The sequence below is a fragment of the Pleurodeles waltl genome, chromosome 7 (genome assembly GCF_031143425.1).
Source record: "Pleurodeles waltl isolate 20211129_DDA chromosome 7, aPleWal1.hap1.20221129, whole genome shotgun sequence".
Taxonomy (NCBI): Eukaryota; Metazoa; Chordata; class Amphibia; order Caudata; family Salamandridae; genus Pleurodeles; species Pleurodeles waltl.
Genome location: NC_090446.1, coordinates 944618651 through 944690739, shown reverse-complemented (window position 1 = coordinate 944690739; position 72089 = coordinate 944618651).

The following is a 72089-nucleotide window of genomic DNA, read 5'->3' as shown; positions in this document are numbered from 1 at the left end:
AATTCTCTAGAGGGGTTCTTTCCTACCACTAAGCCTCTATCAATGCAGAGACTCTTTAGGCCCTTAAAGTTAATGTGGTCATAAGCTGTGCTGACCAAATTAAGAGGAGTTCCTACATCACACATGATAGAAAAGGTTTAGGGACAGATAAAAGAGAGAAAAAGTTTTAGGACTTTTTAAAGCACAGGAAAAATACTTTTTTCAACTTTTTTCAACTTTTTGAAAGTTTAAGAGTACTTTTCAGCACTTAGCAGATAGTGTAAGAGAAGAAAAGCAAAACTTTTTGGTTAGGTGTACATACACTGAACTTGTTTTGTATATTATTCTCTTCTGAAAAGTACACAATAACAAAGTGGTAAGTAGTTGCAAGTACTTATCCCACTGCTGCACAACCAATGTAGGAGGCTGGCCTGGCTTGTAGTGGGTACCAAGGGGTACTTACACTCTGTACCAGGTCCAGTTATCCCTTATTAGTGTAGAAGAGGTGTTTCTAGCAGCTTAGGCTGATAGAAGGTAGCTATAGCAGAGCAGCTTAGGCTGAACTAGGAGACATGCAAAGCTCCTACTATACCACTAGTGTCATATGCACAATATCATAAGAAAACACAATACGCAGATATACTAAAAATAAAGGTACTTTATTTTTATGACAATATGCCAAAAGTATCTCAGTGAGTACCCTCAGTATGAGGATGCCAAAAATACACAAGATATATGTACACAATACCAAAAATATGCAGTAATAGCAAAAGGAAGTAATGCAAGCAATGTAAAGTTACAGTAGATTGCAATAGGAGCACATAGGTATAGGGGCAACACAAACCATATACTCTAAAAGTGGAATGCGAACCCCGAATGGACCCCAAACCTATGTGAGCTTGTAGAGGGTCGCTGGGACTGTAAGAAAACAGTGAGGGTTAGAAAAATAGCCCACCCCAAGACCCTGAAAAGTAGATGTAAAGTGCACCTATATTCACCAGAGAGCACAGAAGTTGTGATAGGGGAATTCTGCAGGGAAGACCAACACCAGCAATCCAACCAAAGTGGATTTCCGGACCTGAGTACCTGTGAAACAAGGGGATCAAGTCCAAGAGTCGTGTAAATATTGAGAGAGGGCAGATGCCCAGGAAATGCCAGATGAGGGTGCAAAGAAGCTTCCACCGGATGGTAGAAGCTGTGGATTCTACAAGAACGAAGAGGACTAGGAACTTCCCCTTTGGATTATGGATGTCCCACGTCGTGAAGAAGCTTGCAGAGGTGTTCCCACGCAGAAAGACCGCAAACAAGCCTTGCTAGCTGCAAGGGTCGCGATTATGGTTTTTGGATGCTGCTGCGGCCCAGGAGGGACCAGGATCTCGCCACTTGGATGAGGAGACAGAGGGGGCGCCCAGCAAGTCAGGGAGCCTTACAGAAGCAGGCAGCACCCGCAGAAGTACCAGAACAGGCACTTAGAAGAGGAGTGAACCGGAGTCCACGCGAAGTCACAAAAGGGAGTCCCACGACGCCGGAGGACAACTCAGAAGGTTGTGCACTGCAGGTTAGAGTGTCGGGGATCCAGGCTTGGCTGTGCACAAAGGAAATCCTGGAAGAGTGCACAGGAGCCGGAGCAGCTGCAAATCACGCGTTACCCAACAATGGAGTCTAGCGTGGGCAGGCAAGGACTTACCTCCGCCAAACTTGGACTGAAGAGTCACTGGACTGTGGGAGTCACTTGGACAGAGTTGCTGTGTTCCAGGGACCACACTCGTCGTGCTGAGAGGGGACCCAGAGGACCGGTTGTAGGAGGCTGGACTGGCTTGTAGTGAGTACCTAAGGGGTACTTGCACCTTGCACCAGGCCCAGTTATCCCTTATTAGTGTATAGGGTGTCTAGCAGCATAGGCTGATAGATAATGGTAGCTTAGCAGAGCAGCTTAGGCTGAACTGGGAGACGAGTGAAGCTCCTACAGTACCACTTAGTGTCAGATGCACAATATCATAAGAAAACACAATACACAGATATACTAAAAATAAAGGTACTTTATTTTTATAACAATATGCCAAAAGTATCTCAGTGAGTACCCTCAGTATGAGGATAGCAAATATACACAAGATATATGTACACAATACCAAAATATGCAGTAATAGTATTAGAAAACAGTGCAAACAATGTATAGTTACAATAGGATGCAATGGAGACACATAGGGATAGGGGCAACACAAACCATATACTCCAAAAGTGGAATGCGAACCACAAATGGAACCCAAACCTATGTGACCTTGTAGAGGGTCGCTGGGACTATTAGATAATAGTAAGGGTTAGAAAAATAGCCCACCCCAAGACCCTGAAAAGTGAGTGCAAAGTGCACTAAAGTTCCCCAAAGGACATAGAAGGTGTGATAGGGGAATTCTGCAGGAAAGACACAAACCAGCAATGCAACAACGATGGATTTCCAGTCGAGGGTACTTGTGGAACAAGGGGACCAAGTCCAAAAGTCACAAGCAAGTCGGAGATGGGCAGATGCCCAGGAAATGCCAGCTGTGGGTGCAAAGATGCTGCTACTGAACAGTAGAAGCATAGGTTTCTGCAAGAACGACAAGGGCTAGAGACTTCCTCTTTGGAGGACGGATCCCTCACGCCGTGGAGAGTCGTGCAGAAGTATTTTCCCGCCGAAAGAATGCCAACAAGCCTTGCTAGCTGCAAATCGTGCGGTTAGCGTTTTTGGATGCTGCTGTGGCCCAGGAGGGCCCAGGAGGTCGCAAATTGGACCAGAAGGTAGAGGGCACGTCGAGCAAGACAAACAGCACTCTTAGCAGCAGGTAGCACCCGGAGAAGTGCCAGAAACAGGCACAACAAGGATGCATGAAACAGTGCTCCCCCGAAGTTACACAAAGGAGTCCCACGTCGCCGGAGACCAACTTAGAAAGTCGTGCAATGCAGGTTAGAGTGCCGTGGACCCAGGCTTGGCTGTGCACAAAGGATTTCTGCCGGAAGTGCACAGGGGCCGGAGTAGCTGCAAAAGTCGCGGTTCCCAGCAATGCAGTCTAGCGAGGTGAGGCAATGACTTACCTCCACCAAACTTGGACTGAAGAGTCACTGGACTGTGGGAGTCACTTGGACAGAGTTGCTGGATTCGAGGGACCTCGCTCATCGTGCTGAGAGGAGACCCATGCGACCGGTAATGCAGCTTTTTGGTGCCTGCGGTTGCAGGGGGAAGATTCCGTCGACCCACGGGAGATTTCTTCGGAGCTTCTAGTGCAGAGAGGAGGCAGACTACCCCCACAGCATACACCACCAGGAAAACAGTCGAGAAGGCGGCAGGATCAGCGTTACAGAGTTGCAGTAGTCGTCTTTGCTACTATGTTGCAGTTTTGCAGGCTTCCAGCGCGGTCAGCAGTCGATTCCTTGGCAGAAGGTGAAGAGAGAGATGCAGAGGAACTCGGCTGAGCTCTTGCATTCGTTATCTAAAGTTTCCCCAGAGACAGAGACCCTAAATAGCCAGAAAAGAGGGTTTGGCTACCTAGGAGAGAGGATAGGCTAGCAACACCTGAAGGAGCCTATCACAAGGAGTCTCTGACGTCACCTGGTGGCACTGGCCACTCAGAGCAGTCCAGTGTGCCAGCAGCACCTCTGTTTCCAAGATGGCACAGGTCTGGAGCACACTGGAGGAGCTCTGGACACCTCCCAGGGGAGGTGCAGGTCAGGGGAGTGGTCACTCCCCTTTCCTTTGTCCAGTTTCGCACCAGAGCAGGGCTAAGGGGTCCCCTGAACCGGTGTAGACTGGCTTATGCAGAATTGGGCACATCTGTGCCCAAGAAAGCATTTCCAGAGGCTGGGGGAGGCTACTCCTCCCCTGCCTTCACACCATGTTCCAAAGGGAGAGGGTGTAACACCCTCTCTCAGAGGAAGTCCTTTGTTCTGCCATCCAGGGCCAGGCCTGGCTGGACCCCAGGAGGGCAGATGCCTGTCTGAGGGGTTGGCAGCAGCAGCAGCTGCAGTGAAACCCCAGGAAGGGCAGTTTGGCAGTACCAGGGTCTGTGCTACAGACCACTGGGATCATGGGATTGTGCCAACTATGCCAGGATGGCATAGAGGGGGCAATTCCATGATCATAGACATGTTACATGGCCATATTCGGAGTTACCATTGTGAAGCTACATATAAGTAGTGACCTATATGTAGTGCACGCGTGTAATGGTGTCCCCGCACTCACAAAGTCAGGGAAATTGGCCCTGAACAATGTGGGGGCACCTTGGCTAGTGCCAGGGTGCCCTCACACTAAGTAACTTGGCACCTAACCTTTACCAGGTAAAGGTTAGACATATAGGTGACTTATAAGTTACTTAAGTGCAGTGTAAAATGGCTGTGAAATAACGTGGACGTTATTTCACTCGAGCTGCAGTGGCAGGCCTGTGTAAGAATTGTCAGAGCTCCCTATGGGTGGCAAAAGAAATGCTGCAGCCCATAGGGATCTCCTGGAACCCCAATACCCTGGGTACCTCAGTACCATATACTAGGGAATTATAAGGGTGTTCCAGTAAGCCAATGTAAATTGGTAAAATTGGTCACTAGCCTGTTAGTGACAATTTGTACAGAGAGAGCATAACCACTGAGGTTCTGGTTAGCAGAGCCTCAGTGAGACAGTTAGGCACCACACAGGGAACACATACATATAGGCCACAAACTTATGAGCACTGGGGTCCTGACTAGCAGGGTCCCAGTGACACATAACAAACATACTGAAAACATAGGGTTTTCACTATGAGCACTGGGCCCTGGCTAGCAGGATCCCAGTGAGACAGTGAAAACACCCTGACATACACTCACAAACAGGCCAAAAGTGGGGGTAACAAGGCTAGAAAGAGGCTACTTTCTCACACAACCCCCCCCCCCCCAAACGAAGGACAATAAGGCTAACCTTGGCCAGTTGAGACTTTATTGTCTAAGTGGTGATAAGTAGAGAGTAGCTCTGCAATAGACTGGTTACTCCCTTTATCATCCACTATATGGTTACTTCCCTGTGGGGATGTAAACCACCCTGTTTGAAGTTTTTTAGCTAAGCAACAATGTGAAGATGGATTTTTAGAGTTTCTATCAGTAAGTTTTAGTTTAGAGCAGTGGGAATTTTCCACTGAACCTATTTGTAGTGATGGAAATGCCAGGCAGGGATGCTGTCTCAGTAAAGCCATAGCTGGGCAAAAACCTTGTCCATATGGCTGGAAGAGAGAACAGGGATGCTGTTTCTCTTGAGTTGGAGCAGGGCAGGGATGCTGTCCTATGAGCTCCACACTAGGGCAGGGATGCTGTCCTAAGTGTTGTGAGTCAGTGCAGGGTTTCTGCACTAAAGTTTCTCTGGGAGGGTTGGAGGGATGCTCTATGTTAACTAAAATGGTACTCTTTTTCTCACCAATGTTAGTTATCCCACAGAGAGGTACTTCTACCTCAGGGAGTACAGTTTTACCAACTGATGATTCCCTTGGAACAGGTGCCACCCCAGGAGAGGTTTCTCCCACCACAGGAATGGTATCCTGAATGGTAGGGTGGTTAGGGGATACTGTGATACCCTTTTTACATGTTGTTGGAGAGGGATCCTGAGTTTTCAGGCCTTCTCTCCTTTGCTTTTTCATTTCAGTAGAAATGAGAGGGAACAATTCCTCTGGGATGCCCAGCATGGCTGCATGGGCATAAAACTCTACATCAGCCCAACCTGAGGCCTCTAGGTCATTACCTAAGAGACAGTCTACAGGTAAGCTAGGTGATACCACCACCTGCTTAGGGCCAGTAACTCCACCCCAACTAAACTGAATTATAGCTAAGGGAAGAAACTTAGTGGAGTTATGGACATCAATAATCTTATACTGTTGTCCAATGATGTGTTGTTCAGGATGCACTAGGTTTTCAGTCACCAAAGTGATACTGGCACCTGTGTCCCTGTAGGCCAAGGCCTCAACACCATTTATTGAAACTGTCTGCCTGTACTTATCCATTGTAAGGGGACAAGCAGCCAGTGTGGCAAGGCAAATGCCACTATGTGTGACAGAAACTGTCTTGGGACTGACTACCCCAGTTTCTACTATGGACCCATAAGTGAACCCAACTACACCCTTAACTTGACTGTTGCCAGCAGTCCCACCACTAGTACCACTACTGCTAGGGGCACTAGAGCTTGATGTATTAGTGGTGGTAGGCTCAGGGGGTTTACCTGGACAGGACTTATCCCCTGGCCTATGGCCTCTGTTTTTACACAGAAAGCACCAAGGCTTTTTAAATTGTGTAGGTTGAGAAGAAGGGGAAGAATTTGTTTTATCCCCACCCCCTGAAGAGTGTTTAAGATTTGAAGTGGAATCTTTGGTTTTACCCTTATCCCCATGCTTATCTTGAGATTTTTCACCATCTTTCTTCTTATTGTTCTCTTTGTCACCCCCTGTATGAACTTTTCTGTTCACCCTTGTTCTGACCCATTTGTCTGCCTTCTTTCCCAATTCTTGGGGAGAGGTCAGATCAGAGTCCACCAAGTACTGGTGCAACAAATCAGACACACAATTATTAAGAATATGCTCTCTCAGGATCAAGTTATACAGGCTGTCATAATCAGTAACTTTACTGCCATGTAACCACCCCTCCAAGGCCTTCACTGAATGGTCAATGAAATCAACCCAGTCTTGTGAAGACTCCTTTTTGGTCTCTCTGAACTTTATCCTGTACTGTTCAGTGGTTAAGCCATAACCATCCAGGAGTGCATTCTTAAGAACTGTAAAATTATTGGCATCACTTTCTTTCACAGTAAGGAGCCTATCCCTACCTTTTCCACTAAATGATAGCCATAGGATAGCAGCCCACTGCCTTTGAGGGACATCCTGTACAACACAGGCCCTCTCAAGTGCAGCAAACCACTTGTTAATGTCATCCCCCTCCTTATAAGGGGGAACTATCTTATGCAGATTCATGGAATCATGCTCTTTTGCAGGATGACTATGGGGAATACTGCTGCTGCCATCATGGGTTTCTAAACCCAACTTCTGTCTTTCCCTCTCTAGTTCTAAGGACTGTCTATCCAAATCCAGCTGTTGCTTCTTGAGCTTCAGTCTGGTTTGTTCCACTCTCAATCTATTGAGCTCCCTTTCTAACAATCTGTCATCAGGGTGGGTGGGAGGGACATTCCTAGACACAGAAGTATGATGAGAATGAACAGAAGGAGACCTGTCCCTTACAGAGGGCACCCTAACAGCTTGGCTGACAGTGTAATGTGAGAGCACACCATCTGTATGATGTGACTCCACCTCAGTACCAACTATGCTAGACTGTCAAGTAATGGGCAGGCTTGGAAGTTTCTTTCCTGAATCTTTTCCTGGGGGAGTCCCTGGATCAGACTGGGAACCATTAGCTACTTTTTCAACAGATGGGGCACTTTTAGCCTTATCTTGTTCTCTAAGCATGTTAAGTAACAATTCCAAGGAAGGATTCTTCCCTACACTCAATCCTCTTTCTACACAGAGACTCCTTGCTCCTTTCCAGCTAAGGTGGTCATATGCAAGTTTGGACAGATCAACATTTTGGCCTGTGCCAGACATTTTTAGAAAGAGTTAAAGTGATAGAAAAAGGATAAAAAGTTTGTCAGGGCTTTTTAGAAAGACAGAGAAAAAAAACTTTTAAAACTTTTTAGAACTTTTTAGAAAGTTAGAAGTACTTTTCAGCACTTAGAAAAGAGTGAAAAGAGGAAATGCAAAACTTTTGGGTTATGTGTATATACACTGAACTTGTTTTGTATATTTTTCTCTTATGAAAAGTACAATGACAAGAGTGGTAAGTAGTCTCAAAGCACTTATCCCACCGCTGCACAACCAATGTAGGAGGCTGGACTGGCTTGTAGTGAGTACCTAGGGGTACTTGCACCTTGCACCAGGCCCAGTTATCCCTTATTAGTGTATAGGGTGTCTAGCAGCATAGGCTGATAGATAATGGTAGCTTAGCAGAGCAGCTTAGGCTGAACTGGGAGACGAGTGAAGCTCCTACAGTACCACTTAGTGTCATATGCACAATATCATAAGAAAACACAATACACAGATATACTAAAAATAAAGGTACTTTATTTTTATGACAATATGCCAAAAGTATCTCAGTGAGTACCCTCAGTATGAGGATAGCAAATATACACAAGATATATGTACACAATACCAAAATATGCAGTAATAGTATTAGAAAACAGTGCAAACAATGTATAGTTACAAAAGGATGCAATGGAGACACATAGGGATAGGGGCAACACAAACCATATACTCCAAAAGTGGAATGCGAACCACGAATGGACCCCAAACCTATGTGACCTTGTAGAGGGTCGCTGGGACTATTAGAAAATAGTAAGGGTTAGAAAAATAGCCCACCCCAAGACCCTGAAAAGTGAGTGCAAAGTGCACTAAAGTTCCCCAAAGGATATAGAAGTCGTGATAGGGGAATTCTGCAGGAAAGACACAAACCAGCAATGCAACAATGATGGATTTCCAGTCGAGGGTACCTGTGGAACAAGGGGACCAAGTCCAAAAGTCACAAGCAAGTCGGAGACAGGCAGATGCCCAGGAAATGCCAGCTGTGGGTGCAAAGATGCTGCTACTGGACAGTAGAAGCATAGGTTTCTGCAAGAATGACAAAGGCTAGAGACTTCCTCTTTGGAGGACGGATCCCACACGCCGTGGAGAGTCGTGCAGAAGTGTTTTCCCGCCAAAAGATCGCCAACAAGCCTTGCTAGCTGCAAATCATGCGGTTAGCATTTTTGGATGCTGCTGTGGCCCAGGAGGGACCAGGAGGTCGCAAATTGGACCAGGAGGTAGAGGGGACGTCGAGCAAGACAAGGAGCCCTCTTAGCAGCAGGTAGCACCCGGAGAAGTGCCAGAAACAGGAACTACCAAGGATGCGTGAAACGGTGCTCACCCGAAGTTACACAAAGGAGTCCCACGTCGCCGGAGACCAATTTAGAAAGTCGTGCAATGCAGGTTAGAGTGCCGTGGACCCAGGCTTGGCTGTGCACAAAGGATTTCCGCCGGAAGTGCACAGGGGCCGGAGTAGCTGCAAAAGTCGCGGTTCCCAGCAATGCAGTCTAGCGAGGTGAGGCAAGGACTTACCTCCACCAAACTTGGACTGAAGAGTCACTGGACAGTGGGAGTCACTTGGACAGAGTTGCTGGATTCAAGAGACCTCGCTCGTCGTGCTTAGAGGAGACCCAAGGGACCGGTAATGCAGCTTTTTGGTGCCTGCGGTTGCAGGGGGAAGATTCCGTCGACCCACGGGAGATTTCTTCGGAGCTTCTAGTGCAGAGAGGAGGCAGACTACCCCCACAGCATACACCACCAGGAAAACAGTAGAGAAGGCGGCAGGATCAGCGTTACAGAGTTGCAGTAGTCGTCTTTGCTACTATGTTGCAGTTTTGCAGGCTTCCATCGCGGTCAGCAGTCGATTCCTTGGCAGCAGGTGAAGAGAGAGATGTAGAGGAACTCGGATGAGCTCTTGCATTCGTTATCTAAAGTTTCCCCAGAGACAGAGACCCTAAATAGCCAGAAAAGAGGGTTTGGCTACCTAGGAGAGAGGATAGGCTAGCAACACCTGAAGGAGCCTATCAGAAGGAGTCTCTGACGTCACCTGGTGGCACTGGCCACTCAGAGCAGTCCAGTGTGCCAGCAGCACCTCTGTTTCCAAGATGGCAGAGGTCTGGAGCACACTGGAGGAGCTCTGGACACCTCCCAGGGGAGGTGCAGGTCAGGGGAGTGGTCACTCCCCTTTCCTTTGTCCAGTTTCGCGCCAGAGCAGGGCTAAGGGGTCCCTGAACTGGTGTAGACTGGCTTATGTAGAAATGGGCACCAAAAGTGCCCATGAAAGCATTTCCAGAGGCTGGGGGAGGCTACTCCTCCCCTGCCTTCACACCATTTTCCAAAGGGAGAGGGTGTAACACCCTCTCTCAGAGGAAGTCCTTTGTTCTGCCATCCTGGGCCAGGCCTGGTTGGACCCCAGGAGGGCAGATACCTGTCTGAGGGGTTGGCAGCAGCAGCAGCTGCAGTGAAACCCCGGGAAAGGCAGTTTGGCAGTACCAGGGTCTGTGCTACAGGCCACTGGGATCATGGGATTGTGTCAACTATGCCAGGATGGCATAGAGGGGGCAATTCCATGATCATAGACATATTACATAGCCATATTCGGAGTTACCATTGGGAAGCTACATATAGGTAGTGACCTATATGTAGTGCACGCGTGTAATGGTGTCCCCGCACTCACAAAGTCCGGGGAATTGGCCCTGAACAATGTGGGGGCACCTTGGCTAGTGCCAGGGTGCCCACACACTAAGTAACTTAGCACCCAACCTTTACCAGGTAAAGGTTAGACATAAAGGTGACTTATAAGTTACTTAAGTGCAGTGTAAAATGGCTGTGAAATAACGTGGACGTTATTTCACTCAGGCTGCAGTGGCAGGCCTGTGTAAGAATTGTCAGAGCTCCCTATGGGTGGCAAAAGAAATGCTGCAGCCCATAGGGATCTCCTGGAACCCCAATACCCTGGGTACCTAAGTTCCATATACTAGGGAATTATAAGGGTGTTCCAGTAAGCCAATGTAAATTGGTAAAATTGGTCACTAGCCTGTTAGTGACAATTTGAAAGAAATGAGAGAGCATAACCACTGAGGTTCTGATTAGCAGAGCCTCAGTGAGACAGTTAGGCACCACACAGGGAACACATACATATAGGCCACAAACTTATGAGCACTGGGGTCCTGACTAGCAGGGTCCCACTGACACATAACAAACATACTGAAAACATAGGGTTTTCACTATGAGCACTGGGCCCTGGCTAGCAGGATCCCAGTGAGACAGTGAAAACACCCTGACATACACTCACAAACAGGCCAAAAGTGGGGGTAACAAGGCTAGAAAGAGGCTACTTTCTCACACCGGTGATGTAGTCTTTTGTTGCCTGCGGTTGCAGGTGGAGGATTCTGTCGTCCCACAGGATATTTCTTCAGAGCTCCTGGTGCAGGAGGAGGCAGGCTACCCCCAGAGCATGCACCACCAGGAAACAGTCGAGAAGGCGGCAGGAGAAGCGATACAAGGTTGCAGTAGTCATCTTTGCTACTTTGTTGCGGTTTTGCAGGCGTCCTGAGCAGTCAGCGGTCATTCCTTTGGCAGAAGGTGAAGAGAGAGATCCAGAGGAACTCGGATGAGGACTTGCATTGGTTATCTAAAGAATTCCCCAAAGCAGAGACCCTAAATAGCCAGAAAAGGAGGTTTGGCTACCTAGGAAGGAGGATAGGCTAGTAAGACAGGTAAGAGCCTATCAGAAGGAGTCTCTGACGTCACCTGCTGGCACTGGCCACTCAGAGCAGTCCAGTGTGCCAGCAACACCTCTGTTTCCAAGATGGCAGAGGTCTGGAGCACACTGGAGGAGCTCTGGGCACCTCCCCTGGGAGGTGCAGATCAGGGGAGTGGTCACTCCCCTTTTCTTTGTCCAGTTTCGCGCGAGAGCAGGGCTAAGGGGTCCCTGAACCGGTGTAGACTGGCTTATGCAGAAATGGGCACCAAAAGTGCCCATGAAAGCATTTCCAGAGGCTGGGGGAGGCTACTCCTCCCCTGCCTTAACACCATTTTCCAAAGGGAGAGGGTGTAACACCCTCTCTCTGAGGAAGTCCTTTGTTCTGCCTTCCTGGGCCAAGCCTGGCTGGACCCCAGGAGGTCAGAAGCCTGTCTGAGGGGTTGGCAGCAGCAGCAGCTGCAGTGAAACCCCTGAAAAGGCAGTTTGGCAGTACCCGGATCTGTGCTACAGACCCGTGGGATCATGGGATTGTTCCAACAATGCCAGGATGGCATAGAGGGGGCAATTACATGATCTTAGACATGTTACATGGCCATATTCGGAGTTACCATTGTGAAGCTACACATAGGTAGTGACCTATATGTAGTGCACGCGTTTAATGGTGTCCCCGCACTCACAAAGTTAGTGCCAGGGTGCCCACACACTAAGTAACTTAGCACCCAACCTTTACCAGGTAAAGGTTAGACATATAGGTGACTTATAAGTTACTTAAGTGCAGTGTAAAATGGCTGTGAAATAACGTGGACGTTATTTCACTCAGGTTGCAGTGGCAGGCCTGTGTAAAAATTGACATAGCTCCCTATGGGTGGCAAAAGAAATGCTGCAGCCCATTGGGATCTCCTGGAACCCCAACACCCTGGGTACCTCAGTACCAAATACTAGGGAATTATAAGGGTGTTCCAGTATGCCAATGTGAATTGGTGAAATTGGTCACTAGCCTGTTAGTGACAATTTGGAAAGCAGAGAGAGCATACCCACTGAGGTTCTGGTTAGCAGTGCCTCAGTGAGACAGTTAGTCATCACACAGGGAACACATACAGACATACTTATGAGCACTGGGGCCCTGGCTGGCAGGGTCCCAGTGACACATATACTAAAACAACATATATACAGTGAAATATGGGGGTAACATGCCAGGCAAGATGGTACTTTCCTACAGTGCACAGCGCAGTTGATGCAGCACAACAAAAGAAGGTCCCACACCGCCAGAGAACAACTCAGCGAGTTGAGCGTCGTAGATTGAAGTGCTGGGGACCTGGGCCAGGCTGTGCATGAAGGAATTTTGTAAAGAGTGCACAGAGGCATCAGGAGGCGAAGAATACACAATACAGAGGGGTACCCTCTTTCTCGGGGAAGGCAAAGTCTTACCTCCTCAAAATTGCGTCAGCAGGACCTCAGGACAGTCTATTTCGATGATGTCCACCCTCTGTGTCCTTAGGAGCAAGCTTGTCACCGTGAGAGGAGTCCTAGCGTACCGGTTGTCGCCTTGGAAGGTGCCTGCTTGGAGCAGGGGAGTGACTCTGTCACTGCCTTAGAAGGAGCCTGCTTGGAGCAGGGGAGTGACTCCGTCACTCCACAGGAGATTTATTCGGTCCTTCTGGTGCAGGATGAAGACAGGGAGTCCCCAGAGCATGCACTCCATGGAAACTGTTGCAGTTGCTGACTTGGAGCTGAGGTTGCTGAAGAAAAGTGTCTCTTGTAGACACTTTGTTGCAGTTACAGCGTTTCTTGGAGCAGGCTGCAGTTGATCCGAGTTCAGAAGAGTCTGAAGTTGTTGCAGAGGATTCCTGAAGGAATCTTGCAAGCTGAATCTGAAGAGAACCCACAGGAGAGACCCTAAAAAGCCCTGAGAGGGGGATTGGCTACCTTATCAGGTATGGACCTATCAGGAGGGGTCTCTAACGTCACCTGCTGGCACTGGCCACTCAAAGCCCTCCAGAGTGCCCCCACACTGTGCAAACCAATATGGCTGAAGTCCGGGACACACTGGAGGAGCTCTGGGCACAACCCCTGGGGTGGTGATGGACAGGGGAGTGGTCACTCCCCTTTCCTTTGTCCAGTTTCCCACCAGAGCAGGGGAGAAGGGGTCCCTGAACCGGTGTAGACTGGTTTATGCAAGGAGGGCACCATCTGTGCCCTTCAAAGCATTTGCAGATGCTGGGGGAGGCTACCCCTCCCCAGCCTGTAACACCTATTTCCAAAGGAAGAGGGTGTAACAACCTGCTCTCAGAGGAAATGCTTTGTTCTGCCTTCCTGGGACTGGGCTGCCCAGACCCTAGGAGGGCAGAACCCTATCTGTAAGGTGGCAGGAGCTGTAGCTGCAGTGCAAGCCTCAGAGAGCTGGTTTGGCAGTACTGGGGGTCTATGGTGGAGCCCCTAGGATGCATGGAATTGGCTCCCCAATACCAGATTTGTAATGGCGGGACAATTCCACAATCTTAGACATGTTACATGGCCATATTCGGAGTTACCATTGTGAAGCTACATATAGGTATTGACCTCTATGTAGTGCATGTGTGTAATGGTGTCCCCGCACTCACAATTCCGGGGAAATGGCCCTGAACTATGCAGGGGCACCTTTGCTAGTGAAAGGGTGCCCTCACACTTAGTGGGTCATTACGACCCTGGCGGAAGGCGGAGAACCGACGGTAAGACCGCCAACAGGCTGGCGGTCTCCCCTCATGGGATTATGACCATGGCGGTTACCGCCATGGTCATCCGCCGGTTCTCCATTCCGCCTGCTGGGCTGGAGACCTGGGTCTCCAGCCCGGCGGCCGTCACTATATCGCCGGCGGTATTTTGACCCGGCTTACCGCCATGGATTGCCTGCGGTTTGAACCGCCATGAAATTCATGGCGGTAAGCACTATCAGTGCCAGGGAATTCCTTCTCTGGCACTGATAGGGGTCTCTCCCACCCCCACCCCGACTCCCTCCCCTACCCCCCTCACCACCCCTGCCTCCCCCCAAAGGTGGCAGGGTCCCCCTCCCCACCCCGACCCCCAACATCACATCACCCATTCCCACACGACACGCACGCAGGCACCACCTACACACTCACACGCACACACGCCAACATACATGCCGACATACACACACAGGCACACCCACATTCAAACATTCATGCACACATCCATACTGACATACCAACAGACATACACGCACTCATTCCCATACACACAACACCCCCGCAAGCATACACGCACTCACACCCCCCTTCACATACACACATGCACACCCCCATGCACGCACACAACATACAACACCCCCCCACCCCCCTCCCCTCACGGATGATCGACTTACCTGGTCCGACGATCCTCCGGGAGGGGACGGGAGCCATGGGGGCAGCTCTGCCGACACCACACCGCCAACAGAACACCACCACGGCGAATCACAGGACGTGATTTGCTGGGCGGTGTTCTGTTGGCGTGGCGGTGGAGCAACCTCCACTTCCCCGCCTCCCGCCAGTATGGCTGTTGGCGGCTCTCCGTCCGAAAAAGGACGGAGAGCTGCCAACGGTCATAATGGGCCGAGCGGAAAACCGTCACCACTGGCGGTCTTCCGCATGGCAGTCTTTCAAAAAGACCGCCGAGGTCAAAATGACCCCCTTAGTAACTTTGCACCTAACCTTCAGCAAGTGAAGGTTAGACATATAGGTGACTTATAAGTTACTTAAGTGCAGTGAAAATGGCTGTGAAATAGTGTGTGCAGTATTTCATGCAGGCTGTAATGGCAGTCCTGTGTAAGGGTTTGTCTGAGCTTCCTATGGGTGGCAAAAGAAATGCTGCAGCCCATATGGATCTCCTGGAACCCCAGTTACCTTGGTACCATATACTAGGGACTTATAAGGGGGGGGTCCAGTGTTCCAATTTAAATTGGTAAATGAAGTCACTGGCCTACAGTGGCAAATTTAAAAGCAGAGAGAGCATAAGCACTGAGGTTCTGGTTAGCAGAGCCTCAGTGACACAGTTAGGCACTGCACAGCATACACATTAGGCCATCATTTATGAGCACTGGGGTCCTGAGTAGTAGGATCCCAGTGAGACAAGCAAAACACACTGACATATAGGTTTTATTTATGAGCACTGGGGTCCTGGCTAGCAGGATCCAAGTGACACAGTGAAAACACACTGACACACACTCACTAACAGGCCAAATGTGGGGGTAACCATGCTACAAAGAGGCTACTTTCCTACTCCTCCCTCTCACCCCCCCAAATGAAGGACAATAAGGCTAACCTTGGCCAGTTGAGACTTTATTGTCTAAGTGGTGATAAGTGGAGAGTAGATCTGCAACAGAGTGGTTACTCCCTTTATCATCCTCTATATGGTTACTTCCCTGTGGGGATGTAAACCACCCTGTTTGGAGACATTTACCTAACCAACAGTGTGAGTGTAAATTCTCATAGTTTCTATGAGTATGTTTTAAAGTTGGGCATTGGGATTGGTCCACTGGGCCTATGTCAAATGCAGGAAATGCTAGACAGGGATGCTGTCTCAATAAAGCCATAGTTGAGCAAAAATGTTTTCCATGTGGCTGTTAGAGAGAACAGGGTTGCTGTTTGTCTTGAGTTGGAGCAGGGCAGTGCTGCTGTCCTGTAAGCTCCACACCAGGACAGGGCTGCTGTCCTAAGTGTTTAGAAGCAGTGCAGGGCTGCTGCACTAAAGTTTCTCTGGGAGTGTTAGAGGGATGCTCCATATTTACTAAAATGGTGTAGTTTTGCACATCTGGATTAGTAGTTCCATAGAGAGGTACTTTTATCTCTGGGAGTCCAGCTGTGGTAGCTGATGGCTCCTTTGGTACAGGTTCCACCCCAGGAGAGGTTTCTCCCACCACAGGAATGGTATCCCTAGTGGCAGGGTGGGGAAGGGATACTTTGATACCCTTCTTACCTGTTGGTAGAGAGGGATCCTGAGATTTCAGGCCTTTTTCTCTCCTTTGCTTTTTCATTTCACCAGAAATGAGAGGAAGCAATTCCTCAGGGATATCCAGCATGGATGCATGGGTACTAAACTCTACCTCAGCCCAACCTGAGACCTCTAGGTCATTCCCTAAGAGACAATCTACAGGTAAGCTAGGTAATACCACCACCTGCTTAGGGCCAGTAACTCCACCCCAACTGAGTTGAACTACAGCTAAGGGGAGAGACTGAGTGGAGGTATTGAAATCAGTAACTTGGTACTTCTGTCCAAGGAGGTGTTGTGCAGGTGACACTAGGTTTTCAGTCACCAAAGTGATACTGGCACCTGTGTCCCTGTAGGCCTGGACCTCAACACCATTTCTTAAGATTGACTGCCTGTACTTATCCATGTTAAGGGCACAAGCAGCCAATGTGGCAAGGCCAATGCCACCAGGTGTGACAAAAACTGTCTTGGGACTGTCTACCCCAGTTTCTATTATGGTCCCAAAAGTGAACCCAACTACACCTTCAGTTTGACTATTGCCAGTAGTCCCACCACTTTTACCACTACTGCTCGGGGCACTAGACTATGATGTCTTAGTGGTGGTAGGGTCAGTGGCTTTACCTTTGCAGGACTTATCCCCTGGCCAATGGCCTTTTTTTCTACAAACATAGCACCGAGGCTTTTTCTGACTGTGTAAAGAGTTTGAAGAAGATGAAGAAGTTTTATCCCCACCCTCAGGAGTGTTTTGGACCTGAAGAAGGATCTTTATTTTTACTTTTATCCCCATGCTTGTCCTGAGATTTTTCACCATCTTTCTTCTTGTCATCCTTGTCACCCCCTGTATTAACTTTTCTTTTCACCCTTGTTCTGACCCATTTGTCTGCCTTCTTTCCCAATTCTTGGGGAGAGGTCAGATCTGAGTCCACAAGATACTGATGTAACAAGTCAGACACACAATTATTCAAGATATGCTCTTTCAGAATTAGGTTATATAGGCTTTCACAATCAGTCACCTTACTGTCATGTAACCAACCTTCTAGGACCATCACAGAACAGTCTACAAAATCTGTCCAGTCCTGTGATGCCTCCTCTCTGGTCTCTCTGAACCTAAGTCTGTACTGTTCAGTGGTTAAGTCCAGAGCATCCAAGAGTGCATTTTTAAGAATTTGGTAGTTATCACCATCATCCTCTCTGACAATAAAAAGTCTGTCTCTACCTTTGCCACAGAAGGATAACCAAAGGATAGCAGCCCACTGGACATGAAGGACCCTTTCAACTTTACAGGCCCGCTCAAGTGCAGCAAACCACTTGTTGATGTCATCACCATCCTTGTAAGGAGGGGCAACTTTGTGCAGATTCCTAGAATCAAATGAAGGTTCCCTAACATTTGTATTTCTAAAACTGCTGCTTCCACCATGGAGAACTAACCCCAAACCCTGCCTCTCTTTCTCCACAGCCAGGGATTCCCTGTCTAAGGACCACTGCTGCTGCATTAGCTTCAGTCTGGCCTCCTCTAACCTCAGCTTTCTGAGTTCCCTATCTAGGGACTGGTCCTCGGGGTTACAATTATGTGAAGCCTCTGAAACAGAGGTAAGATGAGAGTGTGCAGAGCCAGACCTATCTCTAACAGGGGCCACTCTAGTGACCTGGCCTCTAGGGGTAAAGGGAGCCCTACTTGTGTGTGAGCCCTTACCACTACCAGTTATACTAGGGGACTTGTTGCCAGATAGGTCGGTGGAAGGACCCTCCCCAGGATTGTCATCTTGCTCCTCTGAGCTTTCCTGGTTGGAGTTATCCTCTACCTCTTCCTCAGTGCTGATTCCCTGGTCATCCTGGAGGAGGAGATTTAACAGGTACTCCTTATTAGGGTTCTTCCCAATTCCTAAATTTCTTTCAATGCGGAGCCCCTTCAAAGGTTTATAGTTTAAATTGTCATGCGTAGCTTGACAGCTCTAGGGGTGGCTTCTACAGAAGACATATTGAAAGAAAAAAGTTAAGGAAAGTGAGTAAAAAGTTAGTAGAATAACAGAGCTAACTTTTTAGAGAAAAGAAGAAAACCTTTCAGAACTTTTAAGAACTTTTGCAAAGTTTAAAGAACTTTTATGAAAGTTAGAAAATAGTTTCTAGGTATATATTATATAGGCTCTAAGTATTGGAGCAAGCTTTTCTTGTGAAAAGCACAGGTAACAAAGTGGTAAAGCAATTGCAAGTACTTATCCCACCGCTGCACCACCAATGTAGCTGGCTGGCCTGGTTTGTAGTGGGTACCTTGGGTACTTATACCTTATACCAGGTCCAGTTATCCCTTATTAGTGAGATGTAGTAGTGTTCTAGCAGCTTAGGCTGATAGAGGTAGCTATACCAGAGCAGCTTAGGCTGAACTAGGAGACATGCAAAGCTCATGCAATACCACTTATAGTTACACAGTACTTATACACAAGTAAAGACAATACTCAGTTGTAGGAGGCTGGCCTGGTTTGTAGTGAGTACCAAGGGGTACTTACACTCTGTACCAGGTCCAGGTATCCCTTATTAGTGTAGAAGAGGTGTCTAGCAGCTTAGGCTCATAGAAAAGGGGAGCTTAGCAGAGCAGCTTAGGCTGAACTAGGAGACATGCAAAGCTCCCACTATACCACTCGTGTCATATGCACAATATCATAAGAAAACACAATACACAGATATACTAAAAAAAAAAGGTAGTTTATTTTTATGACAATATGCCAAAAGTATCTCAGTGAGTACCCTCAGTATGAGGATAGCAAATATACACAAGATATATGTGCATAATACCAAAAATATGCAGTAAAAGCAATAGAAAGCAATGCAAGCAATGTACAGTCACAATAGATTGCAATGAGAGCACATAGGTATAGGGGCAACACAAACCATATACTCTAGAAGTGGAATGCGAACCACTAGTGGACCCCAAACCTATGTGACTTTGTAGAGGGTCGCTGGGACTGTAAGAAAACAGTGAGGGTTAGAAAAATAGCCCACGAGACCCTGAAAAGTGGGTGCAAAGTGCACCTAAGTTCCACAGAGAGCACAGAAGTCGTGATAGGGGAATTCTGCAAGGAAGACCAAAACCAGCAATGCAACAACAATGGATTTCCAGACGAGAGTACCTGTGGAACAAGGGACCAAGTCCAAGAGTCACACTCACGTCGGGAGTGGACAGATGCCCAGGAAATGCCAGCTGAGGGTGCAAAGAAGCTGCCACCGGATGGTAGGAGCTGTGGATTCTGCAAGAAGGAAGAGGACTAGGAACTTCCCCTTTGGAGGATGGATGTCCCACGTCGTGAAGAAGCTTGCAGAGGTGTTTCCGTGCAGAAAGACCGCAAACAAGCCTTGCTAGATGCAAGGGTCGCGGTTAGGGTTTTTGGATGCTGCTGTGGCCCAGGAGGGACCAGGATGTCGCCAATTGCGTGAGGAGGCAGAGGGGGAGTCCAGCAAGACAAGGAGCACACTCAAAGGCAAGCAGCACCCGCAGAAGTGCCGGAACAGGCACTACGAAGAAGAGTGAACTGGAGCTCACCTGAAGTCACAAAAGAAGGTCCCACGACGCCGGAGGACAACTCAGGAGGTCGTGCACTGCAGGTTAGAGTGTCTGTAGGAGGCTGGACTGGCTTGTAGTGAGTACCAAGGGGTACTTACACCTTGCACCAGGCCCAGTTATCCCTTATTAGTGTATAGGGTGTCTAGCAGCTTAGGCTGATAGATAATGGTAGCTTAGCAGAGCAGCTTAGGCTGAACTAGGAGACGAGTGAAGCTCCTACAGTACCACTAGTGTCATATGCACAATATCATAAGAAAACACAATACACAGATATACTAAAAATAAAGGTACTTTATTTTTATGACAATATGCCAAAAGTATCTCAGTGAGTACCCTCAGTATGAGGGTAGCAAATATACACAAGATATATGTACACAATACCAAAATATGCAGTAATAGTATTAGAAAACAGTGCAAACAATGTATAGTTACAATAGGATGCAATGGGGACACATAGGGATAGGGGCAACACAAACCATATACTCCAAAAGTGGAATGCGAACCACGAATGGACCCCAAACCTATGTGACCTTGTAGAGGGTCGCTGGGACTGTAAGAAAACAGTTAGGGTTAGAAAAATAGCCCACCCCAAGACCCTGAAAAGTGAGTACAAAGTGCACTAAAGTTCCCCAAAGGACATAGAAGTCGTGATAGGGGAATTCTGCAGCAAAAACAACAAATCAGCAATGCAACAACGATGGATTTCCAAACGAGGGTACCTGTGGAACAAGGGGACCAAGTCCAAAAGTCACAAGCAAGTCGGAGATGGGCAGATGCCCAGGAAATGCCAGCTGTGGGTGCAAAGAAGCTGCTACTGGTCAGTAGAAGCTGAAGATTCTGCAGGAACGACAAGGGCTAGGAACTTCCCCTTTGGAGGATGAATCCCTCACGCTATGGAGAGTCGTGCAGAAGTGCTTTCCTGAAGAAAGACCGCCAACAAGCCTTGCTAGCTGCAAATCGTGCAGTTAGGATTTTTGGATGCTGCTGTGGCCCAGGAGGGACCAGGATGTTGCCAGTTGCGACTGGTGACAGAGGGGGCGTCAAGCAAGACAAGGAGCCCTCTCAGAAGCAGGCAGCACCTGCAGAAGTGCCGGAACAGGCACTACAAAGTGGAGTGAAACGGTGCTCACCCAAAGTTGCACAAAGGAGTCCCACGCCGCCGGAGGACAACTTAGGAGGTTGTGCAATGCAGGTTAGAGTGCCGTGGACCCAGGCTGGAATGTGCACAAAGGATTTCCGCCGGAAGTGCACGGAGGCCGGAGTAGCTGCAAAAGTCACAGTTCCCAGCAATGCAGTCTGGCGTGGGTAGGCAAGGACTTACCTCCACCAAACATGGACTGAAGAGTCATTGGACTGTGGGAGTCACTTGGACAGAGTTGCTGGATTCAAGGGACCTCGCTCGTCGTGCTGAGAGGAGACCCAGGGTAAGTGTGCCTGAATGTGTTACCTGTGTAGTGACTAACTGTCTCACTGAGGCTCTGCTAATCAGAACCTCAGTGGTTATGCTCTCTCATTTCTTTCCAAATTGTCACTAACAGGCTAGTGACCATTTTTACCAATTTACATTGGCTTACTGGAACACCCTTATAATTCCCTAGTATATGGTACTGAGGTACCCAGGGTATTGGGGTTCCAGGAGATCCCTATGGGCTGCAGCATTTCTTTTGCCACCCATAGGGAGCTCTGACAATTCTTACACAGGCCTGCCACTGCAGCCTGAGTGAAATAACGTCCACGTTATTTCACAGCCATTTTACACTGCACTTAAGTAACTTATAAGTCACCTATATGTCTAACCTTTACCTGGTAAAGGTTAGGTGCAAAGTTACTTAGTGTGTGGGCACCCTGGCACTAGCCAAGGTGCCCCCACATTGTTCAGAGCCAATTCACTGAACTTTGTGAGTGCGGGGACACCATTACACGCGTGCACTACATATAGGTCACTACCTATATGTAGCTTCACCATGGTAACTCCGAATATGGCCATGTAACATGTCTATGATCATGGAATTGCCCCCTCTATGCCATCCTGGCATAGTTGGCACAATCCCATGATCCCAGTGGTCTGTAGCACAGACCCTGGTACTGCCAAACTGCCCTTCCTGGGGTTTCACTGCAGCTGCTGCTGCTGCCAACCCCTCAGACAGGCATCTGCCCTCCTGGGGTCCAGCCAGGCCTGGCCCAGGATGGCAGAACAAAGAACTTCCTCTGAGAGAGGGTGTGACACCCTCTCCCTTTGGAAAATGGTGTGAAGGCAGGGGAGGAGTAGCCTCCCCCAGCCTCTGGAAATGCTTTGTTGGGCACAGAGGTGCCCAATTCTGCATAAGCCAGTCTACACCGGTTCAGGGACCCCTTAGCCCCTGCTCTGGCGCGAAACTGGACAAAGGAAAGGGGAGTGACCACTCCCCTGACCTGCACCTCCCCTGGGAGGTGTCCAGAGCTCCTCCAGTGTGCTCCAGACCTCTGCCATCTTGGAAACAGAGGTGCTGCTGGCACACTGGACTGCTCTGAGTGGCCAGTGCCACCAGGTGACGTCAGAGACTCCTGCTGATAGGCTCCTTCAGGTGTTAGTAGCCTATCATCTCTCCTAGGTAGCCAAACCCTCTTTTCTGGCTATTTAGGGTCTCTGTCTCTGGGGAAACTTTAGATAACGAATGCAAGAGCTCATCCGAGTTCCTCTGCATCTCTCTCTTCACCTTCTGATAAGGAAACAACCGCTGACCGCGCTGGAAGCCTGCAAACCTGCAACATAGTTGCAAAGGCGATTACTGCAACTCTGTAACGTTGATCCTGCCGCCTTCTCGACTGTTTTCCTGCTTGTGCATGCTGTGGGGGTAGCCTGCCTCCTCTCTGCACCAGAAGCTCCGAAGAAATCTCCCGTGGGTCGACGGAATCTTCCCCCTGCAACCGCAGGCACCAAAAAGCTGCATTACCGGTCCCTTGGGTCTCCTCTCAGCACGACGAGCGAGGTCCCGCGAATCCAGCGACTCTGTCCAAGTGACCACCACAGTTCAGTGACTCTTCAGCCCAAGTTTGGTGGAGGTAAGTCCTTGCCTCACCTCGCTGGGCTGCATTGCTCGGAACCGCGACTTTGCAGCTACTCCGGCCCCTGTGCACTTCCGGCGGAAATCCTTTGTGCACAGCCAAGCCTGGGTCCACGGCACTCTAACCTACATTGCACAACTTTCTAAGTTGGTCTCCGGCGACGTGGGACTCCTTTGTGCAACTTCGGCGAGCACTGTTTTATGCATCCTCGTTGTGCCTGTTTCTGGAACTTCTCCGGGTGCTACCTGCTTCAGTGAGGGCTCTTTGTCTTGCTCGACGTCCCCTCTCTCTTCAGGTCCAATTTCCGACCTCCTGGTCCCTCCTGGACCCCGGCAGCTTCCAAAAACGCCAAATGCACGATTTGCGACTAGCAAGGCTTGTTGGCGTCCTTCCGGCGGGAAAACACTTCTGCACGACTCTCCACGGCGAGAGGGATCCGTCCACCAAAGGCGAAGTCTCTAGACCTTTTCGTTCCTGCAGAAACCTCAGCTTCTTCTGTCCAGTCGAAGCTTCTTTGCACCCGCAGCTGGCATTTCCTGGGCATCTGCCCATCTTCGACTTGCTTGTGACTTTTGGACTTGGTCCCCTTGTTCCACAGGTACCCTAGATTGGAAATCCACAGTTGTTGCATTGCTGGTTTGTGTCTTTCCTGCATTATTCCTCTAACACGACTACTTTGTCCTTAGGGGAACTTTAGTGCACTTTGCACTCACTTTTCAGGGTCTTGGGGAGGGTTATTTTTCTAACTCTCACTATTTTCTAATAGTCCCAGCGACCCTCTACAAGGTCACATAGGTTTGGGGTCCATTCGTGGTTCGCATTCCACTTTTGGAGTATATGGTTTGTGTTGCCCCTATCCCTATGTTTCCCCTTTGCATCCTATTGTAACTATACATTGTTTGCACTGTTTTCTAAGACTATACTGCATATTTTTGCTATTGTGTATATATATCTTGTGTATATTTCCTATCCTCTCACTGAGGGTACACTCTAAGATACTTTGGCATATTGTCATAAAAATAAAGTACCTTTATTTGTAGTATAACTGTGTATTGTGTTTTCTTATGATATTGTGCATATGACACTAGGTGGTACTGTAGTAGCTTCACACGTCTCCTAGTTCAGCCTAAGCTGCTCTGCTAAGCTACCATTATCTATCAGCCTAAGCTGCTAGACACCCTATACACTAATAAGGGATAACTGGGCCTGGTGCAAGGCAAGGTGCAAGTACCCCTTGGTACTCACTACAAGCCAGTCCAGCCTCCTACATTGGTTGTGCAGTGGTGGGATAAGTGCTTGAGACTACTTACCACTCTTGTCATTGTACTTTTCATAAGAGAAAAATATACAAAACAAGGTCAGTGTATATACACATAGCCAAAAAGTTTAGCATTTCCTCTTTTCACTCTTTTCTAAGTGCTGAAAAGTACTCCTAAACTTTCAAAAAGTTCTTAAAAGTTTAAAAAGTTTTTTCTGTCTTTCCAAAAAGTTCTGAAAACTTTTGTCTCTTTCTCTATCACTTTAACTCTCTCTAAAAAATGTCTGGCACAGGCCAAAGTGTTGATCTGTCCAAACTTGCATATGACAACCTTAGCTGGAAAAGAGCAAGGAGTCTCTGTATAGAAAGAGGTTTGAGTGTAGGGAAGAATCCTGCCTTGGAACTGTTAATTAACATGCTTAGAGAACAGGATAAGGCCATAGGTGCCCCATCTGTTGAAAAAGTACCTAATAGTTCACAATCTGATTCAGGGACTCCCCCAGGAAAAGATTCAGGAAAGAAACTTCCTAGCCTGCCCATTACTAGAAAATCTAGCATAGATGGTAATGATGATGAGCCACACCAAATAAATAGTGTTGTCTCACATCATAGCAAAAGCAATTATTCTCACCGTACTGGTAGTAATGTTTCTGTAAACCAAGCTGTTAAGTTGGCTTCTGTAAGGGACAGGTCTCCTTCTGTTCATTCCCATCATAGCTCTGTTTCTAGAAATGTCCCTCCCACCAACCCTGATGACAGAATGTTAGAGAGGGAACTCAATAAGTTGAGGGTGGAACAAACCAGACTGAAGCTTAAAAAGCAACAGCTGGATTTGGATAGACAGTCTTTTGAATTAGAGAAGGAAAGACAGAAGTTGGGTTTAGATACCCATGGTGGCAGCAGCAGTATTCCCCATAGTCATCCTGCAAAAGAGCATGATTCCAGGAATCTGCACAAGATAGTTCCCCCTTATAAGGAGGGGGATGACATTAGCAAGTGGTTTGCTGCACTTGAGAGGGCCTGTGTTGTACAGGATGTCCCTCAAAGGCAGTGGGCTGCTATCCTATGGCTATCATTTAGTGGAAAAGGTAGGGATAGGCTCCTTACTGTGAAAGAAAATGATGCTAATAATTTCCAAGTTCTTAAGAATGCACTCCTGGATAATTATGGCTTAACCACTGAACAGTACAGGATAAAGTTCAGAGAGACCAAAAAGGAGTCTTCACAAGACTGGGTTGATTTCATTGACCATTCAGTTAAGGCCTTGGAGGGGTGGTTACATGGCAGTAAAGTTACTGATTATGACAGCCTGTATAACTTGATCCTGAGAGAGCATATTCTTAATAATTGTGTGTCTGATTTGTTGCACCAGTACTTGGTGGACTCTGATCTGACCTCTCCCCAAGAATTGGGAAAGAAGGCAGACAAATGGGTCAGAACAAGAGTGAACAGAAAAGTTCATACAGGGGGTGACAAAGATGGCAACAAAAAGAAGGATGGTAAGTCTTCTGACAAGGGTGGGGACAAATCTAAAAATGAGTCTTCATCAGGCCCACAAAAACACTCTGGTGGGGGTGGTGGGTCCAAATCCTCCTTTACTCAGAACAAGGAAAAGAAACCATGGTGCTATTTATGTAAAATAAAAGGCCATTGGACAACAGATCCCAGTTGTCCAAAGAAAGGCACCACAGCTCCTACCACTACAACCCCTACTGCTACACCTAGTGTCCCTACTAATAGCAGTGGTGGTGGGAGCAAACCTACTAATAGCCAATCCAAGGGAGTAGCTGGGCTCACTTTTGGTAATTTAGTTGGGGTTGGTCTGATTAGGGAGACCACAGAGGCTACTTTAGTCTCTGAAGGGGCTATTGATTTAGCCACTTTCGTTGCTTGCCCCCATAACTTGGAGAAGTACAAGCAACTAACCCTAATAAATGGTGTTGAGGTCCAGGCCTACAGGGACACAGGTGCCAGTGTCACAATGGTGATTGAGAAACTGGTGCACCCTGAACAACACATACTTGGACACCAGTACCAAGTAACCGATGCTCACAACATAACACAAAACCACCCCATGGCTGTTGTAAATCTCAACTGGGGGGGGTAACTGGTCCAAAGAAAGTTGTGGTACCTTCAGATTTACCTGTAGACTGTCTATTAGGGAATGATTTGGAGACATCAGCTTGGTCAGATGTGGAGTTGGAGGCCCATGCAGCAATGCTGGGCATTCCAGGGCATATGTTTGCTTTGACAAGGGCTCAGGCCAAAAAGCAAAAAGGACAGGGAAGCTTGGATCCTGGAACAATGGACCAAGTGCTCCCTAAAGCTAGGGCTAGTAGAAGCAAACCACTTCCTACTATCCCTCCCTCTACAGTGGATTCTACTTCTGAGGAAGAAGAATTCCCTCCCTGTGCAGAACCTACACCAGAGGAGCTGGAAGCAGACACTGCTGAGCTTTTGGGTGAAGGGGGGCCTGCCAGAGAGGAGCTGAGTGTGGCACAGCAAACCTGTCCCACATTAGAGGGTCTCAGACAGCAAGCTGTCAAACAGGCTAATGGGGATGTCAGTGACTCTCACAGAGTTTACTGGGAGGACAACCTCTTGTACACTGAGCATAGGGATCCTAAACCTGGAGCTGCCAGGAGATTAGTGATTCCTCAGCAATACAGAGAGTTCCTCCTAACACTGGCACATGACATTCCCCTAGCTGGGCACCTGGGTCAAATGAAAACTTGGGACAGATTGGTTCCATTGTTTCATTGGCCTAGGATGTCTGAGGACACAAAGGAATTTTGTAAGTCCTGTGAAACCTGTCAAGCCAGTGGCAAGACAGGTGGCACTCCAAAGGCACCCCTTATTCCACTGCCTGTGGTTGGGGTTCCCTTTGAAAGGGTAGGGGTTGACATAGTTGGCCCCCTTGACCCTCCTACTGCTTCAGGCAATAGGTTTATCTTGGTGGTAGTGGACCATGCCACAAGATATCCTGAAGCTATTCCTTTAAGGACCACTACAGCACCTGCAGTGGCAAAGGCCCTCCTGGGAATATTTTCCAGGGTGGGCTTCCCAAAGGAAGTGGTATCAGACAGGGGAAGCAATTTCATGTCTGCATACTTAAAGGCCATGTTGAAGGAGTGTGGTGTAACGTACAAGTTCACAACACCCTATCATCCACAAACTAATGGACTGGTGGAGAGATTTAATAAAACTCTCAAAGGCATGATTATGGGTCTCCCTGAAAAACTCCGCAGGAGATGGGATATCCTTCTACCATGCCTCCTTTTTGCCTACAGGGAGGTACCCCAGAAAGGAGTGGGCTTCAGCCCCTTTGAACTTCTTTTTGGACACCCTGTTAGGGGTCCACTCACACTTGTAAAGGAGGGTTGGGAACAACCTTTAAAAGCTCCTAAGCAGGATATTGTGGATTATGTACTTGGCCTCAGATCAAGGATGGCTGAGTACATGAAAAAGGCCAGTAAAAACCTTCAGGCCAGCCAAGAGCTCCAGAAGCAATGGCATGATCAGAAGGCTGTTTTGGTTCAGTACCAACCAGGGCAGAAAGTGTGGGTCTTGGAGCCTGTGGCCCCAAGAGCACTCCAAGATAAATGGAGTGGACCCCACACAATTGTTGAAAAGAAGGGTGAAGTCACCTACTTGGTTGACTTAGGCACTGCCAGGAGTCCCCTTAGGGTGCTCCATGTCAACCGCCTGAAACCCTACTATGACAGGGCTGATCTCACCCTGCTCATGGCAACTGATGAGGGACAGGAAGAAGACAGTGATCCTCTACCTGATCTCTTCTCTTCCACAGAACAAGATGCTCTTGTGGAAGGTGTAGTTTTGGCTGATTGTCTTACTGCTGAGCAGAAAGACAATTGCATAAATCTCCTAGGACAATTTTCAGAACTCTTCTCTACTGTGCCAGGCACCACTTCTTGGTATGAGCACACTATAGATACTGGAGACAGTTTACCTGTCAAAAGTAAGATCTATAGGCAGCCTGACCATGTCAGGGACTGCATAAAGCAAGAAGTTCAGAAAATGTTGGAACTAGGAGTGGTTGAGCACTCTGACAGTCCATGGGCTTCTCCTGTGGTACTGGTACCAAAACCCAATTCTAAAGATGGAAAGAAGGAAATGAGGTTTTGTGTAGACTATAGAGGTCTCAACTTGGTAACCAAAACTGATGCTCACCCTATACCCAGGGCAGATGAGCTCATAGATACACTGGCATCTGCCAAGTATCTAAGCACTTTTGATTTGACTGCAGGGTATTGGCAGATCAAATTGTCAGAAGATGCTAAACCTAAGACTGCATTTTCGACCATTGGAGGACATTACCAGTTTACTGTAATGCCCTTTGGTTTGAAAAATGCACCTGCCACTTTTCAGAGGTTGGTGAACACAGTCCTGCAAGGGCTGGAAGCTTTCAGTGCAGCATATTTGGACGATATAGCTGTCTTTAGCTCCAGCTGGGATGATCACCTGGTCCACCTCCGGAAAGTTTTGGAGGCTCTGCAAAAGGCAGGCCTCACTATCAAGGCTTCAAAGTGCCAGATAGGGCAGGGTAAGGTGGTTTATCTGGGACACCTTGTTGGTGGGGAACAGATTGCACCACTTCAGGGGAAAATCCAAACTATTATTGATTGGGTTCCCCCTACCACTCAGACTCAGGTGAGAGCCTTCCTAGGCCTCACTGGGTATTACAGGAGGTTCATTAAGAACTATGGCTCCATTGCAGCCCCTCTTAATGACCTCACATCCAAGAAAATGCCTAAAAAGGTATTATGGACAGCAAGCTGTCAGAAAGCTTTTGAGGAGCTGAAGCAGGCCATGTGCTCTGCACCTGTCCTGAAAAGCCCTTGTTACTCTAAAAAATTCTATGTCCAAACTGATGCATCTGAATTAGGAGTAGGGGCAGTCCTATCACAACTTAATTCTGAAGGCCAGGATCAACCTGTTGCTTTTATTAGTCGGAGGTTGACCCCTAGAGAAAAGCGTTGGTCTGCCATTGAGAGGGAGGCGTTTGCTGTGGTCTAGGCTCTGAAGAAGTTGAGGCCATACCTGTTTGGCACTCACTTCATTGTTCAGACGGACCATAAACCTCTACTTTGGCTAAAACAAATGAAAGGTGAAAATCCTAAATTGTTGAGGTGGTCCATATCCCTACAGGGAATGGACTATACAGTGGAACATAGACCTGGGAGTTGCCACTCCAATGCAGATGGACTCTCCAGATATTTCCACTTAGACAATGAAGACTCATCAGTTCATGGCTAGTCTTATTGTCCTTCGTTTGGGGGGGGGTTGTGTAGGAAAGTACCATCTTGCCTGGCATGTTACCCCCATTTTTCACTGTATATATGTTGTTTTAGTTGTATGTGTCACTGGGACCCTGGTAACCCAGGGCCCCAGTGCTCATAAGTGTGCCTGAATGTGTTACCTGTGTAGTGACTAACTGTCTCACTGAGGCTCTGCTAATCAGAACCTCAGTGGTTATGCTCTCTCATTTCTTTCCAAATTGTCACTAACAGGCTAGTGACCATTTTTACCAATTTACATTGGCTTACTGGAACACCCTTATAATTCCCTAGTATATGGTACTGAGGTACCCAGGGTATTGGGGTTCCAGGAGATCCCTATGGGCTGCAGCATTTCTTTTGCCACCCATAGGGAGCTCTGACAATTCTTACACAGGCCTGCCACTGCAGCCTGAGTGAAATAACGTCCACGTTATTTCACAGCCATTTTACACTGCACTTAAGTAACTTATAAGTCACCTATATGTCTAACCTTTACTTGGTAAAGGTTAGGTGCAAAGTTACTTAGTGTGTGGGCACCCTGACACTAGCCAAGGTGCCCCCACATTGTTCAGAGCCAATTCACTGAACTTTGTGAGTGCGGGGACACCATTACACGCGTGCACTACATATAGGTCACTACCTATATGTAGCTTCACCATGGTAACTCCGAATATGGCCATGTAACATGTCTATGATCATGAAATTGCCCCCTCTATGCCATCCTGGCATAGTTGGCACAATCCCATGATCCCAGTGGTCTGTAGCACAGACCCTGGTACTGCCAAACTGCCCTTCCTGGGGTTTCACTGCAGCTGCTGCTGCTGCCAACCCCTCAGACAGGCATCTGCCCTCCTGGGGTCCAGCCAGGCCTGGCCCAGGATGGCAGAACAAAGAACTTCCTCTGAGAGAGGGTGTGACACCCTCTCCCTTTGGAAAATGGTGTGAAGGCAGGGGAGGAGTAGCCTCCCCCAGCCTCTGGAAATGCTTTGTTGGGCACAGAGGTGCCCAATTCTGCATAAGCCAGTCTACACCGGTTCAGGGACCCCTTAGCCCCTGCTCTGGCGCGAAACTGGACAAAGGAAAGGGGAGTGACCACTCCCCTGACCTGCACCTCCCCTGGGAGGTGTCCAGAGCTCCTCCAGTGTGCTCCAGACCTCTGCCATCTTGGAAACAGAGGTGCTGCTGGCACACTGGACTGCTCTGAGTGGCCAGTGCCACCAGGTGACGTCAGAGACTCCTGCTGATAGGCTCCTTCAGGTGTTAGTAGCCTATCCTCTCTCCTAGGTAGCCAAACCCTCTTTTCTGGCTATTTAGGGTCTCTGTCTCTGGGGAAACTTTAGATAACGAATGCAAGAGCTCATCCGAGTTCCTCTGCATCTCTCTCTTCACCTTCTGATAAGGAAACAACCGCTGACCGCGCTGGAAGCCTGCAAACCTGCAACATAGTAGCAAAGACGACTACTGCAACTCTGTAACGCTGATCCTGCCGCCTTCTCGACTGTTTTCCTGCTTGTGCATGCTGTGGGGGTAGCCTGCCTCCTCTCTGCACCAGAAGCTCCGAAGAAATCTCCCGTGGGTCGACGGAATCTTCCCCCTGCAACCGCAGGCATCAAAAAGCTGCATTACCGGTCCCTTGGGTCTCCTCTCAGCACGATGAGCGAGGTCCCGCGAATCCAGCGACTCTGTCCAAGTGACCCCCACAGTCCAGTGACTCTTCAGCCCAAGTTTGGTGGAGGTAAGTCCTTGCCTCACCTCGCTGGGCTGCATTGCTGGGAACCGCGACTTTGCAGCTACTCCGGCCCCTGTGCACTTCCGGCGGAAATCCTTTGTGCACAGCCAAGCCTGGGTCCACGGCACTCTAACCTGCATTGCACGACTTTCTAAGTTGGTCTCCGGCGACGTGGGACTCCTTTGTGCAACTTCGGCAAGCACCGTTTCACGCATCCTCGTAGGGACTGTTTCTGGCACTTGTCCGGGGGCTTCCTGCTTCAGTGAGGACTCTTTGTCTTGCTCGACGTCCCCTCTCTCTTCAGGTCCAATTTGCGACGTCCTGGGCCCTCCTGGGCCCCGGCAGTGTCCAAAAACGCCAAATGCACGATTTGCGACTAGCAAGGCTTGTTGGCGTCCTTCCGGCGGGAAAACACTTCTGCACGACTCTTCAAGGCGAGAGAGATCCGTTCACCAAAGGGGAAGTCTCTAGCCCTTTTTGTTCCTGCAGAAACCACAGCTTCTTCTGTCCAGTTGAAGCTTCTTTGCACCCGCAGCTGGCATTTCCTGGCCATCTGCCCATCTCCGACTTGCTTGTGACTTTTGGACTTGGTCCCCTTGTTCCACAGGTACCCTAGATTGGAAATCCACAGTTGTTGCATTGCTGGTTTGTGTCTTTCCTGCATTATTCCTCTAACACGACTACTTTGTCCTTAGGGGAACTTTAGTGCACTTTGCACTCACTTTTCAGGGTCTTGGGGAGGGTTATTTTTCTAACTCTCACTATTTTCTAATAGTCCCAGCGACCCTCTACAAGGTCACATAGGTTTGGGGTCCATTCGTGGTTCGCATTCCACTTTTGGAGTATATGGTTTTTGTTGCCCCTATCCCTATGTTTCCCCATTGCATCCTATTGTAACTATACATTGTTTGCACTGTTTTCTAAGACTATACTGCATATTTTTGCTATTGTGTATATATATCTTGTGTATATTTCATATCCTCTCACTGAGGGTACACTCTAAGATACTTTGGCATATTGTCATAAAAATAAAGTACCTTTATTTTTAGTATAACTGTGTATTGTGTTTTCTTATGATATTGTGCATATGACACTAGGTGGTACTGTAGTAGCTTCACACGTCTCCTAGTTCAGCCTAAGCTGCTCTGCTAAGCTACCATTATCTATCAGCCTAAGCTGCTAGACACCCTATACACTAATAAGGGATAACTGGGTCTGGTGCAAGGTGCAAGTACCCCTTGGTACTCACTACAAGCCAGTCCAGCCTCCTACAGAGAGGAGGCAGACTACCCCCACAGCATGCACCACCAGGAAAACAGTCGAGAAGGCGGCAGGATCAGCATTACAGAGTTGCAGTAGTCGTCTTCGCTACTTTGTTGCAGTTTTGCAGGCTTCCAGCGCGGTCAGCAGTCGATTCCTTGGCAGAAGGTGAAGAGAGAGATGCAGAGGAACTCGGATGAGCTCTTGCATTCGTTATCTAAGGAAATCCCCAAAGCAGAGACCCTAAATAGCCAGAAAAGAGGGTTTGGCTACTTAGGAGAGAAGATAGGCTAGCAACACCTGAAGGAGCCTATCAGGAGGAGTCTCTGACGTCACCTGCTGGCCCTGGCCACTCAGAGCAGTCCAGTGTGCCACCAGCACCTCTGTTTCCAAGATGGCAGAGGTCTGGAGCACACTGGAGGAGCTCTGGGCACCTCCCAGGGGAGGTGCAGGTCAGGGGAGTGGTCACTTCCCTTTCCTTTGTCCAGTTTCGCGCCAGAGCAGGGCTGAGGGGTCCCTGAACCGGTGTAGACTGGCTTATGCAGAAATGGGCACCATCTGTGCCCATGAAAGCATTTCCAGAGGCTGGGGGAGGCTACTCCTCCCCAGCCCTAACACCATTTTCCAAAGGGAGAGAGTGTAGTACCCTCTCTCTGAGGAAGTCCTTTGTTCTGCCTTCCTCGTCCAAGCCTGGCTGGACCCCAGGAGGGCAGAAACCTGTCTGAGGGGTTGGCAGCAGCAGCAGCTGCAGTGAAACCCCGGGAAAGGCAGATTGGCAGTACCCAGGTCTGAGCTACAGACCTGTGGGATCATGGGATTGTGCCAATTATGCCAGGATGGTATAGAGGGGGCAATTCCATGATCATAGACATGTTACATGGCCATATTCGGAGTTACCATTGTGAAGCTACATATAGGTAGTGACCTATATGTAGTGCACGCGTGTAATGGTGTCCCCGCACTCACAAAGTCCGGGGAATTGGCCCTGAACAATGTGGGGGCACCTTGGCTAGTGCCAGGGTGCCCACACACTAAGTAACGTAGCACCCAACCTTTACCAGGTAAAGGTTAGACATATAGGTGACTTATTAGTTACTTAAGTGCAGTGTAAAATGGCTGTGAAATAACGTGGACGTTATTTCACTCAGGCTGCAGTGGCAGGCCTGTGTAAGAATTGTCAGAGCTCCCTATGGGTGGCAAAAGAAATGCTGCAGCCCATAGGGATCTCCTGGAACCCCAATACCCTGGGTACCTCAGTACCATATACTAGGGAATTATAAGGGTGTTCCAGTATGCCAATGTAAGTTGGTAAAATTGGTCACTAGCCTGTTAGTGACAATTTGAAAGAAATGAGAGAGCATAACCACTGAGGTTCTGATTAGCAGAGCCTCAGTGAGACAGTTAGTCATAACACAGGTAACACATACCTATAGGTCACAAACTTATGAGCACTGGGGTCCTGACTAGCAGGGTCCCAGTGACACGTAACAAACATATTGAAAACATAGGGTTTTCACTGTGAGCACTGGGCCCTGGCTAGCAGGATCCCAGTGAGACAGTGAAAACACCCTGACATACACTCACAAACAGGCCAAAAGTGGGGGTAACAAGGCTAGAAAGAGGCTACTTTCTCACACAACCCCCCACCAAACGAAGGACAATAAGGCTAACCTTGGCCAGTTGAGACTTTATTGTCTAAGTGGTGATAAGTAGAGAGTAGCTCTGCAATAGACTGGTTACTCCCTTTATCATCCACTATACGGTTACTTCCCTGTGGGGATGTAAACCATCCTGTTTGAAGTTTTTTAGCTAATCAACAATGTGAAGATGTATTTTCAGAGTTTCTATCAGTAAGTTTTAGTTTAGAGCAGTGGGAATTGTCCACTGAACCTATTTGTAGTGATGGAAATGCCAGACAGGGATGCTGTCTCAGAAAAGCCAACGCTGGGCAAAAACTTTGTCCATATGGCTGGAAGAGAGAACAGGGATGCTGTTTCTCTTGATTTGGAGCAGGGCAGGGATGCTTGTAGGAGGCTGGACTTGCTTGTAGTGAGTACCTAGGGGTACTTGCACCTTGCACCAGGCCCAGTTATCCCTTATTAGTGTATAGGGTGTCTAGCAGCTTAGGCTGATAGATAATGGTAGCTTAGCAGAGCAGCTTAGGCTGAACTAGGAGACGTGTGAAGCTACTACAGTACCACTTAGTGTCATATGCACAATATCATAAGAAAACACAATACACAGTTATACTAAAAATAAAGGTACTTTATTTTTATGACAATATGCCAAAGTATCTCAGAGTGTACCCTCAGTGAGAGGATAGGAAATATACACAAGATATATATACACAATAGCAAAAATATGCAGTATAGTCTTAGAAAACAGTGCAAACAATGTATAGTTACAATAGGATGCAATGGGGACACATAGGGATAGGGGCAACACAAACCATATACTCCAAAAGTGGAATGTGAACCACGAATGGACCCCAAACCTATGTGACCTTGTAGAGGGTCGCTGGGACTATTAGAAAATAGTGAGAGTTAGAAAATTAGCCCTCCCCAAGACCCTGGAAAGTGAGTGCAAAGTGCACTAAAGTTCCCCTAAGGACAAAGAAGTCGTGTTAGAGGAATAATGCAGGAAAGACACAAACCAACAATGCAACAACGCTGGATTTCCAATCTGGGGTACCTGTGGAACAAGGGGACCAAGTCCAAAAGTCACAAGCAAGTCGGAGATGGGCAGATGCCCAGGAAATGCCAGCTGCGGGTGCAAAGAAGCTTCGACTGGACTGAAGAAGCTGCGGTTTCTGCAGGAACGCAAAAGGCTAGAGAATTCCTCTTTGGAGGACGAATTCCGCTCGCCTTGTAGAGTTGTGCAGAAGTGTTTTGCCGCCGAAAAAACGCCAACAAGCCTTGCTAGCTGCAAATCGTGCGGTTAGCGTTTTTGGACGCTGCTGTGGCCCTGGAGGGACCAGGAGGTTGCAAATTGGACCAGGAGAGAAAGGGGACATCGAGGAAGACAAGGAGCCCTCTCAGCAGCAGGTAGATTCCGGAGAAGTGCCAGAAACAGGCACTACAAAGATGCGTGAAACGGTGCTCAAACGAAGTCGCACAAAGGAGTCCCACGTCGCCGGAGACCAACTTAGAAAGTCGTGCAATGCAGGTTAGAGTGCCGTGGACCCAGGCTTGGCTGTGCACGAAGGATTTCCGCCGGAAGTGCACAGGGGCCGGAGTAGCTGCAAAAGTCGCGGTTCCCAGCAATGCAGTCTAGCGAGGTGAGGCAAGGACTTACCTCCACCAAACTTGGACTGAAGAGTCACTGGACTGTGGGGGTCACTTGGACAGAGTTGCTGGATTCGAGGGACCTCGCTCGTCATGCTGAGAGGAGACCCAAGGGACTGGTAATGCAGCTTTTTGGTGCCTGCGGTTGCAGGGGGAAGATTCCGTCGACCCACGGGAGATTTCTTCAGAGCTTCTAGTGCAGAGAGGAGGCAGACTACCCCCACAGCATGCACCACCAGGAAAACAGTCGAGAAGGCGGCAGGATCAGCGTTACAGAGTTGCAGTAGTCGTCTTTGCTACTATGTTGCAGGTTTGCAGGCTTCCAGCGCGGTCAGCAGTCGATTCCTTGGCAGAAGGTGAAGAGAGAGATGCAGAGGAACTCGGATGAGCTCTTGCATTCGTTATCTAAATTTTCCCCAGAGACAGAGACCCTAAATATCCAGAAAAGAGGGGTTGGCTACTTAGGAGAGAGGATAGCCTAGCAACACCTGAAGGAGCCTATCACAAGGAGTCTCTGACGTCACCTGGTGGCACTGGCCACTCAGAGCAGTCCAGTGTGCTAGCAGCACCTCTGTTTCCAAGATGGCAGAGGTCTGGAGCACACTGGAGGAGCTCTGGACACCTCCCAGGGGAGGTGCAGGTCAGGGGAGTGGTCACTCCCCTTTCCTTTGTCCAGTTTCGCGCCAGAGCAGGGCTAAGGGGTCCCCTGAACCGGTGTAGACTGGCTTATGCAGAAATGGGCACCATCTGTGCCCATGAAAGCATTTCCAGAGGCTGGGGGAGGCTACTCCTCCCCAGCCCTAACACCATTTTCCAAAGGGAGAGGGTGTAGTACCCTCTCTCTGAGGAAGTCCTTTGTTCTGCCTTCCTGGTCCAAGCCTGGCTGGACCCCAGGAGGGCAGAAACCTGTCTGAGGGGTTGGCAGCAGCAGCAGCTGCAGTGAAACCCCGGGAAAGGCAGATTGGCAGTACCCAGGTCTGAGCTACAGACCTGTGGGATCATGGGATTGTGCCAATTATGCCAGGATGGCATAGAGAGGGCAATTCCATGATCATAGACATGTTACATGGCCATATTCGGAGTTACCATTGTGAAGCTACATATAGGTAGTGACCTATATGTAGTGCACGCGTGTAATGGTGTCCCCGCACTCACAAAGTCCGGGGAATTGGCCCTGAACAATGTGGGCGCACCTTGGCTAGTGCCAGGGTGCCCACACACTAAGTAACGTAGCACCCAACCTTTACCAGGTAAAGGTTAGACATATAGGTGACTTATTAGTTACTTAAGTGCAGTGTAAAATGGCTGTGAAATAACGTGGACGTTATTTCACTCAGGCTGCAGTGGCAGGCCTGTGTAAGAATTGTCAGAGCTCCCTATGGGTGGCAAAAGAAATGCTGCAGCCCATAGGGATCTCCTGGAACCCCAATACCCTGGGTACCTCAGTACCATATACTAGGGAATTATAAGGGTGTTCCAGTATGCCAATGTAAGTTGGTAAAATTGGTCACTAGCCTGTTAGTGACAATTTGAAAGAAATGAGAGAGCATAACCACTGAGGTTCTGATTAGCAGAGCCTCAGTGAGACAGTTAGTCATAACACAGGTAACACATACCTATAGGTCACAAACTTATGAGCACTGGGGTCCTGACTAGCAGGGTCCCAGTGACACATAACAAACATATTGAAAACATAGGGTTTTCACTGTGAGCACTGGGCCCTGGCTAGCAGGATCCCAGTGAGACAGTGAAAACACCCTGACATACACTCACAAACAGGCCAAAAGTGGGGGTAACAAGGCTAGAAAGAGGCTACTTTCTCACACAACCCCCCACCAAACGAAGGACAATAAGGCTAACCTTGGCCAGTTGAGACTTTATTGTCTAAGTGGTGATAAGTAGAGAGTAGCTCTGCAATAGACTGGTTACTCCCTTTATCATCCACTATACGGTTACTTCCCTGTGGGGATGTAAACCATCCTGTTTGAAGTTTTTTAGCTAAGCAACAATGCGAAGATGTATTTTCAGAGTTTCTATCAGTAAGTTTTAGTTTAGAGCAGTGGGAATTGTCCACTGAACCTATTTGTAGTGATGGAAATGCCAGACAGGGATGCTGTCTCAGAAAAGCCATGGCTGGGCAAAAACTTTGTCCATATGGCTGGAAGAGAGAACAGGGATGCTGTTTCTCTTGATTTGGAGCAGGGCAGGGATGCTTGTAGGAGGCTGGACTGGCTTATAGTGAGTACCTAGGGGTACTTGCACCTTGCACCAGGCCCAGTTATCCCTTATTAGTGTATAGGGTGTCTAGCAGCTTAGGCTGATAGATAATGGTAGCTTAGCAGAGCAGCTTAGGCTGAACTAGGAGACGTGTGAAGCTACTACAGTACCACTTAGTGTCATATGCACAATATCATAAGAAAACACAATACACAGTTATACTAAAAATAAAGGTACTTTATTTTTATGACAATATGCCAAAGTATCTCAGAGTGTACCCTCAGTGAGAGGATAGGAAATATACACAAGATATATATACACAATAGCAAAAATATGCAGTATAGTCTTAGAAAACAGTGCAAACAATGTATAGTTACAATAGGATGCAATGGGGACACATAGGGATAGGGGCAACACAAACCATATACTCCAAAAGTGGAATGTGAACCACGAATGGACCCCAAACCTATGTGACCTTGTAGAGGGTCGCTGGGACTATTAGAAAATAGTGAGAGTTAGAAAATTAGCCCTCCCCAAGACCCTGAAAAGTGAGTGCAAAGTGCACTAAAGTTCCCCTAAGGACAAAGAAGTCGTGTTAGAGGAATAATGCAGGAAAGACACAAACCAACAATGCAACAACGCTGGATTTCCAATCTGGGGTACCTGTGGAACAAGGGGACCAAGTCCAAAAGTCACAAGCAAGTCGGAGATGGGCAGATGCCCAGGAAATGCCAGCTGCGGGTGCAAAGAAGCTTCGACTGGACTAAAGAAGCTGCGGTTTCTGCAGGAACGCAAAAGGCTAGAGACTTCCTCTTTGGAGGACGAATTCCGCTCTCCTTGTAGAGTTGTGCAGAAGTGTTTTCCCGCCGAAAAAACGCCAACAAGCCTTGCTAGCTGCAAATCGTACGGTTAGCGTTTTTGGACGCTGCTGTGGCCCTGGAGGAACCAGGAGGTTGCAAATTGGACCAGGAGAGAAAGGAGACATCGAGCAAGACAAGGAGCCCTCTCAGCAGCAGGTAGATCCTGGAGAAGTGCCAGAAACAGGCACTAAAAGGATGCGTGAAACGGTGCTCAACCGAAGTCGCACAAAGGAGTCCCACGTCGCCGGAGACCAACTTAGAAAGTCGTGCAATGCAGGTTAGAGTGCCGTGGACCCAGGCTTGGCTGTGCACGAAGGATTTCCGCCGGAAGTGCACAGGGGACGGAGTAGCTGCAAAAGTCGCGGTTCCCAGCAATGCAGTCTAGCGAGGTGAGGCAAGGACTTACCTCCACCAAACTTGGACTGAAGAGTCACTGGACTGTGTGGGTCACTTGGACAGAGTTGCTGGATTCGAGGGACCTCGCTCGTCATGCTGAGAGGAGACCCAAGGGACGGGTAAGGCAGCTTTTTGGTGCCTGCGGTTGCAGGGGGAAGATTCCGTCGACCCACGGGAGATTTCTTCAGAGCTTCTAGTGCAGAGAGGAGGCAGACTACCCCCACAGCATGCACCACCAGGAAAACAGTCGAGAAGGCGGCAGGATCAGCGTTACAGAGTTGCAGTAGTCGTCTTTGCTACTATGTTGCAGGTTTGCAGGCTTCCAGCGCGGTCAGCAGTCGATTCCTTGGCAGAAGGTGAAGAGAGAGATGCAGAGGAACTCGGATGAGCTCTTGCATTCGTTATCTAAATTTTCCCCAGAGACAGAGACCCTAAATAGCCAGAAAAGAGGGGTTGGCTACTTAGGAGAGAGGATAGGCTAGCAACACCTGAAGGAGCCTATCACAAGGAGTCTCTGACGTCACCTGGTGGCACTGGCCACTCAGAGCAGTCCAGTGTGCCAGCAGCACCTCTGTTTCCAAGATGGCAGAGGTCTGGAGCACACTGGAGGAGCTCTGGACACCTCCCAGGGGAGGTGCAGGTCAGGGGAGTGGTCACTCCCCTTTCCTTTGTCCAGTTTCGCGCCAGAGCAGGGCTAAGGGGTCCCCTGAACCGGTGTAGACTGGCTTATGCAGAATTGGGCACATCTGTGCCCAACAAAGCATTTCCAGAGGCTGGGGGAGGCTACTCCTCCCCTGCCTTCACACCATTTTCCAAAGGGAGAGGGTGTCACACCCTCTCTCAGAGGAAGTACTTTGTTCTGCCATCCTGGGCCAGGCCTGGCTGGACCCCAGGAGGGCAGATGCCTGTCTGAGGGGTTGGCAGCAGCAGCAGCTGCAGTGAAACCCCAGGAAGGGCAGTTTGGCAGTACCAGGGTCTGTGCTACAGACCACTGGGATCATGGGATTGTGCCAACTATGCCAGGATGGTATAGAGGGGGCAATTCCATGATCATAGACATGTTACATGGCCATATTCGGAGTTACCATTGTGAAGCTACATATAGGTAGTGACCTATATGTAGTGCACGCGTGTAATGGTGTCCCCGCACTCACAAAGTTCAGGGAATTGGCTCTGAACAATGTGGGGGCACCTTGGCTAGTGCCAGGGTGCCCTCACACTAAGTAATTTTGCACCTAACCTTTATCAGGTAAAGGTTAGACATATAGGTGACTTATAAGTTACTTAAGTGCAGTGTAAAATGGCTGTGAAATAACGTGGACGTTATTTCACTCAGGCTGCAGTGGCAGGCCTGTGTAAGAATTGTCAGAGCTCCCTATGGGTGGAAAAAGAAATGCTGCAGCCCATAGGGATCTCCTGGAACCCCAATACCCTGGGTACCTCAGTACCATATACTAGGGAAATATAAGGGTGTTCCAGTAAGCCAATGTAAATTGGTAAAATGGTCACTAGCCTGTTAGTGACAATTTGGAAAGAAATGAGAGAGCATAACCACTGAGGTTCTGGTTAGCAGAGCCTCAGTGAGGCAGTTAGGCACCACACAGGGAACACATACATATAGGCCACAAACTTATGAGCACTGGAGTCCTGACTAGCAGGGTCCCAGTGACACATAACAAACATACTGAAAACATAGGGTTTTCACTATGAGCACTGGGCCCTGGCTAGCAGGATCCCAGTGAGACAGTGAAAACACCCTGACATACACTCACAAACAGGCCAAAAGTGGGGGTAACAAGGCTAGAAAGAGGCTACTTTCTCACACAACCCCCCCCCCCAAACGAAGGACAATAAGGCTAACCTTGGCCAGTTGAGACTTTATTGTCTAAGTGGTGATAAGTAGAGAGTAGCTCTGCAATAGACTGGTTACTCCCTTTATCATCCACTATATGGTTACCTCCCTGTGGGGATGTAAACCACTCTGTTTGAAGTTTTTTAGCTAAGCAACAATGTGAAGATGTATTTGCAGAGTTTCTATCAGTAAGTTTTAGTTTAGAGCAGTGGGAATTGTCCACTGAACCTATTTGTAGTGATGGAAATGCCAGACAGGGATGCTGTCTCAGAAAAGCCAGAGCTGGGCAAAAACTTTGTCCATATGGCTGGAAGAGAGAACAGGGATGCTGTTTCTCTTGAGTTGGAGCAGGGCAGGGATGCTGTCCTATGAGCTCCACACTAGGGCAGGGATGCTGTCCTAAGTGTTGTGAGGCAGTTCAGGGTTTCTGCACTAAAGTTTCTCTGGGAGGGTTGGAGGGATGCTCCATGTTAACTAAAATGGTGCTCTTTTTCTCACCAATGTTAGTTATCCCACAGAGAGGTACTTCTACCTCAGGGAGTACAGTTTTGCCAACTGATGATTCCCTTGGAACAGGTGCCACCCCAGGAGAGGTTTCTCCCACCACAGGAATGGTATCCTGAATGGTAGGGTGGTTAGGGGATACTGTGATACCCTTTTTACCTGTTGATGGAGAGGGATCCTGAGTTTTCAGGCCTTCTCTCCTTTGCTTTTTCATTTCAGTAGAAATGAGAGGGAACAATTCCTCAGGGATGCCCAGCATGGCTGCATGGGCATAAAACTCTACATCAGCCCAACCTGAGGCCTCTAGGTCATTAGCTAAGAGACAGTCTACAGGTAAGCTAGGTGATACCACCACCTGCTTAGGGCCAGTAACTCCACCCCAACTAAACTGAATTATAGCTAAGGGAAGAAACTTAGTGGAGTTATGGACATCAATAATTTTATACTGTTGTCCAATGATGTGTTGTTCAGGAGCCACTAGGTTTTCAGTCACCAAAGTGATACTGGCACCTGTGTCCCTGTAGGCCAAGGCCTCAACACCATTTATTGAAACTGTCTGCCTGTACTTATCCATTGTAAGGGGACAAGCAGCCAGTGTGGCAAGGCCAATGCCACTAGGTATGACAGAAACTGTCTTGGGACTGACTACCCCAGTTTCTATGATGGACCCATAAGTGAACCCAACTACACCCTTTGCTTGACTGTTGCCAGCAGTCCCACCACTAGTACCACTACTGCTAGGGGCACTAGAGCTTGATGTATTAGTGGTGGTAGGCTCAGGGGGTTTACCTGGACAGGACTTATCCCCTGGCCTATGGCCTCTGTTTTTACACACAAAGCACCAAGGCTTTTTAATGTGTGCAGGTTGAGAAGAAGAGGTAGAATTAGTTTTATCCCCACCCTCTGAAGAGTGTTTAAGATTTGAAGTGGGATATTTGGTTTTACCCTTATCCCCATGCTTATCTTGAGATTTTTCACCATCTTTCTTCTTATTGCCATCTTTCTCACCCCCTGTATGAACTTTTCTGTTCACCCTTGTTCTGACCCACTTGTCTGCCTTCTTTCCCAATTCTTGGGGAGAGGTCAGATCAGAGTCTACCAGGTACTGGTGCAACAAATCAGACACACAATTATTAAGAATATGCTCTCTCAGGATCAAGTTATACAGGCTGTCATAATCAGTAACTTTACTGCCATGTAACCACCCCTCCAAGGCCTTCACTGAATGGTCAATGAAATCAACCCAGTCTTGTGAAGACTCCTTTTTGGTCTCTCTGAACTTTATCCTGTATTGTTCAGTGGTTAAGCCATAACCATCCAGGAGTGCATTCTTAAGAACTTTGTAATCATTAGCTTCATTTTCTTTTACAGTAAGGAGCCTATCCCTACCTTTTCCACTAAATGATAGCCATAGGATAGCAGCCCACTGCCTTTGAGGGACATCCTGTACAGCTCAGGCCCTCTCAAGTGCAGCAAACCACTTGTTAATGTCATCCCCCTCCTTATAAGGGGGAACTATCTTATGCAGATTCCTGGAATCATGCTCTTTTGCAGGATGACTGTGGGGAATACTGCTGCTGCCACCATGGGTTTCTAAACCCAGTTTCTGTCTCTCCTTCTCTACTTCTAAAGTCTGTCTATCCAAATCCAGCTGTTGCTTCTTGAGCTTCAGTCTGGTTTGTGCCACTCTCAATCTATTGAGCTCCCTTTCTAACAATCTGTCATCAGGGTGGGTGGGAGGGACATTCCTTGAAACAGAAGTATGGTGAGAATGGACAGAAGGAGACCTGTCCCTTACAGAGGGCACCCTAACAGCTTGGCTAACAGAAACATCAGTACCACTGTGGTGAGAATAAATGCTTTTGCTATGATGTGAGACAACACTATTTGTATGGTGTGACTCCACATCATTACCAACTATGCTAGACTGTCTAGTAATGGGCAGGCTAGGAAGTTTCTTTCCTGAATCTTTTCCTGGGGGAGTCCCTGGATCAGATTGGGAACCATTAGCTACTTTTTCAACAGATGGGGCACTTCTTGCCTTATCTTCTTCTCTAAGCATGTTAAGTAACAATTCCAAGGAAGGATTCTTCCCTACACTCAAACCTCTCTCTATGCAGAGACTCCTTGCTCCTTTCCAGCTAAGGTGATTGTAGGAGGCTGGACTGGCATGTAGTGAGTACCAAGGGGTACTTGCACCTTGCACCAGGCCCAGTTATCCCTTATTAGTGTATAGGGTGTCTAGCAGCTTAGGCTGATAGATAATGGTAGCTTAGCAGAGCAGCTTAGGCTGAACTAGGAGACGTGTGAAGCTACTACAGTACCACTTAGTGTCATATGCACAATATCATAAGAAAACACAATACACAGTTATACTAAAAATAAAGGTACTTTATTTTTATGACAATATGCCAAAGTATCTTAGAGTGTACCCTCAGTGAGAGGATAGGAAATATACACAAGATATATGTACACAATAGCGAAAATATGCAGTATAGTCTTAGAAAACAGTGCAAACAATGTATAGTTACAATAGGATGCAATGGGGAAACATAGGGATAGGGGCAACACAAACCATATACTCCAAAAGTGGAATGCGAACCACGAATGGACCCCAAACCTATGTGACCTTGTAGAGGGTCGCTGGGACTATTAGAAAATAGAGAGACTTAGGAAAATAACCCTCCCCAAGACCCTGAAAAGTGAGTGCAAAGTGCACTAAAGTTCTCCTAAGGACAAAGAAGTCGTGTTAGAGGAATAATGCAGGAAACACACAAACCAACAATGCAACAACTGTGGATTTCCAATCTAGGGTACCTGTGGAACAAGGGGACCAAGTCCAAAAGTCACAAGCAAGTCGGAGATGGGCAAATGCCCAGGAAATGCCAGCTGCGGGTGCAAAGAAGCTTCTACTTGACAGAAGAAGCTGCAATTTCTGCAGGAACGAAAAGGGCTAGAGATTTCCCTTTTGGTGGGCGGATCCTTCTCGCCATGGAGAGTCGTGCAGATGTGTTTTCCCGCCGAAAAGAATGCCACAAGCCTTGCTAGCTGCAAATCATGCGGTTAGCGTTTTTGGACGCTGCTGTGGCCCTGGAGGGACCAGGAGGTCGCAAATTGGACCAGGAGAGAGAGGGGACGTCGAGCAAGACAAAGAGCCCTCTCAGTAGCAGGTAGCACCCGGAGAAGTGCCAGAAACAGGCACTACAAGGATGCGTGAAACAGTGCTCACCCGAAGTCGCACAAAGGAGTCCCACGTCGCCGGAGACCAACTTAGAAAGTCGTGCAATGCAGGTTAGAGTGCCGTGGACCCAGGCTTGGCTGTGCACAAAGGATTTCCGCCGGAAGTGCACAGGGGCCGGAGTAGCTGCAAAAGTCGCTTTTCCCAGCAATGCAGCCCAGCGAGGTGAGGCAAGGACTTACCTCCACCAAACTTGGACTGAAGAGTCACTGGACTGTGGGGGTCATTTGGACAGAGTCGCTGGATTCGAGGGACCTCGCTCGTCGTGCTGAGAGGGGATCCAAGGGACCTGTAATGCAGCTTTTTGGTGCCTGCGGTTGCAGGGGGAAGATTCCGTCGACCCACTGGAGATTTCTTCGGAGCTTCTGATGCAGAGAGGAGGCAGACTACCCCCACAGCATGCACAAGCAGGAAAACAGTCGAGAAGGCGGCAGGAGCAGCGTTACAGAGTTGCAGTAGTCGTCTTTGCTACTATGTTGCAGGATTGCAGGCTTCCAGCCCGGTCAGCAGTCGATTCCTTGGCAGAAGGTGAAGAGAGAGATGCAGAGGAACTCGGATAAGCTCTTGCATTCGTTATCTAAAGTTTCCCCAGAGACAGAGACCCTAAATAGCCAGAAAAGAGGGTTTGGCTACCTAGGAGAGAGGATAGGCTACTAACACCTGAAGGAGCCTATCAGAAGGAGTCTCTGACGTCACCTGGTGGCACTGGCCACTCAGAGCAGTCCAGTGTGCCAGCAGCACCTCTGTTTCCAAGATGGCAGAGGCCTGGAGCACACTGGAGGAGCTCTGGACACCTCCCAGGGGAGGTGCAGGTCAGGGGAGTGGTCACTCCCCTTTCCTTTGTCCAGTTTTGCGCCAGAGCAGGGCTAAGGGGTCCCCTGAACCGGTGTAGACTGGCTTATGCAGAATTGGGCACATCTGTGCCCAACAAAGCATTTCCAGAGGATGGGGGAGGCTACTCCTCCCCTGCCTTCACACCATTTTCCAAAGGGAGAGGGTGTAACACCCTCTCTCAGAGGAAGTTCTTTGTTCTGCCATCCTGGGCCAGGCCTGGCTGGAGGGCAGATGCCTGTCTGAGGGGTTGGCAGCAGCAGCAGCTGCAGTGAAACCCCAGGAAGGGCAGTTTGGCAGTACCAGGGTCTGTGCTACAGACCACTGGGATCATGGGATTGTGCCAACTATGCCAGGATGGTATAGAGGGGGCAATTCAATGATCATAGACATGTTACATGGCCATATTCGGAGTTACCATTGTGAAGCTACATATAGGTAGTGACCTATATGTAGTGCACGCGTGTAATGGTGTCCCCGCACTCACAAAGTTCAGGGAATTGGCTCTGAACAATGTGGGGGCACCTTTGCTAGTGCCAGGGTGCCCTCACACTAAGTAACTTTGCACCTAACCTTTACCAGGTAAAGGTTAGACATATAGGTGACTTATAAGTTACTTAAGTGCAGTGAAAAATGGCTGTGAAATAACGTGGACGTTATTTCACTCAGGCTGCAGTGGCAGGCCTGTGTAAGAATTGTCAGAGCTCCCTATGGGTGGCAAAAGAAATGCTGCAGCCCATAGGGATCTCCTGGAACCCCAATACCCTGGGTACCTCAGTACCATATACTAGGGAATTATAAGGGTGTTCCAGTAAGCCAATGTAAATTGGTAAAATTGGTCACTAGCCTGTTAGTGACAATTTGAAAGAAATGAGAGAGCATAACCACTGAGGTTCTGGTTAGCAGAGCCTCAGTGAGACAGTTAGGCACCACACAGGGAACACACACATATAGGCCACAAACTTATGAGCACTGGGGTCCTGACTAGCAGGGTCCCAGTGACACATAACAAACATACTGAAAACATAGGGTTTTCACTATGAGCACTGGGCCCTGGCTGGCAGGATCCCAGTGAGACAGTGAAAACACCCTGACATACACTCACAAACAGGCCAGAAGTGGGGGTAACAAGGCTAGAAAGAGGCTACTTTCTCACACAACCCCCCACCAAACGAAGGACAATAAGGCTAACCTTGGCCAGTTGAGACTTTATTGTCTAAGTGGTGATAAGTAGAGAGTAGCTCTGCAATAGACTGGTTACTCCCTTTATCATCCACTATACGGTTACTTCCCTGTGGGGATGTAAACCATCCTGTTTGAAGTTTTTTAGCTAAGCAACAATGCGAAGATGTATTTTCAGAGTTTCTATCAGTAAGTTTTAGTTTAGAGCAGTGGGAATTGTCCACTGAACCTATTTGTAGTGATGGAAATGCCAGACAGGGATGCTGTCTCAGAAAAGCCATGGCTGGGCAAAAACTTTGTCATATGGCTGGAAGAGAGAACAGGGATGCTGTTTCTCTTGATTTGGAGCAGGGCAGGGATGCTGTCCTATGAGCTCCACACTAGGGCAGGGATGCTGTCCTAAGTGTTGTGAGGCAGTACAGGGTTTCTGCACTAAAGTTTCTCTGGGAGGGTTGGAGGGATGCTCCATGTTAACTAAAATGGTGCTCTTTTTCTCACCAATGTTAGTTATCCCACAGAGAGGTACTTCTACCTCAGGGAGTCCAGCTTTGCCAGCTGATGATTCCCTTGGAACAGGTGTCACCCCAGGAGAGGTTTCTCCCACCACAGGAATGGTATCCTGAATGGTAGGGTGGTTAGGGGATACTGTGATACCCTTTTTACCTGTTGATGGAGAGGGATCCTGAGTTTTCAGACCTTCTCTCCTTTGCTTTTTCATTTCAGTAGAAATGAGAGGGAACAATTCCTCAGGGATGCCCAGCATGGCTGCATGGGCATAAAACTCTACATCAGCCCAACCTGAGGCCTCTAGGTCATTACCTAAGAGACAGTCTACAGGTAAGCTAGGTGATACCACCACCTGCTTAGGGCCAGTAACTCCACCCCAACTAAACTGAATTATAGCTAAGGGAAGAAACTTAGTGGAGTTATGGACTTCAATAATCTTATACTGTTGTCCAATGATGTGTTGATCAGGGTGCACTAGGTTTTCAGTCACCAAAGTGATACTGGCACCTGTGTCCCTGTAGGCAAAGGCCTCAACACCATTTATTGAAACTGTCTGCCTGTACTTATCCATTGTAAGGGGACAAGCAGCCAGTGTGGCAAGGCCAATGCCACTAGGTGTGACAGAAACTGTTTTGGGATTGACTACCCCAGTTTCTACTATGGACCCATAAGTGAACCCAACTACACCCTTAGTTTGACTGTTGCCAGCAGTCCCACCACTAGTACCACTACTGCTAGGGGCACTAGAGCTTGATGTATTAGTGGTGGTAGGCCCAGGGGGTTTACCTGGACAGGACTTATCCCCTGGCCTATGGCCTCTATTTTTACACACAAAGAACCAAGGCTTTTTAAATTGTGTAGGTTGAGAAGAAGAGGAAGAATTTGTTTTATCCCCACCCCCTGAAGAGTGTTTAAGATTTGAAGTGGGATCTTTGGTTTTACCCTTGTCCCCATGCTTATCTTGAGATTTTTCACCATCTTTCTTCTTAGTGTTCTCTTTGTCACCCCCTGTATGAACTTTTCTGTTCACCCTTGTTCTGACACATTTGTCTGCCTTCTTTCCCAATTCTTGGGGAGAGGTCAGATCAGAGTCCACCAAGTACTGGTGCAACAAATCAGACACACAATTATTAAGAATATGCTCTCTCAGGATCAAGTTATACAGGCTGTCATAATCAGTAACTTTACTGCCATGTAACCACCCCTCCAAGGCCTTCACTGAATGGTCAATGAAATCAACCCAGTCTTGTGAAGACTCCTTTTTGGTCTCTCTGAACTTTATCCTGTATTGTTCAGTGGTTAAGCCATAACCATCCAGGAGTGCATTCTTAAGTACTGTAAAATTATTGGCATCACTTTCTTTCACAGTAAGGAGCCTATCCCTACCTTTTCCACTAAATGATAGCCATAGGATAGCAGCCCACTGCCTTTGAGGGACATCCTGTACAACACAGGCCCTCTCATGTGCAGCAAACCACTTGTTAATGTCATCCCCCTCCTTATAAGGGGGAACTATCTTATGCAGATTCCTGGAATCATGCTCTTTTGCAGGATGACTATGGGGAATACTGCTGCTGCCACCATGGGTTTCTAAACCCAACTTCTGTCTTTCCTTCTCTAATTCTAAAGACTGTCTATCCAAATCCAGCTGTTGCTTTTTAAGCTTCAGTCTGGTTTGTTCCACCCTCAACTTATTGAGTTTCCTTTCTAACAATCTGTCATCAGGGTTGGTGGGAGGGACATTTCTAGATACAGAGGTATGATGGGAATGAACAGACGGAGACCTGTCCCTTACAGAGGGCACCCTAACAGCTTGGCTGACAGTGTAATGTGAGAGCACATCATCTGGATGATGTGACTCCACCTCAGTACCAACTATGCTCGACTGTCTTGTAATGGGAAGGCTAAGAAGTTTCTTTCCTGAACCTTTACCTGGGGGAGTCCCTGGATCAGATTGAGAACCATTAGCTTCTTCTTCAACAGATGGGGCACTTTTAGCCTTATCCTGTTCTCTAAGCATATTAAGTAACAGTTCCAAGGAAGGATTCTTCCCTACACTCAAACCTCTCTCTATGCAGAGACTCCTTTCTCCTTTCCAGCTAAGGTGATCATATGCAAGTTTGGACAGATCAACATTTTGGCCTGTGCCAGACATTTTTAGAGAGAGTTAAAGTGATAGAAAAAGAGAAAAAAGTTTTCAGAACTTTTTAGAAAGACAGAAAAAAACTTTTTAAACTTTTAAGAACTTTTTGAAAGTTTAGAAGTACTTTTCAGCACTTTAGAATAGAGCGAAAAGAGGAAATGCAAAACTTTTTGACTATGTGTATATACACTGACCTTGTTTTGTATATTTTTCTCTTATGAAAAGTACAATGACAAGAGTGGTAAGTAGTCTCAAAGCACTTATCCCACCGCTGCACAACCAACGTAGGAGGCTGGACTGGCTTGTAGTGAGTACCAAGGGGTACTTGCACCTTGCACCAGGCCCAGTTATCCCTTATTAGTGTATAGGGTGTCTAGCAGCTTAGGCTGATAGATAATGGCAGCTTAGCAGAGCAGCTTAGGCTGAACTAGGAGACGTGTGAAGCTACTACAGTACCACTTAGTGTCATATGCACAATATCATAAGAAAACACAATACACAGTTATACTAAAAATAAAGGTACTTTATTTTTATGACAATATGCCAAAGTATCTTAGAGTCTACCCTCAGTGAGAGGATAGGAAATATACACAAGATATATATACACAATAGCGAAAATATGCAGTATTGTCTTTGAAAACAGTGCAAACAATGTATAGTTACAATAGGATGCAATGGGGAAACATAGGGGCAACACAAACCATATACTCCAAAAGTGGAATGCGAACCACGAATGGACCCCAAACCTATGTGACCTTGTAGAGGGTCGCTGGGACTATTAGAAAATAGTGAGAGTTAGGAAAATAACCCTCCCCAAGACCCTGAAAAGTGAGTGCAAAGTGCACTAAAGTTCCCCTAAGGACAAAGAAGTCGTGTTAGAGGAATAATGCAGGAAAGACACAAACCAACAATGCAACAACTGTGGATTTCCAATCTAGGGTACCTGTGGAACAAGGGGACCAAGTCCAAAAGTCACAAGCAAGTCGGAGATGGGCAAATGCCCAGGAAATGCCAGCTGCGGGTGCAAAGAAGCTTCTACTCGACAGAAGAAGCTGCGGTTTCTGCAAGAACGAAAAGGGCTAGAGACTTCCCCTTTGGTGGACCGATCCCACTCGCCGTGGAGAGTGTTTTCTCGCCGAAAAGAACGCCAACAAGCCTTGCTAGCTGCAAATCGTGCGGTTAGCGTTTTTGGACGCTGCTGTGGCCCTGGAGGGACCAGGAGGTCTCAAATTGGACCAGGAGAGAGAGGGGACGTCGAGCAAGACAAGGAGCCCTCTCAGCAGCAGGTAGCACACAGAGAAGTGCCAGAAACAGGCACTACGAGGATGCGTGAAACGGTGCTCACCCGAAGTAGCACAAAGGAGTCCCACGTCGCCGGAGACCAACTTAGAAAGTCGTGCAATGCAGGTTAGAGTGCCGTGGACCCAGGCTTGGCTGTGCACAAAGGATTTCCGCCGGAAGTGCACAGGGGCCGGAGTAGCTGCAAAAGTCATGGTTCCCAGCAATGCAGCCCAACGAGGTGAGGCAAGGACTTACCTCCACCAAACTTGGACTGAAGAGTCACTGGACTGTGGGGGTCACTTGGACAGAGTCGCTGGATTCGAGGGACCTCGCTCGTCGTGCTGAGAGGGGACCCAAGGGACCGGTAATGCAGCTTTTTGGTGCCTGCGGTTGCAGGGGGAAGATTCCGTCGACCCACGGGAGATTTCTTCGGAGCTTCTGGTGCAGAGAGGAGGCAGACTACCCCCACAGCATGCACAAGCAGGAAAACAGTTGAGAAGGCGGCAGGATCAGCGTTACAGAGTTGCAGTAGTCGTCTTTGATACTATTTTGCAGGTTTGCAGGCTTCCAGCGCGGTCAGCAGTCGATTCCTTGGCAGAAGGTGAAGAGAGAGATGCAGAGGAACTCGGATGAGCTCTTGCATTCGTTATCTAAAGTTTCCCCAGAGACAGAGACCCTAAATAGCCAGAAAAGAGGGTTTGGCTACCTAGGAGAGAGGATAGGCTACTAACACCTGAAGGAGCCTATCAGAAGGAGTCTCTGACGTCACCTGGTGGCACTGGCCACTCAGAGCAGTCCAGTGTGCCAGCAGCACCTCTGTTTCCAAGATGGCAGAGGTCTGGAGCACACTGGAGGAGCTCTGGACACCTCCCAGGGGAGGTGCAGGTCAGGGGAGTGGTCACTCCTGTGAGAAGGTAGCCTCTTTCTAGCCTTGTTACCCCCACTTTTGGCCTGTTTGTGAGTGTATGTCAGGGTGTTTCGCGCCAGAGCAGGGCTAAGGGGTCCCCTGAACCGGTGTAGACTGGCTTATGCAGAATTGGGCACATCTGTGCCCAACAAAGCATTTCCAGAGGCTGGGGGAGGCTACTCCTTCCCTGCCTTCACACCATTTTCCAAAGGGAGAGGGTGTAACACCCTCTCTCAGAGGAAGTTCTTTGTTCTGCCATCCTGGGCCAGGCCAGAGGTTCCTCTGCATCTCCCTCTTCACCTTCTGATAAGGAATCGACCGCTGACCGCGCTGGAAGCCTGCAAACCTGCAACATAGTAGCAAAGACGACTACTGCAACTCTATAACGCTGATCCTGCCGCCTTCTCGACTGTTTTCCTGCTTGTGCATGCTGTGGGGGTAGTCTGCCTCCTCTCTGCACCAGAAGCTCCGAAGAAATCTCCCGTGGGTCGACGGAATCTTCCCCCTGCAACCGCAGGCACCAAAAAGCTGCATTACCGGTCCCTTGGGTCTCCTCTCAGCACGACGAGCGAGGTCCCTCGAATCCAGCGACACCGTCCAAGTGACCCCCACAGTCCAGTGACTCTTCAGCCCAAGTTTGGTGGAGGTAAGTCCTTGCCTCACCTCGCTGGGCTGCATTGCTGGGAACCGCGACTTTGCAAGCTACTCCGGCCCCTGTGCACTTCCGGCGGAAATCCTTCGTGCACAGCCAAGCCTGGGTCCACGGCACTCTAACCTGCATTGCACGACTTTCTAAGTTGGTCTCCGGCGACGTGGGACTCCTTTGTGCAACTTCGGCGAGCACCGTTTCACGCATCCTCGTAGTGCCTGTTTCTGGCACTTCTCCGGATGCTACCTGCTTCAGTGAAGGTTTTTTGTCTTGCTCGACGTCCCCTCTCTCTGCAGGTCCAATTTGCTACCTCCTGGTCCCTCCTGGGCCCCAGCAGCGTCCAAAAACGCCAAAAGCATGATTTGCGTGTAGCAAGGCTTGTTGGCGTCCATCCGGCGGGAAAACACTTCTGCACGACTCTCCAAGGCGTTCCTGCAGTATTCACAGTTCTTCAGCCTAGTAAGAGCTTCTTTGCACCAACCGCTGGCATTTCTTGGGCATCTGCCCATCTCCGAGCTGCTTGTGACTTTTGGACTTGATCCCCTTGTTCCACAGGTACCCTCAGTCAGGAATCCATCGTTGTTGCATTGCTGATTTGTGTTTTTCTTGCATTTTCCCTCTAACACAACTATTTTGTCCTTAGGGGAACTTTGGTGCACTTTGCACTCACTTTTCAGGGTCTTGGGGAGGGTTATTTTGCTAACTCTCACTATTTTCTAATAGTCCCAGCGACCCTCTACAAGGTCACATAGGTTTGGGGTCCATTCGTGGTTCGCATTCCACTTCTGGAGTATATGGTTTGTGTTGCCCCTATCCCTATGTTTCCCCATTGCATCCTATTGTAACTATACATTGTTTGCACTGTTTTCTAAGACTATACTGCATATTTTTGCTATTGTGTATATATATCTTGTGTATATTTCCTATCCTCTCACTGAGGGTACACTCTAAGATACTTTGGCATATTGTCATAAAAATAAAGTACCTTTATTTTTAGTATAACTGTGTATTGTGTTTTCTTATGATATTGTGCATATGACACTAAGTGGTACTGTAGTAGCTTCACACGTCTCCTAGTTCAGCCTAAGCTGCTCTGCTAAGCTACCATTATCTATCAGCCTAAGCTGCTAGACACCCTATACACTAATAAGGGATAACTGGGCCTGGTGCAAGGTGCAAGTACCCCTTGGTACTCACTACAAGCCAGTCCAGCCTCCTACATTGGTTGTGCAGCGGTGGGATAAGTGCTTTGAGACTACTTACCACTCTTGTCATTGTACTTTTCATAAGAGAAAAATATACAAAACAAGGTCAGTGTATATACACATAGCCAAAAAGTTTTGCATTTCCTCTTTTCACTCTTTTCTAAGTGCTGAAAAGTACTTCTAAACTTTCAAAAAGTTCTTAAAAGTTTTAAAAGTTTTTTCTGTCTTTCCAAAAAGTTCTGAAAACTTTTTTCTCTTTGTCTATCACTTTAACTCTCTCTAAAAATGTCTGGCACAGGCCAAAAAGTTGAACTGTCCAAACTTGCATATGATCACCTTAGCTGGAAAGGAGCAAGGAGTCTCTGCATAGAGAGAGGTTTGAGTGTAGGGAAGAATCCTTCCTTAGAACTGTTAATTAATATGCTTAGAGTACAGGATAAGGCCATAAGCGCCCAATCTGTAGAAAAAGTAGCTAATGGTTCTCAATCTGATCCAGGGACTCCCCCAGGAAAAGGTTCAGGAAAGAAACTTCTCAGCCTGCCCATTACTAGACAGTCTAGCATAGTTGGTACAGAAGTTGAATCACATCATACTGATGATGTGCTCTCACATTATGCTGGTAGCCAAGCTGTTAGGGTGCCCCTTGTAAGGGACAGGTCTCCTTCTGTTCATTCCCATCATACCTCTGTATCTAGAAATGTCCCTCCCACCCACCCTGATGACAGATTGTTAGAAAGGGAGCTCAATAGATTGAGAGTGGAGCAAACCAGACTGAAGCTCAAAAAGCAACAGCTGGATTTGGATAGACAGTCTTTAGAAATAGAGAGGGAAAGACAGAAGATGGGTTTAGATACCCATGGTGGCAGCAGCAGTATTCCCCATAGTCATCCTGCAAAAGAGCATGATTCCAGGAATCTGCATAAGATAGTTCCCCCTTACAAGAAGGGGGATGACATTAACAAGTGGTTTGCTGCACTTGAGAGGGCCTGTGCTGTACAGGATGTCCTTCAAAAGCAGTGGGCTGCTATCCTATGGCTATCATTTACTGGAAAAGGTAGGGATAGGCTCCTTACTGTAAAAGAAAATGATGCTAACAATTTCCAAGTTCTTAAGAATGCACTCCTGGATGGTTATGGCTTAACCACTGAACAGTACAGGATAAAGTTCAGAGATACCAAAAAGGAGTCTTCACAAGACTGGGTTGATTTCATTGACCAGGCAGTGAAGGCCTTGGAGGGGTGGTTACATGGCAGTAAAGTTACTGATTATGACAGCCTGTATAACTTGATCCTGAGAGAGCATATTCTTAATAATTGTGTGTCTGATTTGTTGCACCAGTACTTGGTGGACTCTGATCTGACCTCTCCCCAAGAATTGGGAAAGAAGGCAGACAAATGGGTCAGAACAAGAGTGAACAGAAAAGTTCATACAGGGGGTGACAAAGATGGCAACAAAAAGAAGGATGGTAAGTCTTCTGACAAGGGTGGGGACAAATCTAAAAATGAGTCTTCATCAGGCCCACAAAAACACTCTGGTGGGGGTGGTGGGCCCAAATCCTCCTTTAATCAGAACAAGGAAAAGAAACCATGGTGCTATTTATGTAAAATAAAAGGCCATTGGACAACAGATCCCAGTTGTCCAAAGAAAGGCACCACAGCTCCTACCACTACAACCCCTACTGCTACACCTAGTGTCCCTACTAATAGCAGTGGTGGTGGGAGCAAACCTACTAATAGCCAATCCAAGGGAGTAGCTGGGCTCACTTTTGGTAATTTAGTTGGGGTTGGTCTAATTAGGGAGACCACAGAGGCTACTTTAGTCTCTGAAGGGGCTATTGACTTAGCCACTTTGGTTGCTTGCCCCCATAACTTGGAGAAGTACAAGCAACTAACCCTAATAAATGGTGTTGAGGTCCAGGCCTACAGGGACACAGGTGCCAGTGTCACAATGGTGATTGAGAAACTGGTGCACCCTGAACAACACATACTTGGACACCAGTACCAAGTAACCGATGCTCACAACATAACACAAAGCCACCCCATGGCTGTTGTAAATCTCAACTGGGGGGGGGTATCTGGTCCAAAGAAAGTTGTGGTAGCTTCAGATTTACCTGTAGACTGTCTATTAGGGAACGATTTGGAGACATCAGCTTGGTCAGATGTGGAGTTGGAGGCCCATGCAGCAATGCTGGGCATCCCAGGGCATATTTTTGCTTTGACAAGGGCTCAGGCCAAAAAGCAAAAAGGACAGGGAAGCTTGGATCCTGGAACAATGGACCAAGTGCTCCCTAAAGCTAGGGCTAGTAGAAGCAAACCACTTCCTACTATCCCTCCCTCTACAGTGGATTCTACTTCTGAGGAAGAAGAATTCTCTCCCTGTGCAGAACCTACACCAGAGGAGCTGGAAGCAGGCACTGCTGAGCTTTTGGGTGAAGGGGGGCCTGCCAGAGAGGAGCTGAGTGTGGCACAGCAAACCTGTCCCACATTAGAGGGTCTCAGACAGCAAGCTGTCAAACAGGCTAATGGGGATGTCAGTGACTCACACAGAGTTTACTGGGAGGACAACCTCTTGTACACTGAGCATAGGGATCCTAAACCTGGAGCAGCCAGGAGATTAGTGATTCCTCAGGAGTACAGAAAGTTCCTCCTAACACTGGCACATGACATTCCCTTAGCTGGGCACCTGGGTCAAATGAAAACTTGGGACAGATTGGTACCATTGTTTCATTGGCCTAGGATGTCTGAGGACACAAAAGAATTTTGTAAGTCCTGTGAAACCTGTCAAGCCAGTGGCAAGACAGGTGGCACTCCAAAGGCACCCCTTATCCCACTGCCTGTGGTTGGGGTTCCCTTTGAAAGGGTAGGGGTTGACATAGTTGGCCCCCTTGACCCTCCTACTGCTTCAGGCAATAGGTTTATATTGGTGGTAGTGGACCATGCCACAAGATATCCTGAAGCTATTCCTTTAAGGACCACTACAGCTCCTGCAGTGGCAAAGGCCCTCCTGGGAATATTTTCCAGGGTGGGCTTCCCAAAGGAAGTAGTATCAGACAGAGGAAGCAATTTCATGTCTGCATACTTAAAGGCCATGTGGAAGGAGTGTGGTGTAACTTACAAGTTCACAACACCCTATCATCCACAAACAAATGGACTGGTGGAGAGATTTAATAAAACTCTCAAAGGCATGATTATGGGACTCCCTGAAAAACTCCGCAGGAGATGGGATATCCTTCTACCATGCCTCCTTTTTGCCTACAGGGAGGTACCCCAGAAAGGAGTGGGCTTCAGCCCCTTTGAACTTCTTTTTGGACACCCTGTTAGGGGTCCACTCACACTTGTAAAGGAGGGTTGGGAACAACCTTTAAAAGCTCCTAAGCAAGATATTGTGGATTATGTACTTGGCCTCAGATCAAGGATGGCTGAGTACATGAAAAAGGCCAGTAAAAACCTTCAGGCCAGCCAAGAGCTCCAGAAGCAATGGCATGATCAGAAGGCTGTTTTGGTTCAGTACCAACCAGGGCAGAAAGTGTGGGTCTTGGAGCCTGTGGCCCCAAGAGCACTCCAAGATAAATGGAGTGGACCCCACACAATTGTTGAAAAGAAGGGTGAAGTCACCTACTTGGTTGACTTAGGCACTGCCAGGAGTCCCCTTAGGGTGCTCCATGTCAACCGCCTGAAACCCTACTATGACAGGGCTGATCTCACCCTGCTCATGGCAACAGATGAGGGACAGGAAGAAGACAGTGATCCTCTACCTGATCTCTTCTCTTCCACAGAACAAGATGCTCTTGTGGAAGGTGTAGTTTTGGCTGATTGTCTTACTGCTGAGCAGAAAGATAATTGCATAAATATCCTAGGACAATTTTCAGAACTCTTCTCCATTGTGCCAGGCACCACTTCTTGGTGTGAGCACACTATAGATACTGGAGACAGTTTACCTGTCAAAAGTAAGATCTATAGGCAGCCTGACCATGTCAGGGACTGCATAAAGCAAGAAGTTCAGAAAATGTTGGAACTAGGAGTGGTTGAGCACTCTGACAGTCCATGGGCTTCTCCTGTGGTACTGGTACCAAAACCCAATTCTAAAGATGGAAAGAAGGAAATGAGGTTTTGTGTAGACTATAGAGGTCTCAACTTGGTAACCAAAACTGATGCTCACCCTATACCCAGGGCAGATGAGCTCATAGATACACTGGCATCAGCCAAGTATCTAAGCACTTTTGATTTGACTGCAGGGTATTGGCAGATCAAATTGTCAGAAGATGCTAAATCTAAGACTGCATTTTCTACCATTGGAGGACATTACCAGTTTACTGTAATGCCTTTTGGGTTGAAAAATGCACCTGCCACTTTTCAGAGGTTGGTGAACACAGTCCTGCAAGGGCTGGAAGCTTTCAGTGCAGCATATTTGGATGATATAGCTGTATTTAGCTCCAGCTGGGATGATCACCTGGTCCACCTATGGAAAGTTTTGGAGGCCCTGCAAAAGGCAGGCCTCACTATCAAGGCTTCAAAGTGCCAGATAGGGCAGGGTAAGGTGGTTTATCTGGGACACCTTGTTGGTGGGGAACAGATTGCACCACTTCAGGGGAAAATCCAAACTATTATTGATTGGGTTCCCCCTACCACTCAGACTCAGGTGAGAGCCTTCCTAGGCCTCACTGGGTATTACAGGAGGTTCATTAAGAACTATGGCTCCATTGCAGCCCCTCTTAATGACCTCACATCCAAGAAAATGCCTAAAAAGGTATTATGGACAGCAAACTGTCAGAAAGCTTTTGAGGAGCTGAAGCAGGCCATGTGCTCTGCACCTGTCCTGAAAAGCCCTTGTTACTCTAAAAAATTCTATGTCCAAACTGATGCATCTGAATTAGGAGTAGGGGCAGTCCTATCACAACTTAATTCTGAGGGCCAGGATCAACCTGTTGCTTTTATTAGTAGAAGGTTGACCCCTAGAGAAAAGCGTTGGTCTGCCATTGAGAGGGAGGCCTTTGCTGTGGTCTGGGCTCTGAAGAAGTTGAGGCCATACCTGTTTGGCACTCACTTCATTGTTCAGACAGACCACAAACCTCTACTTTGGCTAAAACAAATGAAAGGTGAAAATCCTAAATTGTTGAGGTGGTCCATATCCCTACAGGGAATGGACTATACAGTGGAACATAGACCTGGGAGTAGCCACTCCAATGCAGATGGACTCTCCAGATATTTCCACTTAGACAATGAAGACTCATCAGGTAATGGCTAGTCTTATTGTCCTTCGTTTGGGGGGGGGTTGTGTAGGAAAGTACCATCTTGCCTGGCATGTTACCCCCATTTTTCACTGTATATATGTTGTTTTAGTTGTATGTGTCACTGGGACCCTGGTAACCCAGGGCCCCAGTGCTCATAAGTGTGCCTGAATGTGTTACCTGTGTAGTGACTAACTGTCTCACTGAGGCTCTGCTAATCAGAACCTCAGTGGTTATGCTCTCTCATTTCTTTCCAAATTGTCACTGACAGGCTAGTGACCATTTTTACCAATTTACATTGGCTTACTGGAACACCCTTATAATTCCCTAGTATATGGTACTGAGGTACCCAGGGTATTGGGGTTCCAGGAGATCCCTATGGGCTGCAGCGTTTCTTTTGCCACCCATAGGGAGCTCTGACAATTCTTACACAGGCCTGCCACTGCAGCCTGAGTGAAATAACGTCCACGTTATTTCACAGCCATTTTACACTGCACTTAAGTAACTTATAAGTCACCTATATGTCTAACCTTTACCTGGTAAAGGTTAGGTGCAAAGTTACTTAGTGTGAGGGCACCCTGGCACTAGCCAAGGTGCCCCCACATTGTTCAGAGCCAATTCACTGAACTTTGTGAGTGCGGGGACACCATTACACGCGTGCACTACATATAGGTCACTACCTATATGTAGCTTCACCATGGTAACTTCGAATATGGCCATGTAACATGTCTATGATCATGGAATTGCCCCCTCTATGCCATCCTGGCGTTGTTGGTACAATTCCATGATCCCAGTGGTCTGTAGCACAGACCCTGGTACTGCCAGACTGCCCTTCCTGGGGTTTCTCTGCAGCTGCTGCTGCTGCCAACCCCTCAGACAGGCAGCTGCCCTCCTGGGGTCCAGCCAGGCCTGGCCCAGGATGGCAGAACAAAGAACTTCCTCTGAGAGAGGGTGTGACACCCTCTCCCTTTGGAAAATGGTGTGAAGGCAGGGGAGGAGTAGCCTCCCCCAGCCTCTGGAAATGCTTTGTTGGGCACAGATGTGCCCAATTCTGCATAAGCCAGTCTACACCGGTTCAGGGACCCCTTAGCCCCTGCTCTGGCGCGAAACTGGACAAAGGAAAGGGGAGTGACCACTCCCCTGACCTGCACCTCCCCTGGGAGGTGTCCAGAGCTCCTCCAGTGTGCTCCAGACCTCTGCCATCTTGGAAACAGAGGTGCTGCTGGCACACTGGACTGCTCTGAGTGGCCAGTGCCACCAGGTGACGTCAGAGACTCCTTGTGATAGGCTCCTTCAGGTGTTAGTAGCCTTTCCTCTCTCCTAGGTAGCCAAACCCTCTTTTCTGGCTATTTAGGGTCTCTGTCTCTGGGGAAACTTGAGATAACGAATGCATGAGCTCAGCCGAGTTCCTCTGCATCTCCCTCTTCACCTTCTGATAAGGAATCGACCGCTGACCGCGCTGGAAGCCTGCAAACCTGCAACATAGTAGCAAAGACGACTACTGCAACTCTGTAACGCTGATCCTGCCGCCTTCTCGACTGTTTTCCTGCTTGTGCATGCTGTGGGGGTAGTCTGCCTCCTCTCTGCACCAGAAGCTCCGAAGAAATCTCCCGTGGGTCGACGGAATCTTCCCCCTGCAACCGCAGGCACCAAAAAGCTGCATTACCGGTCCCTTGGGTCTCCTCTCAGCACGACGAGCGAGGTCCCTTGAATCCAGCGACACCGTCCACGTGACCCCCACAGTCCAGTGACTCTTCAGCCCAAGTTTGGTGGAGGTAAGTCCTTGCCTCACCTCGCTGGGCTGCATTGCTGGTAACCGTGACTTTGCAAGCTACTCCGGCCCCTGTGCACTTCCGGCGGAAATCCTTCGTGCACAGCCAAACCTGGGTCCACGGCACTCTAACCTGCATTGCACGACTTTCTAAGTTGGTCTCCGGCGACGTGGGACTCCTTTGTGCAACTTCGGCGAGCACCGTTTCACGCATCCTCGTAGTGCCTGTTTCTGGCACTTCTCCGGGTGCTACCTGCTTCAGTGAGGGTTCTTTGTCTTGCTTGACGTCCCCTCTCTCTGCAGGTCTAATTTGCGACCTCCTGGTCCCTCCTGGGCCCCAGCAGCGTCCAAAAACGCCAAACGCACGATTTGCGTGTAGCAAGGCTTGTTGGCGTCCATCCGGCGGGAAAACACTTCTGCACGACTCTCCAAGGTGTGGGGGATCCATCCTCCAAAGGGGAAGTCTCTAGCCCTTGTCGTTCCTGCAGTATTCACAGTTCTTCAGCCTAGTAAGAGCTTCTTTGCACCAACCGCTGGCATTTCTTGGGCATCTGCCCATCTCCGAGCTGCTTGTGACTTTTGGACTTGGTCCCCTTGTTCCACAGGTACCCTCAGTCAGGAATCCATCGTTGTTGCATTGCTGATTTGTGTTTTCCTTGCATTTTCCCTCTAACACGACTATTTTGTCCTTAGGGGAACTTTGGTGCACTTTGCACTCACTTTTCAGGGTCTTGGGGAGGGTTATTTTGCTAACTCTCACTATTTTCTAATAGTCCCAGCGACCCTCTACAAGGTCACAAAGGTTTGGGGTCCATTCGTGGTTCGCATTCCACTTCTGGAGTATATGGTTTGTGTTGCCCCTATCCCTATGTTTCCCCATTGCATCCTATTGTAACTATACATTGTTTGCACTGTTTTCTAAGACTATACTGCATATTTTTGCTATTGTGTATATATATCTTGTGTATATTTCCTATCCTCTCACTGAGGGTACACTCTAAGATACTTTGGCATATTGTCATAAAAATAAAGTACCTTTATTTTTAGTATAACTGTGTATTGTGTTTTCTTATGATATTGTGCATATGACACTAAGTGGTACTGTAGTAGCTTCACACGTCTCCTAGTTCAGCCTAAGCTGCTCTGCTAAGCTACCATTATCTATCAGCCTAAGCTGCTAGACACCCTATACACTAATAAGGGATAACTGGGCCTGGTGCAAGGTGCAAGTACCCCTTGGTACTCACTACAAGCCAGTCCAGCCTCCTACAAAAAGTACAATGACAAGAGTGGTAAGCAGTCTCAAAACACTTATCCCACCGCTGCACAACCAATGTAGGAGGCTGGACTGGCTTGTAGTGAGTACCTAGGGGTACTTGCACCTTGCACCAGGCCCAGTTATCCCTTATTAGTGTATAGGGTGTCTAGCAGCTTAGGCTGATAGATAATGGTAGCTTAGCAGAGCAGCTTAGGCTGAACTAGGAGACGAGTGAAGCTCCTACAGTACCACTAGTGTCACTTGCACAATATCATAAGAAAACACAATACACAGTTATACTAAAAATAAAGGTACTTTATTTTTATGACAATATGCCAAAGTATCTCAGAGTGTACCCTCAGTGAGAGGATAGGAAATATACACAAGATATATATACACAATAGCAAAAATATGCAGTATAGTCTTAGAAAACAGTGCAAACAATGTATAGTTACAATAGGATGCAATGGGGACACATAGGGATAGGGGCAACACAAACCATATACTCCAAAAGTGGAATGCGAACCACGAATGGACCCCAAACCTATGTGACCTTGTAGAGGGTCGCTGGGACTATTAGAAAATAGTGAGAGTTAGAAAATTAGCCCTCCCCAAGACCCTGAAAAGTGAGTGCAAAGTGCACTAAAGTTCCCCTAAGGACAAAGAAGTCGTGTTAGAGGAATAATGCAGGAAAGACACAAACCAACAATGCAACAACGCTGGATTTCCAATCTGGGGTACCTGTGGAACAAGGGGACCAAGTCAAAAAGTCACAAGCAAGTCGGAGATGGGCAGATGCCCAGGAAATGCCAGTTGCGGGTACAAAGAAGCTGCGACTGGACTAAAGAAGCTGAGGTTTCTGCAGGAACGAAAAGGGCTAGAGACTTCCCCATTGGAGGACGGATCCCTCTCGCCGTGTAGAGTCGTGCAGAAGTGTTTTCCCGCCGAAAGAACGCCAACAATCCTTGCTAGCTGCAAATCGTGCGGTTAGCGTTTTTGGACACTGCTGTGGCCCTGGAGGGACCAGGAGGTCGCAAATTGGACCAGGAGAGAGAAGGGACGTCGAGCAAGACAAAGAGCCCTCTCAGCAGCAGGTAGCTCCCGGAGAAGTGCCAGAAACAGGCACTACGAGGATGTGTGAAACAGTGCTCACCCGAAGTCGCACAAAGGAGTCCCACGTCGCCGGAGACCAACTTAGAAAGTTGTGCAATGCAGGTTAGAGTGCCGTGGACCCAGGCTTGGCTGTGCACAAAGGATTTCCGCCAGAAGTGCACAGGGGCCGGAGTAGCTGCAAAAGTCGTGGTTACCAGCAATGCAGTCTAGCGAGGTGAGGCAAGGACTTACCTCCACCAAACTTGGACTGAAGAGTCACTGGACTGTGAGGGTCACTTGGACAGAGTTGCTGGATTCGAGGGACCTCGCTCGTCGTGCTGAGAGGAGACCCAAGGTACAGGTAATGCAGCTTTTTGGTGCTTGTGGTTGCAGGGGGACGATTCCGTCGACCCACGGGAGATTTCTTCGGAGCTTCTAGTGCAGAGAGGAGGCAGACTACCCCCACAGCATGCACCACCAGGAAAACAGTCGAGAAGGCGGCAGGATCAGCGTTACAGAGTTGCAGTAGTCGTCTTTGCTACTATGTTGCAGGTTTGCAGGCTTCCAGCGCGGTCAGCGGTCGATTCCTTATCAGAAGGTGAAGAGGGAGATGCAGAGGAACTCGGCTGAGCTCATGCATTCGTTATCTAAAGTTTCCCCAGAGACAGAGACCCTAAATAGCCAGAAAAGAGGGTTTGGCTACCTAGGAGAGAGGAAAGGCTACTAACACCTGAAGGAGCCTATCAGCAGGAGTCTCTGACGTCACCTGGTGGCACTGGCCACTCAGAGCAGTCCAGTGTGCCAGCAGCACCTCTGTTTCCAAGATGGTATTTATATTTACCGAAATAAAGCTAATGATGATGATGATGATTTCTTCTGTGCCTGTTTGGCACTCACTTCATTGTTCAGACAGACCACAAACCTCTACTTTGGCTAAAACAAATGAAAGGTGAAAATCCTAAATTGTTGAGGTGGTCCATATCCCTACAGGGAATGGACTATACAGTGGAACATAGACCTGGGAGTAGCCACTCCAATGCAGATGGACTCTCCAGATATTTCCACTTAGACAATGAAGACTCATCAGGTCATGGCTAGTCTTATTGTCCTTCGTTTGGGGGGGGGGGTGAGTAGGAAAGTACCATCTTGCCTGGCATGTTACCCCCATTTTTCACTGTATATATGTTGTTTTAGTTGTATGTGTCACTGGGACCCTGGTAACTCAGGGCCCCAGTGCTCATAAGTGTGCCTGAATGTGTTACCTGTGTAGTGACTAACTGTCTCACTGAGGCTCTGCTAATCAGAACCTCAGTGGTTATGCTCTCTCATTTCTTTCCAAATTGTCACTAACAGGCTAGTGACCATTTTTACCAATTTACATTGGCTTACTGGAACACCCTTATAATTCCCTAGTATATGGTACTGAGGTACCCAGGGTATTGGGGTTCCAGGAGATCCCTATGGGCTGCAGCATTTCTTTTCCCACCCATAGGGAGCTCTGACAATTCTTACACAGGCCTGCCACTGCAGCCTGAGTGAAATAACGTCCACGTTATTTCACAGCCATTTTACACTGCACTTAAGTAACTTATAAGTCACCTATATGTCTAACCTTTACCTGGTAAAGGTTAGGTGCAAAGTTACTTAGTGTGAGGGCACCCTGGCACTAGCCAAGGTGCCCCACATTGTTCAGAGCCAATTCCCTGAACTTTGTGAGTGCGGGGACACCATTACACGTGTGCACTACATATAGATCACTACCTATATGTAGCTTCACAATGGTAACTCCGAATATGGCCATGTAACATGTCTATGATCATGGAATTGCCCCCTCTGCCATCCTGGCATAGTTGGCACAATCCCATGATCCCAGTGGTCTGTAGCACAGACCCTGGTACTGCCAAACTGCCCTTCCTGGGGTTTCACTGCAGCTGCTGCTGCTGCCAACCCCTCAGACAGGCATCTGCCCTCCTGGGGTCCAGCCAGGCCTGGCCCAGGATGGCAGAACAAAGAACTTCCTTTGAGAGAGGGTGTGACACCCTCTCCCTTTGGAAAATGGTGTGAAGGCAGGGGAGGAGTAGCCTCCCCCAGCCTCTGGAAATGCTTTGTTGGGCACAGATGTGCCCAATTCTGCATAAGCCAGTCTACACCGGTTCAGGGGACCCCTTAGCCCTGCTCTGGGGCGAAACTGGACAAAGGAAAGGGGAGTGACCACTCCCCTGACCTGCACCTCCCCTGGGAGGTGTCCAGATCTCCTCCAGTGTGCTCCAGACCTCTGCCATCTTGGAAACAGAGGTGCTGCTGGCACACTGGACTGCTCTGAGTGGCCAGTGCCACCAGGTGACGTCAGAGACTCCTTCTGATAGGCTCCTTCAGGTGTTGCTAGCCTATCCTCTCTCCTAGGTAGCCAAACCCTCTTTTCTGGCTATTTAGGGTCTCTGTCTCTGGGGAAACTTTAGATAACGAATGCAAGAGCTCAGCCGAGTTCCTCTGCATCTCTCTCTTCACCTTCTGCCAAGGAATCAACTGCTGACCGCGCTGGAAGCCTGCAAACCTGCAACATAGTAGCAAAGACGACTACTGCAACTCTGTAACGCTGATCCTGCCGCCTTCTCGACTGTTTTCCTGGTGGTGCATGCTGTGGGGGTAGTCTGCCTCCTCTCTGCACTAGAAGCTCTGAAGAAATCTCCTGTGGGTCGACGGAATCTTCCCCCTGCAACCGCAGGCACCAAAAAGCTGCATTACCGGGCCCTTGGGTCTCCTCTCAGCACGACGAGCGAGGTCCTTCGAATCCAGCAACTCTGTCCAAGTGGCCCCCACAGGCCAGTGACTCTTCAGTCCAAGTTTGGTGGAGGTAAGTCTTGCCTCACCTCGCCAGACTGCCTTGCTGGGAACCGCGACTTTTGCAGCTACTCCGGCCTCCGTGCACTTCCGGCGGAAATCCTTTGTGCACAGTCCAGCCTGGGTCCACGGCACTCTAACCTGCATTGCACGACCTCCTAAGTTGTTCTCCGGCGACGTGGGACTTCTTTGTGCGACTTCGGGTGAGCACCGTTTCACGCATCCTTGTATTGCCTGTTTCTGGCACTTCTCTGGGTGCTACCTGCTGCTAAGAGGGCTCCTTGACTTGCTCGACGTCTCCTCTACCTCCTGGTCCAATTTGCGACCTCCTGGTCCCTCCTGGGCCACAGTAGCATCCAAAAACGCTAACCGTACGATTTGCAGCTAGCAAGGTTTGTTGGCGTTCTTTCGGCGGGAAAACACTTCTGCACGACTCTACAAGGAGAGAGGGATACGTCCTCCAAAGGGGAAGTCTCTAGCCCTTTGCGTTCCTGCAGAAACCACAGCTTCTTCTGTCAAGTAGAAGCTTCTTTGCACCCACAGCTGGCATTTCCTGGGCATCTGCCCATCTCCGACTTGCTTGTGACTTTTGGACTTGGTCCCCTTGTTCCACAGGTACCCTAGATTGGAAATCCACAGTTATTGCATTGTTGGTTTGTGTCTTTCCTGCATTATTCCTCTAACACGACTTCTTTTTCCTTAGGGGAACTTTAGTGCACTTTGCACTCACTTTTCAGGGTCTTGGGGAGGGGTATTTTTCTAACTCTCACTATTTTCTAATAGTCCCAGCGACCCTCTACAAGGTCACATAGGTTTGGGGTCCATTCGTGGTTCGCATTCCACTTTTGGAGTATATGGTTTGTGTTGCCCCTATCCCTATGTGTCCCCATTGCATCCTATTGTAACTATACATTGTTTGCACTGTTTTCTAAGACTATACTGCATATTTTTGCTATTGTGTATATATATCTTGTGTATATTTCCTATCCTCTCACTGAGGGTACACTCTAAGATAATTTGGCATATTGTCATAAAAATAAAGTACCTTTATTTTTAGTATAACTGTGTATTGTGTTTTCTTATGATATTGTGCATATGACACTAAGTGGTACTGTAGTAGCTTCACACGTCTCCTAGTTCAGCCTAAGCTGCTCTGCTAAGCTACCATTATCTATCAGCCTAAGCTGCTAGACACCCTATACACTAATAAGGGATAACTGGGCCTGGTGCAAGGTGCAAGTACCCCTTGGTACTCACTACAAGCCAGTCCAGCCTCCTACATTGGTTGTGCAGCGGTGGGATAAGTGCTTGAGACTACTTACCACTCTTGTCATTGTACTTTTCATAAGAGAAAAATATACAAAACAAGGTCAGTGTATATACACATAGCCAAAAAGTTTTGCATTTCCTCTTTTCACTCTTTTCTAAGTGCTGAAAAGTACTTCTAATCTTTCAAAAAGTTCTTAAAAGTTTAAAAAGTTTTTTTCTGTCTTTCTAAAAAGTTCTGAAAACTTTTTTCTCTTTTTCTATCACTTTAACTCTCTCTAAAAATGTCTGGCACAGGCCAAAATGTTGATCTGTCCAAACTTGCATATGATCACCTTAGCTGGAAAGGAGCAAGGAGTCTCTGCATAGAGAGAGGTTTGATTGTAGGGAAGAATCCTTCCTTGGAACTGTTACTTAACATGCTTAGAGAACAAGATAAGGCTATAGGTGCCCCATCTGTTGAAAAAGTACCTAATAGTTCCCAATCTGATTCAGGGACTCCCCCAGGAAAAGATTCAGGAAAGAAACTTCCTAGCCTGCCCATTACTAGACAGTCTAGCATAGTTGGTAATGATGATGAGCCACACCATACAAATAGTGTTGTCTCACATCATAGCAAAAGCATTTATTCTCACCATACTGGTAGTAATGTTTCTGTTAGCCAAGCTGTTAGGGTGGCTTCTGTAAGGGACAGGTCTCCTTCTGTTCATTCCCATCATACCTCTGTATATAGGAATGTCCCCCCCACCAACCCTGATGACAGAATGTTAGAGAGGGAACTCAATAAGTTGAGGGTGGAACAAACCAGACTGAAGCTTAAAAAGCAACAGCTGGATTTGGATAGACAGTCTTTTGAACTAGAGAAGGAAAGACAGAATTTGGGTTTAGAAACCCATGGTGGCAGCAGCAGTATTCCCCATAGTCATCCTGCAAAAGAGCATGATTCCAGGAATCTACACAAGATAGTTCCCCCTTATAAGGTGGGGGATGACATTAACAAGTGGTTTGCTGCACTTGAGAGGGCCTGTGTTGTACAGGATGTCCCTCAAAGGCAGTGGGCTGCTATCCTATGGCTATCATTTAGTGGAAAAGGTAGGGATAGGCTCCTTACTGTGAAAGAAAATGATGCTAATAATTTCCAAGTTCTTAAGAATGCACTCCTGGATGGTTATGGCTTAACCACTGAACAATACAGGATAAAGTTCAGAGAGACCAAAAAGGAGTCTTCACAAGACTGGGTTGATTTCATTGACCATTCAGTGAAGGCCATGGAGGGGTGGTTACATGGCAGTAAAGTTACTGATTATGACAGCCTGTATAACTTGATCCTGAGAGAGCATATTCTTAATAATTGTGTGTCTGATTTGTTGCACCAGTACTTGGTGGACTCTGATCTGACCTCTCCCCAAGAATTGGGAAAGAAGGCAGACAAATGGGTCAGAACAAGGGTGAACAGAAAAGTTCATACAGGGGGTGACAAAGATGGCAACAAAAAGAAGGATGGTAAGTCTTCTGACAAGGGTGGGGACAAATCTAAAAATGAGTCTTCATCAGGCCCACAAAAACACTCTGGTGGGGGTGGTGGGCCCAAATCCTCTTTTAATCAGAACAAGGAAAAGAAACCATGGTGCTATTTATGTAAAATAAAAGGCCATTGGACAACAGATCCCAGTTGTCCAAAGAAAAGCACCAATGCTCCTACCACTACATCCCCTACTGCTACCCCTAGTGTCCCTACTAATAGCAGTGGTGGTGGGAGCAAACCTACTAATAGCCAATCCAAGGGAGTAGCTGGGCTCACTATTGGTAACTTAGTTGGGGTTGGCCTTGTTAGGGAGGCCACAGAGGCTGTGTTAGTCTCTGAGGGGGCTATTGATTTAGCCACCTTAGTTGCTTGTCCCCTTAATATGGATAAGTACAAGCAGCTACCCCTAATAAATGGTGTTGAGGTTCAGGCCTGCAGGGACACTGGTGCCAGTGTGACTATGGTCATAGAGAAACTGGTCCACCCTGAACAACACCTACTTGGTCACCAGTACCAAGTAACCGATGCTCACAACAACACACTTAGCCACCCCATGGCTGTTGTTAATCTCAACTGGGGGGGGGTTACTGGTCCAAAGAAAGTTGTGGTAGCTTCAGATTTACCTGTAGACTGTCTATTAGGGAATGATTTGGAGACATCAGCTTGGTCAGATGTGGAGTTGGAGGCCCATGCAGCAATGCTGGGCATCCCAGGGCATATTTTTGCTTTGACAAGGGCTCAGGCCAAAAAGCAAAAAGGACAGGGAAGCTTGGATCCTGGAACAATGGACCAAGTGCTCCCTAAAGCTAGGGCTAGTAGAAGCAAACCACTTCCTACTATCCCTCCCTCTACAGTGGATTCTACTTCTGAGGAAGAAGAATTCCCTCCCTGTGCAGAACCTACACCAGAGGAGCTGGAAGCAGACACTGCTGAGCTTTTGGGTGAAGGGGGGCCTGCCAGAGAGGAGCTGAGTGTGGCACAGCAAACCTGTCCCACATTAGAGGGTCTCAGACAGCAAGCTGTCAAACAGGCTAATGGGGATGTCAGTGACTCCACAGAGTTTACTGGGAGGACAACCTCTTGTACACTGAGCATAGGGATCCTAAACCTGGAGCTGCCAGGAGATTAGTGATTCCTCAGGAGTACAGAAAGTTCCTCCTAACACTGGCACGTGACATTCCCTTAGCTGGGCATCTAGGACAAATGAAAACTTGGGACAGGCTTGTTCCCTTGTTTCATTGGCCTAGGATGTCTGAGGACACAAAAGATTTTTGTAAGTCCTGTGAAACCTGTCAAGCCAGTGGCAAAACAGGTGGCACTCCAAAGGCACCCCTTATCCCACTGCCTGTGGTTGGGGTTCCCTTTGAAAGGGTAGGGGTTGACATAGTTGGCCCCCTTGACCCTCCTACTGCTTCAGGCAATAGGTTTATCTTGGTGGTAGTGGACCATGCCACAAGATATCCTGAAGCTATTCCTTTAAGGACCACTACAGCACCTTGTAGGAGGCTGGACTGGCTTGTAGTGAGTACCAAGGGGTACTTGCACCTTGCACCAGGCCCAGTTATCCCTTATTAGTGTATAGGGTGTCTAGCAGCTTAGGCTGATAGATAATGGTAGCTTAGCAGAGCAGCTTAGGCTGAACTAGGAGACGTGTGAAGCTACTACAGTACCACTTAGTGTCATATGCACAATATCATAAGAAAACACAATACACAGTTATACTAAAAATAAAGGTACTTTATTTTTATGACAACATGCCAAAGTATCTTAGAGTGTACCCTCAGTGAGAGGATAGGAAATATACACAAGATATATATACACAATAGCAAAAATATGCAGTATAGTCTTAGAAAACAGTGCAAACAATGTATAGTTACAATAGGATGCAATGGGGAAACATAGGGATAGGGGCAACACAAACCATATACTCCAAAAGTGGAATGCGAACCACGAATGGACCCCAAACATATGTGACCTTGTAGAGGGTCGCTGGGACTATTAGAAAATAGTGAGAGTTAGAAAAATAACCCTCCCCAAGACCCTGAAAAGTGAGTGCAAAGTGCACTAAAGTTCCCCTAAGGACAAAGTAGTCGTGTTAGAGGAATAATGCAGGAAAGACACAAACCAGCAATGCAACAACTGTGGATTTCCAATCTAGGGTACCTGTGGAACAAGGGGACCAAGTCCAAAAGTCACAAGCAAGTCGGAGATGGGCAGATGCCCAGGAAATGCCAGCTGCGGGTGCAAAGAAGCTTCGACTGGACAGAAGAAGCTGTGGTTTCTGCAGGAACGAAAAAGGCTAGAGACTTCCCTTTTGGTGGACGGATCCCACTCGCCTTGGAGAGTCGTGCAGAAGTGTTTTCCCGCCGAAAGGACGCCAACAAGCCTTGTTAGGCGCAAATCATGCGTTTGGCGTTTTTGGACGCTGCTGCGGCCCAGGAGGGGCCAGGAGGTCGCAAATTGGACCTGAAGAGAGAAGGGACGTCGATTAAGACAAAGAGCCCTCACTGAAGCAGGTAGCACCCGGAGAAGTGCCAGAAACAGGCACTACGAGGATGCGTGAAACGGTGCTTGCCGAAGTTGCACAAAGGAGTCCCACGTCGCCGGAGACCAACTTAGAAAGTCGTGCAATGCAGGTTAGAGTGCCGTGGACCCAGGCTTGGCTGTGCACAAAGGATTTCCGCCGGAAGTGCACAGGGGCCGGAGTACCTGCAAAGTCGCGGACCCAAGCAATGCAGCCCAGCGAGGTGAGGCAAGGACTTACCTCCACCAAACTTGGGCTGAAGAGTCACTGGACTGTGGGGGTAACTTGGACAGAGTCGCTGGATTCGAGGGACCTCGCTCGTCATGCTGAGAGGAGACCCAAGGGACCGGTAATGCAGCTTTTTGGTGCCTGCGGTTGCAGGGGGAAGATTCCGTCGACCCACGGGAGATTTCTTCGGAGCTTCTGATGCAGAGAGGAGGCAGGCTACCCCCACAGCATGCACAAGCAGGAAAACAGTCGAGAAGGCGGCAGGATCAGCGTTACAGAGTTGCAGTAGTCGTCTTTGCTACTATGTTGCAGGTTTGCAGGCTTCCAGCGCGGTCAGCAGTCGATTCCTTATCAGAAGGTGAAGAGGGAGATGCAGAGGAACTTGGCTGAGCTCATGCATTCGTTATCTAAAGTTTCCCCAGAGACAGAGACCCTAAATAGCCAGAAAAGAGGGTTTGGCTACTTAGGAGAGAGGATAGGCTACTAACACCTGAAGGAGCCTATCAGCAGGAGTCTCTGACGTCACCTGGTGGCACTGGCCACTCAGAGCAGTCCAGTGTGCCAGCAGCACCTCTGTTTCCAAGATGGTAAAGGTCTGGAGCACACTGGAGGAGCTCTGGACACCTCCCAGGGGAGGTGCAGGTCAGGGAAGTGGTCACTCCCCTTTCCTTTGTCCAGTTTCACGCCAGAGCAGGAGCTAAGGGGTCCCTGAACCGGTGTAGACTGGCTTATGCAGAATTGGGCACATCTGTGCCCAAGAAAGCATTTCCAGAGGCTGGGGGAGGCTACTCCTCCCCTGCCTTCACACCATTTTCCAAAGGGAGAGGGTGTCACACCCTCTCTCAGAGGAAGTTCTTTGTTCTGCCATCCTGGGCCAGGCCTGGCTGGACCCCAGGAGGGCAGATGCCTGTCTGAGGGGTTGG